At 55.3% G+C, this 69,377-nt stretch overlaps 1 protein-coding gene across 1 annotated transcript; it reads left to right on the top strand.

Moving 5' to 3' along the window:
* Positions 1-25,674: 25,674 nt before the first annotated feature.
* MGAT3 (beta-1,4-mannosyl-glycoprotein 4-beta-N-acetylglucosaminyltransferase) lies at positions 25,675-62,533 on the top strand. Its single transcript, XM_007975836.3, has 2 exons — positions 25,675-26,537; positions 57,716-62,533. The coding sequence occupies exon 2, from the start codon at positions 57,717-57,719 to the stop codon at positions 59,316-59,318; it is 1,602 nt and encodes a 533-aa protein (XP_007974027.1). The 5' UTR covers positions 25,675-26,537; position 57,716; the 3' UTR covers positions 59,319-62,533.
* Positions 62,534-69,377: the final 6,844 nt, after the last annotated feature.

Below are 69,377 nucleotides of genomic sequence, written 5' to 3'. Positions count from 1 at the left end.
TCAGCCCCGAGCAGAGACAGGCACTTGGCATTCCACGAGCCTGGGCGGCCGCGTCAGGGACAGACACAGTGTCTGACAGCCGGCTTTGAGAAATATTGACACCCGTTCACAGACTCCATTCCTGCCTTCAGAGACCCCCAGAAAGGTGAAAGGACCCCAGGCTGTATGACCAGTCACCTGATCCAGCCCCTTCTTGTCCTGGTTCTCCCATCACAGAGGGGCCAGGGCAGGGCAGGAGTGGGCCTGAGAGCCCATGGCTGGTTTCCACATGCGCCTCAATTAAGCTCCTGCACTCGGCATTTCAGCAAAGCCATCTTGTGCTGACACCAGAACCTTCTGTGAGTCCAGCCTCCTACCTCTGGGCACCTGCTGTGTGGGAGTCACTCCCTTCCCCCAGACCTGGATGCGCCTCCAGTCATCCCAGTAGCTCAGGGCCGGCCCCTGGGATGTGTCTAAGAACATGAGTGGACAAATAGACGGACCGCCCAGAGCAGGGCTTCTGGGATTTCATTGCAGGATATGTCGTCACCCTACAGAAAACTACCCCCGCCCTAGGACGCCGCGAGTTTTGAGGTTTGTAAGAAATTACCTGTCTCATTTATTTTGAACAGGTGAATTTTGCAGTCAAATTCTTGTGTTCCATTTGAGTACAAAAATAGCATTATCTTTTCAAAAGTAACATTTTGAAATTATTCATTAAGTAAATTGATGCTTCAGGAAGAGCCGTGTCAATCCTGTAGATTTATAGACCCGTGCTTCACAGGAAGCCCCAGCAGGTCCCCGGCTGCGGGACCCAGGTGATCCTAATGAAACTCTCCACTGCTCAGGGCCAGGTGCCCTGCTGGGAGCTTGCAAAGCCTTCACTCCCGCAGCCCTCACCCAGCCGCTGAAGGGCAGGTATTTGTGTCTGAAGGTTCGCTGGGTCCTACTGCTGGCACCCATTTTACAGATGTGGAAAAACAAGCACAGACCGGTTAAGGAGCTTGGGCAGAGTGACTGGGAGACAGTTTAGCTCCGTATCAGAAAGGCCTTTCTAAGCGCCCGTGCTGTCACATGTGAGCGGCTCCCTGTGGGTGTTGAGGGCACATCACAGGTATGAGTAGCCACCGCACACACTGGGCATCACATGGGCTGGGGAGCCTGGCTCTACAGCCAGTCCTTTGGCCATGAAGAGGGGGTGGCAGAGAAGATACAGAGTCCTTGGCTTCACTGTAGAGTCACCGATTTGGGCTTCCGGAGGGAGGCCAGCCACTCTGGAACCTAAGGAAACCGACATGCTGCCGCAGGGGCTTCATGGTAGGTAGGGCTGACAGCCTCCTGGCCTGCCCCCAAGACCACGTGACCGTCCCCGACCTGGTGCTTCTGTAAGTCCCACCTCCCGGGTGCCCCTGGGCGACCTTGGCCCATAAATCTCCCTGATCCTCATCTCATCTTCAAATGAAGGTTTACAGCTCAGCTTTGAAAAAAAAAAAAAAAACTGTGGGTTCTGGCTGGGCACAGTGGCTCACACCTGTAATCCCAGCACTTTGGGAGGCCAAGGCAAGTGGACCACATGAGGTCAGGAGTTCGAGACCCGCCTGGCCAACATGGTAAAATCCCATCTCTACTAAAAATACAAAAAAGTATCCAGGCGTGGTGGTGCATGCCTGTAGTCCCAGCTACTCAGGAGGCTGAGGCAGGAGAATCACTTGCACCCTAGAGGCGGAGTTTGCAGTGAGTGGAGATTGTGCCACTGTACTCCAGCCTGGGCAACAGAGCGAGACTACGTATCAAAAAAAAAAAAGAGAGTTCTGACTATGTTCCAGGCATGTAGCTGACATGTAATCTCATTTAACCTGGCAAAGAGTTGGTATCTGTGACCCTATTATAGAGATGAGAAAACGAGGCCTCAGAGAGGTTTAACAAGTTGCCCAAGATCACACAAGAGCAAAGATTTAAACTCTGGACTTTTCTCTTTGTGCCAGGAAGTTTCCTGCTGATTTTCAGAGACCCAGGCCTGAAAACAGATTTGACAGCCATCCCTCTGTGCCAATTAAACCTTCTGGGCAGCCTGACCCCAGGGTAGGAAGGAAACGCCCACACCACAGGACCCTCTGGAAGCTGAGATCATCTTGGGGTTTTGTCACCTGATCTGACTTGTGCACTGGGATCTGCTCATACCAGGCCAGGCCCCACTGCCCCCTGGGACTGGGCAGACCCCCTCCCTCATGCCTCTGTGTCCACCGAGGCTTCCCTCACCTAGAATGGCCCGTCCTTCCGGACCCAGCTCACTCGCATCTCCTCTCCAGGAACTCGCCCCACAAGGCTGTCCTCTGCTCTGGTCAGTTCAGGGCTCCTGGAACCTGGTCTGCAGTGACCCTGGGGTTCCTGGTTAGGACCCGTGTTCTCTAGGTGCTAGCACCCTGCATGGGGCAGTGTTTGTGACATTGGGCCCAGCTATTCTGAGGGAAGGACTCCAACCTTCACCAGGCGTGGCCTGAGATGTGGGTGGCCCTGGGCATGAGGCATGGATGCATTGCGACTTTGGTGGGCCCCTTCTGCAAAAAAATTTAAAATTATACTTTATGACTGTTAATAGATACATATATTAAAATTTCTCTTTGAGTGAAAGTACATTTTCGCCGGGCGCGGTGGCTCACGCCTGTAATCCCAGCACTTTGGGAGGCCGAGGCGGGCGGATCACAAGGTCAGGAGATCGAGACCATGGTGAAACCCCGTCTCTACTAAAAATAGAAAAAATTAGCCGGGCGCAGTGGCGGGCGCCTGTAGTCCCAGCTACTCGGGAGGCTGAGGCAGGAGAATGGCGTGAACCCGGGAGGCGGAGCTTGCAGTGAGCAGAGATTGCGCCACAGCACTCCAGACTGGGCGACAGAGCGAGACTCCGTCTCAAAAAAAAAAAAAAAAAAAAGGCAAGCCTGTAATCCCAGCACTTAGGGAGGCCGAGACGGGCGGATCACGAGGTCAGGAGATCGAGACCATCCTGGCTAACACGGTGAAACCCCGTCTCTACTAAAAATACAAAAAACTAGCCGGGCGAGGTGGCGGGCGCCTGTAGTCCCAGCTACTCGGGAGGCTGAGGCAGGAGAATGGCGTGAACCCGGGAGGCGGAGCTTGCAGTGAGCTGAGAACCAGCCACTGCACTCCGGCCCGGGCTACAGAGCAAGACTCCGTCTCAAAAAAAAAAAAAAAAAAAAAAAAGAAAGTACATGTTCTTCTGTTTTAAAGGTAAAATATTGCTGAGTGCGGTGGCTCATGCCTGTAATCCCAGCACTTTGGGAGGCCAAGGCGGGCGGATCACGAGGTCAGGAGATTGAGACCATCCTGGCTAACATGGTGAAACCCCGTCTCTACTAAACAAAATACAAAAAATTAGCCTGGCATGGTGGTGGGCGCCTGTATTCCCAGCTACTCGGGAGGCTGAGGCGGGAGAATGGCGTGAAGCCAGGAGGCGGAGCTTGCAGTGAGCTGAGATCGCGCCACTGCACTCCAACCTGGGCAACAGAAGGAGACTCCGTCTCAAAAAAAAAAAAAAAAAAAAAAATTTCCACAGCCCCCTGAAAGGATGGTGGGCCCAAGGGTTCATGCCTGCTGCACCTCATCAGGAGGCTGGCCGTGCCTCGGGGGGACCAGTGGGGCCTAAACCAGCCTCTTCAGTGCAGTGACCTGCAGCTAACATCCCCATTCCAGCCTTCCTGAACTTTCAGCCACCCTGGGGCCTCAGACCCAGGAAGAAGATGGGCGAACCGGTGGGGGGAGGGCTGAGGTGGGAGAATCGCTTGAGCCTGGGAGGCAGAGCTGCAGTGAGCCGAGGTCATGCCACTGCACTCCAGCCTGGGTGACAGAGTGAGACCCTGTCTCCAAAAATCCAAGAAGCTTTCAGTAACAGGTGGAAAGAAATCCGGAGATGACAGAGAGGGATGTCCCCTCGTACTCTGCTCCTTTCCTCCAAGCCTTTGCTATGGCTGCATCGGCTTCCCAGTGCGCCCTCCTTTTACCCCAGCCAGCAACAAAGCCTGCCGGGCACTAGACATCGTGTGTGCAGCCAAGTAGGGGCTGAGGCTGGCAGGGTGGAGAGAGGGGAGGCAGTCAGAAAGTCTCGGTTAAGACTTTGGCCCTGCAGTGGCTGACTTTGGGGAAGATAAAACTACACCTGGAAGTCTGGCCAAAACAGCCAGAATGGGCCCTGAGACCCAGGCCAAGGGGAGACCCCTTCTGTCTGATGAGTTCCGGAACCTTCCCAGAGCAGGTGGGCTCTGCACCGGTCCCTGGAATGCTCGTGAGAGGTCTGGGCTTCCTGGGACTGACTGTCAGGCTCCTCCTGTGCTGGTGGCTGTGCTAAAGATGATGGACTAAACACATTCATCCACTTTCCACCCCTCCTGAAATCCCCTTAAAACAACAGAGAGGGATTTCTCCCTCCCTCTGCTCCCCCCGTCCATCCCTCCCTCCCTTCCTCCTTCCTTCCCTCCCTTCCTCCTTCCTTCCCTCCCTTCCTCCTTCCTTCCCTCCCTCCCTCCTTCCTTCCCTCCCTCCCTCCTTCCTTCCCTTCCTCCTCCCTCCTTCCTCCCTTCCCCCTTCCCTCCCTCCCTTCCCTCTTCCCTCCCTCCCTTCCTTCTTCTCTCCCTCCCTTCCTCCCTTCCCCCTTCCCTACCTCCCCCCCACCCATTCCCTCCTTCCCTCCCTTCTTCCTCCCTGTCTTCTTTCCTCCTTTCCCTCCCTCCTTCCCTTCCTCTCCCCTCCTCCCTCCCTCCCTTCCTTCCTTCCAGGTATAAACCCACAAGGTTGTAGCAATCAGGATAGAGACAACATCCACACAGGTTTTGAAGCTGAAAAATCCATGTAGAGTGGCAACTGGCTTAAGAGACACAGAAGTTACATCCCAGGTGTGTGATGGCAGCTGAGCACCAGTGTGGTTTACCCTGAAGAACCACCGAAAACTCAGCCTGAGCCAGCAGTCCCAGGTGGGGGCAAAATGAGATGCAGTCAGGTCCCCAGACTCCCACCCAGAATGGGCAGGCAGTCCCCTCCTCCACTCACCAGAGTCCACCCAGGTAGTGGCGCTGCCATGGCACTGGAAGCAGAGCTGCAGGGTGCTTCTGGGCACTGGGCCCCCATGTCCCCTGCCCGGCTCCCAGCACACAGCCCGGTCTTCACCCTCCAGGCAGGACACTGAGGCTTCTCGCTGCAGAATCTGACCCCACAGCAAAGTCCTGAAAATACTGACATGGGGGGTCCCTAACAAGTACCCCCACCTCCCTTCAGTGAAATCAAGAGTCTGTGTATCTGGAACTTTCTTTTTCTTTTTCTTTTTTTTTGAGATGGGATCTCCCTCTGTCACCCAGGCTGGAGTGTAGTGATTCAATCTCGGCTCACTGCAACCTCCGCCTCCCAGGTTCAAGCGATTCTCCTGCCTCAGCCTCCGGAGTAGCTGCGATTACAGCCACCAGCACGCCAAGCTCATTTTTGTATTTTTACTAGAGACGGGGTTTCACTGTGTTGGCCAGACTGGTCTTGAACTCCTGACCTCAATTGATCCACCTGCCTTGGCCTCCCAACCCACCTCAGCCTCCCAAAGTGCTGGGATTACAGGCATGAGCCACCGTGCCCAGCCGTATCTAGAACTTTTGATAAGCAAAGCGAATGTTAAAAGAAGGAACCAGCCATTACCATATGAGCCAGCAATTCCACTCCCAGCAAACAAAAACATACAGAAACAGTATGGAAGTGTTTACGGCAGCGTTACTCATCATAGCCGAACATCACAAGCCACCTAGATACCCATCCGAAGATGAGAAGCAGACTGCTGCCTCCACACCACGGAATAGTATTCAGCCATGAAAAGGAATGACACTGACAGGCCACCACGTGGAAGAGCCTCAAAATCACTGTGCTAATGAGAGAAGCTGGTCATAACAGGTCACATGTATGATTCCTCCTGGAGATGCCGGTGACAGGCAAATCCATAGAGACAGAAAGCAGGGCTTGGGGAAAGGGGGAAACTGTAGAGACTGATAACAGAGCCAGCGTGTTTTTCTGGGGTGAGGTGATGGTCAAGGCATTGAGTGCCACTGACCTGCACGTTTTCAAATGGTTAATTGTATGCTCTGTGAATTTCACCCCAGTGAAATTGAGGAACCAGCCCAAGGCTTCCTCCGCTTGGAAGGAAGAACTCTAGGTGACTCCTCAGGACTCAGAAAGCACTTGAATTGGTCCTCTAGGATGAAGAGTCCAGAGAGAGAGTGTGAGCCTCACGTGCCATTGTATTATTTCATTTCATTCCACCTTATGTTATTTTTAAGACTGGGTCTCACTCTGTCACCCAGGCTGGAGTGCAGTGGCGTGATCACGACTCACTGCAGCCTCCACCTCCTGGACTAAAACAATCCTCCCACCACAGCCTCCCAAATAGCTGGGACCACAGGCATACACCACCACACCCAGCTAAGTTTTTGTATTTTTTAGTACAGTCGGGGTTTTGCCATGTTCCACCTCAGCCTCCCAAAGTGCTGGGATTACAGGCATGAGCCACTGTTCCTGGCCCATATGCCATTTTAGATGTTCTAATAATCACATTTGAAAAAGTAAAAAGAGGGGCAGGTGGATCGCTTCAGTCCAGGAGTTTGAGAACAGCCTGAGCAACATGGTGAAACCTCGTCTCTACTGAAAAATACAAAAAATTAGCCAGAGGTGGTGGCATGCACCTGTGGTCCCAGCTACTGAGGGGGCTGAGGTGGGAGGATCATCTGAGCCTGGGAAGTCGAGCCTGCAGTGGGCCATGATCATGCCGCTGCTCTCCAGCCTGAGTGACGGGGGTAAAACCTTGTTCGAAATCCAGGTGTATTTTACCTGTACAGAATAATTCTGTGCAGGCCAGCACGATCGGGCTTCATGGCCACGGCTCGAGGTCACCCCAATGGATGGTCCAGTTCTAGCTTGTTTCAGACTGGAGGCTCTGTATAGTCTGAAGAGGATGAGAATTTTAAATTATAGTGCATTTTGAGTCTATGAATTAAAAACAAATAGGCAGCCGGGCGTGGTGACTGATGACTGATGGGGTGAAACCCCATCTCTACTTAAAATACAAAAAATTAGCTGGGTGTGGTGGTGGGTGCCTGTAATCCCAGCTACCTGGGAGGCTGAGGCAGGAGAATTTGCTTGAACCCGGGAGGCGGAGGTTGCAGTGAGCCGAGGTCATGTCATTGCACTCCAGCCTGAGCAACAAGAGCAAGACTCCATCTCAAAAAAACAAACCCAAATAGGCTATAATCATACTCTTTAGGATCATCTGAATAACCATCTTAAAAATTAGTCTTGAGCAGCAGGGCGCAGTGGCTCACGCCTGTAATCTCAGCACTTTGGGAGGCCGAGATGGGCGGATCACAAGGTCAGGAGATCGAGACCATCCTGGCTAACACGGTGAAACCCTGCCTCTACTAAAAATACAAAAAAAAAAGGCTGGACACGGTGGCTCAAGCCTGTAATCCTAGCACTTTGGGAGGCCGAGACGGGCGGATCACGAGGTCAGGAGATCGAGACCATCCTGGCTAACACGGTGAAACCCCCTCTCTACTAAAAAATACAAAAAACTAGCCGGGCGAGGTGGTGGGCGCCTGTAGTCCCAGCTACTCGGGAGGCCGAGGCAGGAGAATGGTGTGAACCTGGGAGGCGGACCTTGCAGTGAGGTCAGATCCAGCCACTGCACTCCAACCTGGGCGACAGAGCGAGACTCCGTCTCAAAAAAAAAAAAAAAAAAAATAGCCAGGCGTGGTGGCAGGCGCCTGTAGTCCCAGCTTCTCGAGAGGTTGAGGCAGGAGAATGGTATGAACCCGGAAGGCGGAGCTTGCAGTGAGCCGAGATTGCGCCACTGCACTCCAGCCTGGGCAACATTGCGAGACTCCATCTCAAAAAAAAAAAACAAATTAATCTTGAGCAACTATAAAAAAGAATGAGATCTCGTCATTTGCAGGGACATGGATGGAACTGGAGGCCGTTCTCCTTAGCAAACTAACACAGGAACAGAAAACCAAATACCGCATGTTTTCACTTTTAAGTGGGAGCTAAATGATGAGGACACATGAACACATAGAGGGGAACAACACACACCGGGACCTTTCAGAGGGTGGAGGGTGGGAGGAAGGAGAGGATCAGGAAAAATAACTAATGGGTACTAGGCTTAATACCTGAGTGATGAACTAATATGCACAGTAAACCTCCATGACCCACATTGACCTATGTAACAAACCTGCATATGTACCCATGAACTTAAAAGTTTAAGTTGGGCTCAGTGGCTCACAACTATAATCCCAGCACTTTGGGAGGCTGAGGCGGTTAGATTGCTTGAATCCAGGAGTTTGAGACCAGCTTAGCCCAGATGGCAAAACCCCACCTCAGGCCGGGTGCGTGGCTCACGCCTGTAATCCCAGCACTTTGGGAGGCTGAAGTGGGCACATCACAAGGTCAGGAGTTCAAGACCAGCCTAGCCAACATAGTGAAACCCCGTCTCTATTAAAAATACAAAAATTGGCCGGGCACGGTGGCTCAAGCCTGTAATCCCAGCACTTTGGGAGGCTGAGACGGGCGGATCACGAGGTCAGGAGATCGAGACCATCCTGGCTAACATGGTGAAACCCCGTCTCTACTAAAAAATACAAAAAACTAGCCGGGCGAGGTGGCGGGCGCCTGTAGTCCCAGCTACTCGGGAGGCTGAGGCAGGAGAATGATGTGAACGCGGGAGGTGGAGCTTGCAGTGAGCCGAGATCCGGCCACTGCACTCCAGCCTGGGAGACAGAGCCAGACTCCGTCTCAAAAAAAAAAAAAACAAAAAAAAAACATAAATTCGTCGGGCATGGTGGTGGGTGCCTGTAGACCCAGCTCCTGAGACAGGAGACTCGCTTAAACCTGGGAAGTGGAGGTTGCAGTGAGCACTGCACTCCAGCCTGGGCAACAGAGGGAGACTCCACCTCAAAAGAAAGAAAGGTTGGGTGTGGTGGCTCATGCCTGTAATCCCAGCACTTTGGGAGGCCGAGGCGGGCAGATCACCTGAGGTCAGGAGTTCGAAACCAGCCTGGTCAACATGGTGAAACACCATCTCTACTAAAGAAAAAAAAAAAATTAGCCGGGCGTAGGCGTGCGCCTGTAATCCTGGCTACTAGGGAGGCTGAGGCGGAAGAATCGCTTGAATCCGGCAGGCGGAGGTTTCAGTGAGCTGAGATCGCGCCACTGCACTCTGGCCTGGGCAACAGAGAGAGATTGTCTAAAAAAAAACCTCAAAAAACCGTCTCTACCAAAAATACAAAAAAATTAGCCGTGTGTGGTGGCACATGCCTGTGGTCCTAGCTACTCTGGAGGCTGAGGTGGGAGGATCACTTGAGCCCAGGAGGTGGAGATTTTGGTGAGCCAAGATCATGTCACTGCACTCCAGCCTGCGGGACAGAGCAAGCCCCTGTCTCAAAAAAAAAAAAAAGAAAAGGAACATTAGTTCTGAATTAAACATAGAATTACCATACGACCCAGTAGTTCCACTTCTGGGTGTACACCTAAAAGAACTGAAAGCAGGCCGGGCGCGGTGGCTCAAGCCTGTAATCCCAGCACTTTGGGAGGCCGAGACGGGCGGATCACGAGGTCAGGAGATCGAGACCATCCTGGCTAACACAGTGAAACCCCGTCTCTACTAAAAAATACAAAAAACTAGCCGGGCGAGGTGGCGGCGCCTGTAGCCCCAGCTACTTGGGAGGCTGAGGCAGGAGAATGGCGGGAACCTGGGAGGCGGAGCTTGCAGTGAGCTGAGATCCGGCCACTGCACTCCAGCCTGGGTGACAGAGTGAGACTCCGTCTCAAAAAAAAAAATAAAAAATAAAAAAAAAAAAAAGAACTGAAAGCAATGTCTCAGATGCTTGTGTGGCAATGTTCATAGCAACATTATAAAAATCAGCCAAGGCCACCGTGGCTCACGCCTGTAATCCCAGCACACTGGGAGGCTGAAGCCGGCAGATCGCGAGGTCAGGAGTTCAAGACCAGCCTGACCAACACGGTGAAACCCCGTCTTTCCTAAAAATACAAAAATTAGCCGGGCGTGGTGGCGGGCGCCTGTAATCCCAGCTACTCAGGAGGCTGAGGCAGGAGAATCGCGTGAACCCGGGAGGCAGAGGTTGCAGTGAGCCAAGATGGCGCCACTGTGCTCCAGCCTGGGCGACAGAGCAAGACTCCGTCTCAAAATAAAATAAAATAAAATAAAATAAACAAAAATAAAAATCAGTCCAAAGGTGGAGGCAACTCATCAATGGCTGAGATGTCTATGGATAAACAAAATGCATTCTATCCATACAATGAAATATTATTCAGCCTTAAAAAAAAAAAAAAAAAGGAAACTCTGACACATGCTACAATGTGGCTGAATCTTAAGCGCATTATGCGAAGTGAAACGAGGCGGTCACAAAAGGGCAAATACTATATGGTTTCACTCAGATGAGGCACTTAGGGTAGTCAAATTCAGAGACAGAAAGTAGAATGGGATTGCCAGGGGCCAGGGGGCAGGGGAATGGGGAGTTAATATTTTTTTTTTTTTTTTTTTTTTTTTTTTTGAGACGGAGTCTGGCTCAGTCGCCCAGGCTGGAGTGCAGTGGCGCGATCTCGGCTCACTGCAAGCTCCGCCTCCCGGGTTCACGCCATTCTCCTGCCTCAGCCTCCCGGGTAGCCGGGACTACAGGCGCCCACCACTGCGCCCGGCTAATTTTTTGCATTTTTAGTAGAGACGGGGTTTCACCGTGTGAGCCAGGATGGTCTCGATCTCCTGACCTCGTGATCCGCCCGCCTCGGCCTCCCAAAGTGCTGGGAGGGAGTTAATATTTAATGGGTGCAGAGTTTCAGTTTTGCAAGATGAAAATTGTGCTGGGCCGGGCTTGATGGCTCACACCTGTAATCCCAGTGCTTTGGGAGGCTAAGGTGAGTGGATCACCTGAGGTCAGGAGTTCCAGACCAGTCTGGCCAAGATGGCAAAACCGTGCCTCTACTAAAAATACAAAAATTAGCCAGGGCCGGGTGCAGTGGCTCACACCTGTTATCCCAGCACTTTGAGAGGCTGAGGTGGGCGGATCACGAGGTCAGGAGATCGAGACCATCCTGGCTAACACAGTGAAACCCTGTCTCTACTAAAAATACAAAAAATTAGCCGGGCATGGTGGCGGGTGCCTGTAGTCCCAGCTACTGGGGAGGCTGGGGCAGGAGAATGGCGTGAACCCAGGAGGTGGAGCTTGCAGTGAGCTCAGATCATGCCCCTGAACTCCAGCCTGGGCGACAGAGCGAGACTCCCTCTCAAAAAAAAAAAGCCGGGCTCGGTGGCTCAAGCCTGTAATCCCAGCACTTTGGGAGGCTGAGGCAGGCAGATCACGAGATCAGGAGATCGAGACCATCCTGGCTAACACGGTGAAACCCCATCTCTACTAAAAATACAAAAAAATAGTCGGGCATGGTGGTGGGCGCTTGTAGTCCCAGCTACTCGGGAGGCTGAGGCAGGAGAATGGCGTGAACCCAGGAGGTGGAGCCGGGCAGGTGTGAACAGAGGAGTGTGCAGAGAGGAACAAGGCCATGCTTGGCCTCCACACTGGTCAAAGCTACCCGGTCCCAGAAAATCAGCCCCTCATTGGGCACCTCGACTGCTGACTGCCCTGTCTGTGGTGAGAGCCAGCAAGGTTTCGTCCTGTTGTTAATTTGATTTTTTATTGGCTCTATGTTTTTTATATTCATTTTGCAAATTTGCTTTGCTTGTGTTTTGTTTTTTGAAACAGAGTCTCACTCTGTTGCCGTGGAAGGAGTGCAGTGGCACGATTAAGGCTTACCACAACCTCCGTCTCCTAGGTTCAAGCAATTCTCAGGCCCCAGCCTCCTGAGTACCTGGGATGACAGGCGCCCACCACCAAGCCAGGCTAATTTTTGTACTTTTTAGTAGAGATAAGATTTCACCGTGTCAGCCAGGCTGGTCTGGAACTCCTGGCCTCAAGTGATCCTCCTGCCTTGGCCTCCCAAAGTGCTGGGATCACAGGCATGAGCCACCGTTCCCGGCATTGCTTTCTTTTTAATGTTGGAGGCAAACATAAGCACAAGTGCTTTACACCTAGCTCAGTGTCTGCGCATACTTAAGAAACACTATAATAAAAATGACTGGCGACAACCCCAGAATCCATGAGAATCTTTTTCTTTCAAAGAGCGTTGGGATTTGAGCCATGCTATGGTTTGGCTTCTGAATCTGTCTCCCTTGAAGCAGGGTCATCTCTGTGTCCCCATGGGGACACAGGGCCAGGCTCAAAATTGTTTCGTGAGCGAGTCATGAGGTGAGTGAATGAATGAATGAAGAGCTAGCAGAAGGAGAAATCACTGGGGGGCAGGGTGCAGAAGGAGCAGGAAAATCAGGGAAGTCTTCCAGGAAGAGGCCCATGCATCCTGGGCCCAGAAGTGGGAGCAAGAGTTTGAGGAATAGGGGATGGGGTGGGAATAAACGTATCCCAGGGTGAGGCACCAGTCCCGGCCTGAAGGGTGTTGAAGGCCTCTGTCCAGTGATGTCATGCCTGGAACCCAGCCTCTGAGCCCAGCTGTCAGGGTTGGGCAGTCTAGGGGCAGCCTTCCCCATCAGACCTCTGGGAGTCAGCCCCACAACTCCCTCCCCACACCACATCCCAGACAACACCTGGTCCTGTAGGTCTCATCTCCTCTTTCCAGCCTCCCGTCTCCACCCCAGCCACCGTCACCTCGCCTGTTTCCCAGTGCCTCTGCCAGCTCTCCCCACTGCCAGTCTGGCCCCATCTGATCCATCTCAGACCAGCGACATCCACTCTTTACTCCAGAGAATATGCATCGAGCACTTAGTGTGTGCTCAGCTCTGATTGGGAACCAAAGAAAGGCCCTGCCCGGTGGAGAGACAGACAATAAACAAGGAAACCTAAGTGCGTCCTCTGACAGCCAGTAGCAATGCGCGCTAGGGGGAAGGCAGGAGGACTCTGGGAAGGGATCCATGGGGCGTCTTCTCTGTGCCTTCAGGGCCACAGCTGCAGCCCCTCTAGCCTTGTCATGCCTGCTGTGAGTTGAGTCTGGTCCTAGCCTGGCCAGCCCGGACCAGGCCGCCAGCTCCACATGGCCATCACATTGCATGGTACCACAGTGTGATCTTGGGTGAGTCACTTTCCAGTTCTGAGCCTCAGCCTGTCCACCTGTAGGATGGGCTTGGTGGCAAGAACACTGCAGGAATCAGCAGGGCCCTGAGCCCTGCTAGGAGCTGGAGGGCTGGCCCAGTGACGAAGGAGTGACTGTCATCCCCACCTGATTTAGAAATGGTCCCTCTCCTGCCCACTGCAGTCAGTGGGGGCTACGTCTGCCCCTCATGAGATGGTGGAAGGCTCAAAAGTGATGTGGTTCATGGTCAGACGTGGCCACGGTAAGTGTCCCCACAGCAGCAGCCCTTGTTAGAATCCCGCTGCCCCGTTCCCTGTCCAGCCGGGGAGGGTCTGCCTGGATTCAGCCGCGTCTCCAAGCCTCTAATGGTGGTGAAAACGGCTCGTCTTTCTCTGACACAGCCCCTGGGCCAGCCCGAGCGCCACTCACAAGGCTCGCTCACCCTGCACCGTCACTCCAGACCATGCTGGTGCTTTTACTGTCCCTCTTTGGGGGGAACCAAATCCAGGAGAGGCAATGTAACTCACCCCGACCTCCAGTGGGAGCAGGCCTGGTACCTGGTCCACCTGCCATGTCACTGTCTCTGCAGTATTGGCTGGGCGTCCCCCCTGGCCTCCCTCCCAGGTCCGGTGCCTGGCAGGGGTGGCTGGAACAGCCGGGGCAGGCGGCCCCTCTCCTCCCTGTGTGGTCCAGGGCCACTCTCCCCTCGGATTTCCCTCCATAGCCACTGACCTCCAAGCTGGAGGAAAAGGACGTTGCAAGGCCACTTGAAGCCTAGCCTGGACGTTTCCTGGTCCCTTCCACCTCATCCTAGTGGCCAAAGCAAGTCACAGGCCCGCCCAGATTGCAGGGAGGGGAAAATGGTGGACATGCTGCCAGGGCCAGGGAGGGAGGGGACCCTGCAGTCCTCTTGGCAGACACCTCCCACCGAAGGACCCCGAGCCTCAGAGCCGCCCTTATCTGCTGGCAGCCTCTGGTGGGGCAGGGCAGCGAGTGTATGGTGATCCCCATGCATGCGGAAGAGGCCCAGGAGGCTTGAGGCCCAGCTGGGGGCGACTAGAGAAGGATAAGCTGGCTCTGGACAGGCCCCAGGGGAACCAAACGCCTTTTCCTCCAGAGGCCCCGGCTCCGTCCCCGCCCCTGAGGGTGTTTTCCCGGGAATGAGCCGGGCCTGCTCCTCCTGCAGGTGATAACACTTGGCCCTGCCTGGGGTTTCCGGAAGGCGGAGGGTGCCACACAGCAGCTGCTCCCTGGCCCCTCCTGGGCCTCACAGATTCTCAGCAAATATCCCCAGACAAGGATGTTCACAGCGGGTAGCAGGGAGGGGGCGGGGTGGAAACCAGGGTGGATCCTTCCCCTCCTCCAACCCCTAGAGGCCTCTCCAACCTTTCAGTGGTCTCCCAGCACAGGTGCTGCCACTCATTAGCTGCCTGATCTCGGGAAAGTTAACTTCACTGCTTCGTGCCTCCGTTTCCTTATCTGAAAAATGGGGAGAAAAGAAGGGCAGACATGATTGCTCTGTGCCAGGCCCCGTTCTAAGCACTTTGCATCTAGCAACTCATCCAAGCCTCCCAACGGCCCCGGGAGTCGGGGTCTGTTATTACACTCCTCACTTGACACATGAGGAAATGAAGGCACAGAGAGGGCAAACAACTTGCCTGAGGTCACACAGTGAGTCAGCGAATCTTGGAGTTGGGTCCAGGTAGCCCAAGTCTGTCTTGTTAGCTGCTGGGCCCAACATCACTGGCTGGCGTGACAACACAGGGTGCTTCCAGCCCGTGGTTAGTGACGTGGGTTTGCCTCTGTGGTTATCATCCCCGTCCTGTTTCCGGAGCCCGAACTGCACCTGCTCCCCCAGTGCCTGTGCTCCGCCTCCTATTCCTTCCCTTTTCTATACCACAGTGTGACCGAGGTTGTTTTAAACCTGAATTTGTTTGAGCCCCTGAGCTTTCTAGGTGCAGTTCATTGCACTTCGCAAAGCAGCTGGCAGGAAGTGTGTGTGGTGGCCGGAGCTCTCGTCGATATGCAGGCCGTGTTAACAGAGTGCAGGGCGGCCAAGGCAGGTGAGAGGCCCTCTGTGTGCGTCTATGCAAGTCAGGGCATGTCGGGCGAGGGCAAATGGAGAGTAATATGGATGGAAAGGTCTGGAAACCATGTCATAGGAGGAGGCGCTAAAGAACCTGGGAGGAGGCCAGGCGCGGTGGCTCACACCTGTAATCCCAGCACTTTGGGAGGCCGAGGCTGGCAGATCACGAGGTCAGGAGTTCAAGACCAGCCTGACCAATATGGTGAAACCCCATCTCTACTAAAAATACAAAAAAAAAATTTAGCCGAGCGTGGAGGCACATGCCTGTAGTCCCAGCTACGTGGGAGGCTGAGGCAGGAGAATTGCTTGAACCCAGGAGGTGGAGATTGCAGTGAGCCGAGATCGAGCCACTGCACTCCAGCCTGGGTGAGAGTGAGACTCCGTCTCAAAAAAAAAAAAAAAAAAAAACACCTGGGAGAAGGGGTGGAGGGACCCTTGCCAAATGCCTGGAAGACCGCCGTGCCAATGAAGAAGCTGGCTTGCCCTGCCCAGTTCCAGGCAGTGGGTTCTAGGGTATCTAACAGCCCAAGCGGTCACACAGTAGAGTGAGTGAGAGAGTGAATGCCATGTCACAGGACGTGTGTAAGCAATGGCATGGGACTGGGGCCACAGGAGATGACCTTGAAGCCCCTCTCCCCACCCAGGTCACAGGTGTGAGACCCAGTGGAACCACATTTGGCCAGTTCCCCAGCCTCAGAGCATGCTTAAGCTAAAGGTCAGTGGCTAAGCCTCCTGCCGCCAGCTCAGGCCCCCAGGTGGAGACCCTGTGGCCGATCCCAGATTTCCTGAGTGAATTTCTCTCTTCTTCCAGTTCTACCCCCTGGCCCAGGTCCAGCTGGACAGCCTGGACCTCTAAACAGGGCTTCCAGCAGCACCCTGGTTTATTTAAGTTTCAGGCCATCAAAAGGACCAGAGGAACTGTTGGCCTCTAGCCGGCCACCTGGGGCCTGTGGTTTTCGGGTTCCGACAATCAAAAATAGACTGGGTGTTCCCAAGGTCGCCTCCCAGGCCCAGCCCCTGCCCACCTTCCTGTGGCTGTGTGGCTGCTGAGTGATAACTCAGCCCAGTGGCCATAAGGACAGAGGTTGAAACTCCCTGACAGGCCTGGGGACCTGAAGTTGCTGTAGGATGGACAGGCCAAGAGTCAGTGTGGCAGGCCGGGCACGGTGGCTCAAGCCTGTAATCCCAGCACTTTGGGAGGCCGAGACGGGCGAATCACGAGGTCAGGAGATCAAGACTATCCTGGCTAATACGGTGAAACCCCGTCTCTACTAAAAAATACAAAAAAACTAGCCGGGTGAGGTGGCGGGCGCCTGTCGTCCCAGCTACTCAGGAGGCTGAGGCAGGAGAATGGCGTAAACCCGGGAGGTGGAGCTTGCAGTGAGCTGAGATCCGGCCACTGCACTCCAGCCTGGGCGACAGAGCGAGACTCCGTCTCAAAAAAAAAAAAAAAAAAAAAAAAGAGTCAGTGTGGCTGGGCCCACACCTCCTCCAAGTTTCAAGGCCTCTTCACCAAGGTCAGTGCTGGGTGTGGATGGGAGGAGGAGGGTGTGCTGGAGTCAGGAGAGGGGCTCTGGGTGGCCCGAAACCACCCCTTTCTGGGCCTCGTGGTTCCCAGCCCTGCCCTCCCTTCGGTGACCCTGTGGAATGTTGTCCTGTGAGTTTGTGGGGAGTGCCTGGCAGGGCTTGTGGGTTCAGGGATGCACCCTGTGTATGCATGTGGGGCGTGTCTGTGTGAGAGTGTATGCATGTATGTCACACTAGGGTGGGGAGCCTTCCAGTGGGTACACACTCAGGCAGATGGGGACTTGCTCTGTGTGCATGGAGGGCCTGGGTCTCCATGTGCCAGGCCTGTGCACACAGGTGTGGACATGTCTGCTTCCCTCAAGGGCCCCGAGCAAGGAGAAGCCAGCTGGTGACACTGGTGTGGCTCAGTGTGTTCCCCTGAGGTCTCCAGCCTCCAAACCTCACTCTGCCAGGCCACCCTCCTGGGCCGGTCACAGGGTACAGTGGGTTCACCTGCTCAGCTTCACCAGGTTACTCACTCTGACTCTCAGCATCTGTGGCATTCATGCAGCTTAGAGGCGTCCTTGGCTTGAACCCCCTTCTTCACAGTCAACCCCAACACTTTCTGGCTATGCCTAGCCCCTCCCTCAGGTGCACCAGGCACTCCCTTCTGCACCCTCCCTGCCGCCCTCGTGTTCCCCCACCTCAGTCTGGATGCCATTCCATCTTTTTTGTTTTTTTTGAGATGAAGTCTCACTCTCTTGAGCAGACTGAAGTGTAATGATGCGATCTGGGCTCACTGCTACCTCCACCTCCCGGGTTCAAGCGATTCGCCTGCCTCAGCCTCCCAAGTAGCTGGGACTACAGGCGCCCACCACCATGCCCACCCAATTTTTGTATTTTTAGTGGAGATGGGGTTCCTCTTTCTCTGTGGGGTTAGCCACTGTGGGAGACAGGACCCACTGGGCTGGGAGTGGGGAGGGGCCTGGCCCCTCGTGGCTGGAGCACTAGCTCTGGAGTCCCAGACCTGGATCTGAGTCCTGGCTCTGGCACTCAGCTTTTGAGTGTGATTCACTTCTTCTTGCTGTGCCTCAGTTTCCTCACCTGGGGGCTGCCTGGGGAAGGCAGAGGGGCCTGCCGTCCCAGTGGAGGCTAGAGGTAGAGCAGCTTCCCGAGTTTTCTTGGACCCCTTGACTCCCTCATGTAATGGATCCCTGTCTAATCCATTGCTCCTACTTGGCAAGTGTAGAAAGTAAGGCTTGTAGAGAGGAAGGGACTCGTTCAAGGCCACGCAGGCCTAGAGAGCTAAGCGTGACGTTTATGGTACGAAAAGTGGTGCACACCCTGGGCCACACCCATCCACATCCCGAGGCAGCCCTGGCCCTCACGGGACACTTCAGTGCTAATGTTCCCTCGCCTGGAAGGCTGTCACTTCTCTTCCTGGGCGCTCACCAGCCCTCATGCCCCCCCGCCAGTGGTAGACACAGATGGGGCAACCCCCAAAATGCACACACAGAGGCCAGGGAGGGGTTGTCTGCAGTTTCTGTCCCTGCAACAGTACCGACTGGGCACCTACCATGTGCCAGGCTGGGCCCGATGCTGGGGAGACAGCAGCAGGAGACAGTGAGGAGACAGGCAAAATACACAAGAAATTTAATCAATGGGTCAATTACCTAGTATGCTGGAAAGGGAAACGTGCTATGGAAGAAAGAAGGGCAAGCAAAGGGACGGGGGGCTGCCCTGAGTTGTGGTGGTCCCAAAGGCCCAGATCAGAGCGCAATCTGGAAGGAGGAGGAGCTGTGGGTACCTGAGGCTGGAGCGTTCAGGCAGAGGGCACCGCAAGCACCAACGCAGCCAGTGTGCCAGCGGACGAGAGTAGAGGGGAGGAGGCCAGGGAGGTACCTGACCGACAGGTCTCTGGCCTCCCTCTGAGTGGAGACAGCAGCCACCACAGAATCTGCACAGAGCAAGGAGGTGAGCTGACTTTGCCCACCGGTGGGGAGGCGGCTGCAAGAATGCAGGTCACGCAAGGGCAGTGGAAGGGGGAGGTGGAAGAGGTGCTCCTGGTGCCCACAGCCCTCTCTCCTGCGAGGCAGGCCAGGTTTCCCACCTGGGGCCCGCTCCCTTTGAGAATCTGATAATAGCCATGGACGCTCCCCTGAAAACACGAATGTGCACGTGCACTCATACACACACACAGATGGGCAGGGGCACACACCCATGTACACATTGCATGCACACTCTTCTGCACTTGTATACACGCACCTGTGTTCACACACATGCACACACACTTCCACACGTGTACATGCACCTGTATTCACATGCATGTATGCACTTCCACATGTGTACATGCACGCGTGTTCACACGCATGCACACACTTCCACAGGTGTACACGCACCCGTGTTCACATGCATGCACACACTCACACATGCTCACAGTCACACACACTATGCTACTGGGAATTTTAGGAGATTACTGGATCCCTCGACTCCCCCAGGTAATGGATCCCTATCTAATCCATTACCCCTACTTGGCAAGTGTAGAAAGTAAGGCTTGTAGAGAGGAAGAGACTTGTTCAAGGCCACACAAGCCTAGAGGGCTTGACCAGCAAGACTTGGCCCCGACACCCTACCTGGACCAGCAGGGGCCCCTGCCTTAGGGCCTTCTGTTCTCAGCACCAGCCAGGGGCCAGGGGAAACTTCTCTCATTCTAGTTGCCCAAGAGCTCACAGCAAGGCCAGGTGAGGAGCCCAGGACAGCAGACAAGAAGTGCTTAGGTCCCAAGAAGGGAAGTGAGAGGAGACTCTGGAGACGTGGCATTTGAGCTGAGCTCTTTGGGCTGGGCTGGGAAGGGCACTCCAGGCAGAGCCCAGTAGCAGCAAAGGCCTTGAGGTGAGAATTCTTCAAATGGAGGCAAGCAGGGCTCCTGGTTCCCAGGAGCCCTTCAGGGGCCTTCAAGGGGAGGAGACACTTGGGCTGGGTCTTTAAGGATGAGTAGGAGTTTTTCCAGAAAGGCTTTTTGGGCAGAACACAGATATGCCAGGTACAGAGACTTTAAAAAGCCAGAGAACTGGCGGGGAAAATTGGCTCACACCTGTAATCCCAGCACTTTGCGAACCGAGGCTGGCAGATCATGAGGTCAAGAGATCAAGACCATCCTAGCCAAGTTGGTGAAACTCTGTCTCTACTAAAAATACAACAAATGGCTGGGCGCGGTGGCTCAAGCCTGTAATCCCAGCACTTTGGGAGGCCAAGACGGGTGGATCACGAGGTCAGGAGATCGAGACCATCCTGGCTAAACGGTGAAACCCCGTCTCTACTAAAAAATACAAAAAATTAGGCGGGCGAGGTGGCGAGCGCCTGTAGTCCCAGCTACTCGGGAGGCTGAGGCAGGAGAATGGCGTGAACCCAGGAGGCGGAGCTTGCAGTGAGCCGAGATCCGGCCACTGCACTCCAGCCTGGGCGACAGAGCGAGACTCCGCCTCAAAAAAACAAAAAAACAAAAAAACAAAAAAATTAGCTGGGCGTTGTGGTGCACACCTGTCGTCCCACCTACTTGGGAGGCTGAGTCAGGAGAATCGCTTGAACCTGGGAGGCGGAGGTTGCAGTAAGCCAAGATCGCGACATTGTACCCCAGCCTGGTGACAGAGTAAGACTCTGTCTCAAAAAAAAAAAAAAAAAAAAAAAAAAAGGCAGAGAAATTGCAAGCATTTCAGAGGACTGACTGTGGATGGGACAAGCTCAGTAATGAATGAATGAAAGAATGAATGGAGTGCATGTGGGGGAGGGTAGAAAGGGGACAGGTCTGACTTCACCTGGCAAGTGATGGGGAAGGAAGTCATTAACACAAGAACAATGAGGTTCACACATTGGGAAAGGATAGCTTTATTTCTATGAAAGGTTGCAGGCTGCAGGGCAGCCACTCTGACAGGCTGGGAAGCATAGCTTCCAGCCAGAAGCCAGGAACACACGCCTCAGGGGAGGTGCAAAGGGAACAGGAATTTATACTGATCAGGGCGGCCGAATACACATATTTAATAAGCTATAGGAGGAGTCATGAATATTCATGAAAGGAGAAACAGGGACCTGTGCAATTGAGCTTCATGCCCCTTCATGAGTCACATGTGCAAAAAAATGGTGGTGTTAGTGTGATGGCAGGGTGTGTTTTAGCCCTCTGATGTCAAAAGGTGAAGCGGAGGACCCTACTGTGTGCCAGGCCTCTGTGAATGCAGGAGGGGAAAAGAGTGCGAGGGGCTATGTGGGAGGAAGGAATTGGGGGCCGTGTCCCCTTCTGGCCAGCTCTCTCGGAGGGAGGTTCCTGGTGCCACAGGGCCTGAGCTGGGAGGGTAGAGGGTGGAAGGTGGGGCCTGGTGTGCCTGGCTGTGCCCAGGGCTGGCTGTGTGTGACTGAGCAAGTCATTTATGTCTGACGAACAACTTCACTGGGCATCCACTGTAGACTCTGTGGACCGTCTCCATGGTCGATGGTTTCTTATCAGGAAGGGATGATGGTCGGTTATTGTGTCAAAACTGCAAAAGCGAGATAGCATCGGACAGCCGGTTGGTATCAGCGGCGAAGTCTTTCAAAAGGACTGGTCTCTGGCTAGCCCTAACCATCAGCAGGCTTTCTTCTCTAAGGAAGGGGTTCACGGCGGGGGGCTGTATCGAGGAGTGTCTGACCTCCCATTATGTTGTAGCGAAGAACTCAGCTTTCAAGGTTTCTCTGGGGTCCCTTTGGCCAAGTGGGGGGGCCGTTGGGGGGCTTGGGATTTCATTTTAATTTCTCTTTTTTTCTTTTTTATTTTAAGACAGAGTCTCGCTCTGTTGCACAGGCTGGAGTGCAGTGGTGCGATCTCAGCTCACTGCAACCTCCGCCTTCCAGGTTCAAGCGATTTTCCTGCCTCAGCCTCCCGAGCAGCTGGGACTACAGGCGGTTGCCACCACACCCGGCTAATTTTTTGTGTTTTTTGTGTTTAGACACGGGGTTTCACCGTGTTAGCCAGGACGGTCTCAATCTCCTGGCCTCGTGATCCACCTGTTTCGGCCTCCCAAAGTGCTGGGATTACAGGTGTGAGCCACCACGCCTGGCCTCATTTTAATTTCTCAAAAGACCATTTATCAAATACCTTCAGTGCTGCCCAGCGCCACCTTGTCACACATCCCACCTTCCTCACCCTCCCCACATGCTGTCAGGTGGCCGCCTTTATGCCTACTCTGCAGACCAATGGGCCTTGGCTTTGAGTGTGGAGCCCCGGCGCAGCTCGGAGGGCCCAGACCAGAGCCAGCTCACTCTGCCAACTGCACTGCCGTGCTCCCTGACCACCTGGAGCCTTGACAGGCGCTTGACGGCTTGGTTCTCTCTTTTTTTCTTTCTTTTCTTTCTTTTTCTTTTTTGGTAAAATCTCACTGTGTTGCTCAGACTGGAGTGCAGTGGTGCGATCCCAGCTCACTGCAACCTCCACCTCCCGAGTTCAAGGGATTCTTGTGCCTCAGCCTTCCCAGTAGCTGGAACTACATGCATGCGCCACCACACCCAGCTAATTTTTGTATTTTTAGTAGAGATGAGGTTTCACCATGTTGGTCAGGTTGGTCTCAAACTCCTGGCCTCAAGTGATCCACCTACCTTGGCCTCTGAAAGTGCTGGGATTACAGGCGTGAGCCACTGCGCCTGGCCTAGGGCTTGGTTTTCATGGCGTGGGTGAGGAGCCGCCTCACCTGGAGACCCAGGGCCAGGAGTGAGATGTCCCAGTGAGGGTGGAATGCGGCTCCCACAGGCCAGGCAGCAGTTGCTGAAAGGGTAACAGAACTAGCAATTGTTCCCAGAGCCAAATAGGCTTGGGTGAAAGGGGACAGCAGGGCTGTAAGGAGACACCGCCTGAGATTGGCTAATCTTGTATCTGGGCTTTTCCCACCTCCAGCTCCCACAGCCTCCTTGTCAGGCAGCTCAGCCCCCAGAGGAGTGGTGGGGCAGGAGGGTCACCGACCACCCTCCCCCATATCACCATGGAGCTTGGAGCCCCAGCCTCCCCCACATCGATGTGGGGCTTGTTGCGGCTGGGAGAGGATGGAGAGACCCAGATTCCACTCATGTCAATGCGATGTCAGGGCAGTGATTCGTCCCATTCTGCAGATGAAGAAATTGAGGCTTAGGGATTGAAATGACTGGAACACTTGGCGAGCTGGCATAGAACCCAGGTCTTAAGCACCCTGGGATTCAGCTTCTCCATCTGCTGAGCACCTCCGTGCCTACTGTGTGCCAGGCCTCTGTGAATGTGGAAGGGGAAAAGAGTGACAGGGGCCATGTGGGAGGAAGGAATTGGGGGATGTTTCCCCTTCTGGCCTGCTCTCTCAGAGGGAGGCTTCTGGTGCCACAGGGCCTGAGCTGGGAGGGTGGAGGGTGGGGCCTGGTGTACCCAGCTGTGGCTGTGCGTGTGACCGAGCAAGTCACTTATCTCTGACGGGCTGGGTGTGGGGAGGACGTACTTGCCACACAGTGCCCAACATACTGAGAGCCGCATTGAGGACATGGAGGTGGACTTTGGTATGAACCCAACAAGGCTGACTCCACTTAGGCCTCCCAAGAAGCTTGGGAATCTGAAAAGGTCAGGAGAACAAAGACCCAAGTTGGGGGAAGATGGAGAGCGAGCGAGTCCCCTAACCCTGGCCAGCTCTGGGCAGGGTAGCTTCCCTGGGGAGCGGGGCATGTCCTTACTTCTCACTCGACCTCAAGGGCAGGGCCTGGGGCTTGGGCAGGTCCTCCTCCCCTTTGCCAGGAGCAATGGAAATGGAGGAATGTGGTATTTTGTCCCTGTGTTGGTGCTTGGGGGCCAGTGTCAACAGAACAAGTCCAATAGAGAATCCAGACTTGAAACAGCACTTCTTTCATGGGCTGAGGGATGCCCAGGGTTGCTGCCGAAGGCTAAGGGAGGGAGAGAAAGTTCTGGGGAAGGATAGTGTCTATGAGGTGGTCCCTTCCAGAGGGGCACGAGTCCCAGGCAGGGAGAGCTGTGGCATGGGGAACTGGGAGAGGGGGACACATTTGAGCAGAAATCGAGGGTTCTTTGGGAACTGGAGAAGAAAGGGCAGAGAGGGTTGAACAGCCAGGCTGGGGAGAAGAGGAGATTTTTGCAGGGCAGAATAGACTGGATTTTGGGGGAGTAACAACTACATTACGCAGATGTCATGGAGATGATTTTTTTTTTTTTTTTTTTTTTTGAGACAGAGTCTCGCTCTGTTGGCCAGGCTGGAGTGCAGTGGCATGATCTCGGCTAACTGCAACCTCCACCTCCTGGGTTCAAGTGATCCTCCTGCCTCAGCCTCCTGAGTAGGTGGGATTATAGGCATGCACCACCACACCCGGCTAATTTTTGTATTTTTTTTTTTTTTTTTTTGAGACGGAGTCTCGCTCTGTTGCCCAGGCTGGAGTGCAGTGGCCGGATCTCAGCTCACTGCAAGCTCCGCCTACCGGGTTCACGCCATTCTCCTGCCTCAGCCTCCGGAGTAGCTGGGACTACAGGCGCCTGCCACCTCACCCCGCTAGTTTTTTGTATTTTTTAGTAGGGACGGGGTTTCACCGTGTTAGCCAGGATGGTCTTGATCTCCTGACCTCGTGATCCGCCAGTCTCGGCCTCCCAAAGTGCTGGGATTACAGGCTTGAGCCACCGCGCCCGGCCATTTTTGTATTTTTAGTAGAGATGGAGTTTCATCATGTTGTCAGGCTGGTCTTGAACTCTTGACCTCGTGATCTGCCAGCCTCAGCCGCCCAAAGTGCTGGGATTACAGGCATGAGCCACCGTGCCCAGCCCATGGAGATGTTATAATGGAATGTGCTTAGAGTGATGGGAACTAGGAATGGATCTTACACTTTCAAATGGTTGGGAAAACATCAAAAAATGTTTCTGGACACGTGAAAATGATATGAAATTCAAATTTTTGTGTCCATAAATAAAGTTTTATTGGAACACAGCCATGCTCATTCTTTTACATATTGTCTATGGTTGATTTTATGCTACTATGGCAGAGTTGAGTAGTTGGGACAGAGACCGTATGGCTGGCAAAGCCTAAAATATTTACAATCAGGCTCTTACAGCAAATGGTTTGCCCACCTTTGGTTAGAGCCAGCCTCCAGGAAGAAGAGAGCAGTGAGGGTGATGTTGAAGAGTGGGGCCAGACTAGGTCACCAGGGGCTCCTTGTGCCCCGCCCAGGCACTGAACTTAAGCTGAAGGCAAGTGGGAGCCATTGAGGGTGCAGGCAGGAGAATGACTTGCTCAGATGAATGTTGGAGTAGGATCACTCTGCTTCCTCAGCAAGGATGGATGAAGCCGTACACGGAGGCACCTGGAGCAGGAAGACCAGCCCTAGGCGGCCCGGATGGCTTAGCAAAGGCCTCTGGGACCACTCTGGAGCACATTCACTGGGATCTAGCATAGGTGGCGCCTCCCTGCACCTTCGACCATGGCGGCGCAGAGATGTCTGCTGTGTACCCACAATGCCTCGGGCCTCGCACCGCGGGCGGAAGTGGCTGTTCTGCTGGCCCCAGAGCGGAACCACTTCAAAGGCGGGAAACACGTGGGGGACGCCTCCGAGCCCTGTGAGGGATGACCCAAGCAAGGCCACGAGGAACCAGGGCACGACACGGTGGGCCGTCGGAGAACCGCTGGTGGGCAAGTGGCAGGAGAGTAGGCTCAAGAGGGTGGGCAGGGCCGGCCAGGCCTGGGCTGGCCGGGTGAGGGGGGCGGGGGAGCGGAGGCCCTCCCCAGTTATCCCGCCAGTGCTCGGGCGGCTTCGGGCATGTGAGGGATTGAGAGGGTCGGAAGGACACAGGCCGCTGTACAGCGGCCACCCACACCCCAAGCAGACACACAGGCTGTGTAGACACCGTAACAGGCCCAGCACCGTGCACACATCACAAGCCCAGGCCTCTGCACACGGCCACAGATGCCTGCCCGAAATCCCGGCCCAGGTTCACACTGGCACAGCCGAACCCACGCACACACCGCAACACGGGTCTGCACGTCCATGCACACAGGCACAAACCCGGGCACACGGAGTCACACCGACCCGGGCACGCTGCGGAACGCACCCGTCCACGCATACACAGAACGGGACTCGTTGCCCCGCACGCACACCAGGCCCGCACCCCGAACTACCCGCGTGCCCCGCACACGCCTCTGCGCAGGCCGCCCCGGGCCGTGGGCCGGCGCACGCACGGTCACAGGAGGGGCGCGCGCACACTCGCACTCACACACACTCGCTCGCACACGCACACACTCGATCCAGCACGCGCGGGCGGCGCGGGGCGGCGGCGGCCGGAGCCTGTGGTGCGAGGCGCCCCCGGCCCGGCGCGGCGGCGGAGCCCGGCTGGCGGGGGAGGGGAGGGGGTTGCGGTGGGGGCGGGGTGGGGGCCGGAGCCGCTTGAGCCGGCGGGAGCGGGCACCCCTGCGCGCCGCGCTCGGCCTCGCCTCCGCGCCCCCCGCGCGCCCGCCGCGGTCCCTCCCCCGCGCCCGTCGGCTCGCCGGGCCCCCGCCGCCGCCCCGGGGTGCAGCCGAGCGGCCGCGCCGGGCCCGCGGGACGGGGTGGAAGTGGGGGTGGGGGGCGGGGATCGGGGCCGGGCCGGGGCCGCGCCGCCCGCGATGCCGGGCGCCCGCCGCAGCCGCCGCCGCCGGAGCCCGGGATGGGGCGAGAGGCTGCGGCGGACGCCAGCATCTCCCCGCCGGGGACCCCGGGGGCCGCGGAGCCGCCGCCGCCGCTGCTGCCGCCGCTGCTGAGACCCAGCGGGCGATGGGTGAGTTGACCCCGGCGTCCTGGGGGGCGCCGCGGCCCCTCTATCCCCGCGCTGCCCGCCCTCCCGCGCCGCGCTTAGCGCCCCCCGCCCGGCTCCGCGGCCCCGTCCCCGAGCGTGACCTTAGGGGGCGGGCGCGGGCGCGGGCGCGCTGGGGCTGGGGGCTCGGGGGCCGCGGTGGGGGCGGGATGCCGGGGAAGCCGCTCGGCGCGGGCCCCCTCCCCCCACCCGCCGCTCCTCAGAGCTCGCTCTTCCCCGGAGGGTAGAGCCTCGGCGCCCGACCCCCTCCCACGGCCGGGCGGGGGACGTCCCCGAGGCGCGGGGCTCGAGCCCTGCTTTGTGCGCGGCGTCCCCCAGCCTCCGGCGCGGCGCCCCCCAACCTCCGGCGCGGCGCGGGGCTGGGGTGGGAGGCCTCCGCGCCCGCCTTCCCCACCCCCGACCCGGGACTGCGGCGGCGGCGGCCGAGGCCCAGGCGCAGTCGGGGTGCTGGGCGGGTGCGGGGGCTGCGGCCGTAGCTACCCCTGGGGACCAGGCAGAGGCAAGTGTGGAGAGGGCCCCCGGCCTTTTACCGGGGTGGGGGCCCCCGGCTACCTTGCACTGCTCTGCCCAGGGCGGGGGAGGGAACCTGGCTGAGGGAGGGCGCTATAAATATCTGCAAATAGTGAGTTCTGGAACCGGGGGTGGGGAGGGGAGTGCGCCTGGGTGTGTGTATGGGGGGGTGCCCGAGCTGGGGTGCAGCAGGAAGGGATGCCGCACAGCCAGACCTAGTGATCTGAGGTCGGATGAACCCCAGCCCCGGAAGACGCCCCTGAAGGCTCCTGATGGGGTGTGGACAGACACACTACCCCGGTGGGATTCCTCCCTGGTCCCCCACTTCGTTCCTGGGACACACCAGTCCAGATTCGCCTTGATGGGGGAGTTGTGAGCACTGGCATGTCACTTGGGAAGCGTGTCACTGGGATCCAGACATGGAGCCCAGCAGAAGGATGGAGGGGAGAGTCCCCACCCCTAGGAGCTGCAGCTCGGAGGGGATTTTCAGTCTAAGGAGTGCTAAGAGGAGCCGCTCTGGGTCCTAGGAAAGTTTGAAAGAGGGGTGCCAGCCCAAGAGGAAGAGAGAGCTTACTGGAAGAGAAGATGACAGGAAGCTGCCAGAGTTCTCTGGGTAGAGAAAGGTGGGAAGGGCGTTGTGGGCCGAGGGAATGGCATGAGCAAAGGCTCAGAAGTATGAGTGCCTGGCGTGTGTTGAGAGGTGGCAGTGGGGACAGTCAGGCACTGTGGGTGCCCCCTGGAAGAAGTGAGGTGAAGACGGGGGAGAGGCTGGGCAGAGCAGCCAGGTGGAAGTGAGGTGGGAGGGCACAGCAGGGAGCTGGTACTTGGTCCTGAGTACAGCAGGGGGGATGCCGCTACTCGGACCCCTTCTAAGGGTCTGCCTGGTGCCCTTGGTGTGGTCACGGCTGCTTGAGGCGCACTGGTGATTCTTTTTTCTTTTCTTTTCTTTTTTTTTTTAGGTGGAGTCTCACTCTGTTGCCCAGGCTGGGGTGCAGTGGTGCCATCTCGGCTCACTGCAGCCTCTACCTCCTGGGTTCAAGCGATTCTCCTACCTCAGCCTCCTGAGTAGCTGGGACTACAAGTGCCTGACATCACACCCAGCTAATTTTTGTATTTTTAGTAGAGATGGGTTTCACCAGGTTGGCCAGGCTGATCTCGAACTCCTGACCTCAGGTGATCCACCCATCTCGGCCTCCTAAAGTGCTGGGATTACAGGCGTGAGCCACCTCACCCAACCCTGATGATTTCTTTTTCTGTAGTAACTGGACCACCTCAGGAAGTCAACTTTCTGAGCCTTGGTTTCCACATCTGTGAAATGGGGAAGTTTTGTTTTTGTTTTTGTTTTGAGACAGGATCTCACTCTGTCATCCAAGCTGGGGTGCAGTGGTGTGATCATAGCCCACAGCACCCTCGACTTCCTGGGCTCAAGGGATCCTTCTGCCTCAGTCTCCTGGGTAGCTAGAACTACAAGCGTGAGCCAACACACCCAGCTAATTTTTTAAAAATTTCTTAATAGAGATGAGGTCTTGCTATGTTGGCCAGGCTAGTCTTGAGCTCCTGGGCTCAAGTGATCCTCCTGTCTCTGTCTCCCAAAGTGCTCAGATTCCAGGTGTGATCAAATGGGGGAGAATTTGATTGTGGAATGAGTTGCAGAGAGGATTCAATGAGAGGATGCACACAGGGTGCCTGGCACTTGAGCAGCACTCAAGAGATCACTGGCTGCGCTATTATTACCTGGAAAACGAGGCTGCCAATGCCAGCTGGCGGGCCACGCCAGCTTCACTGGGCAGTGGCCATGAGAATCACGAGAGGGCTGGGCTGGACGTGAACAGCAGAGAGCTGAGGGTGGGGGAACTGTGTGGTCCTCATACAATTCTGGGAAGAGACTAGATAAGCGGTGAGGAGTGGCCAGAGGCAGGGTGGTCTGCAAAGACAGGCCCTCTTTGCCTCGTGGGCACCCACCCACCCAGCCAAGGCATTCGGGATATCCTGCTGTGCTCCCCAAGAGCCAGAGCCTCTTTGCTCCCCAGAGTGTAGTGATGCAGCCCCTCATCTCAGCCACCCCCAAGCCCTTCATGTCAGGGGGACCAGGTCTTGGAACACGATGTCCTCAGGTAGGGGTAATAATTTACTGTGCTGGACAGAGAGGACATAGGCCTTGCCCTGAGGAAATTAGAATCCATGGGGGAGCAGATACCCCTGGGCAAGATGCTCCGCCTAGCCCTGTGCTGGCTGCTTGAGGGCAAGGAAAGAGTCACTAAAATTAGGGATTCCAGATCTAGTGGCCCGGTTCAAATCCCGGCCCTCCCTATCTCACTGTGTGACTGTGGGCTGGTGACTCTGCATCTCCGTGCCTCAGTTTTCTTGTGTCTGAAAATGGTGGTGAGGCCAGGTGGGGTGGCTCATGCCTGTAATCCCAACACTTTGAGAGGCTAAGGTGGATGGATCACCTGAGGTCAAGAGTTCAAGACCAGCCTCGCCAACATGGTGAAACCCCGTCTCTACTAAAAATACAAAAATTAACTGGGCGTGGTGGCAGGCACCTGTAATCCCAGCTACTTGGGAGGCTGAGGCAAGATAATCGCTTGAACCTGGAGGCAGAGGCTGCAGTGAGTTGAGATTGTGCCACTACACTTCAGCTTAGGCGACAGAGTGAGACTCCATCTCAATAAAATAAAATAAAATAAAATAAAATGGGGGTGAGATGCACTGTTACTATTTGAACAGCTTGGCATAGTTTCCAGTGGCCATTTACCGCTCCCTTCAAGAATGAGTCTCCCGATTCACCCCTGCCTCCTCGGAGACTAAATTGCCTGCCCTCCAAGATGTGTTGTTTATGTCCCTGATGTCTTCTTTTTCTCACTGAGTCCCCCTGCCCAGGGGCCTGCCTTTCCAGATCCATTGCTCCAACTGGGGGCAATAGCAGGCTGGCAACTGGCTCTCTGGGAAACAAACCCCTGATGAGTTGGCCGATCGCCATGGTGTAAATCCTCCCCATCTGGCTGACTTTAAGCCACCCATGGCCTAACAGGAGTGTCATAATGGAAGCTGGTACATGCTAACTGTGGTCCCCAGGCTTTCAGTGGGTGCTTAATAAATGATGGTTGAATGAGGAGGAAAGGATGCAGAGAGTGTTGGTCAGCTAGATTTGGGAGCTGCGGGTGATACTGTAGGTGAGAAGGACTTGGCAGGGGGAGGCATGGGAGGCCTGGAGGCTGGAGGTGAGGGGCCAGCCTGCATCAGCCCTGGGGTGAGACCTGAGGGAACACAGAGCTCCTGGTGTCCTCCCCATCCTGAGACCCTCTGCACCCCTGACCCTGATGCACACTTGCTTTAGCCCCTCCTTCCAGGGGCTCCTCTCCACCTTGGCCTGGCCTTGGGGTTCTGCACAGAATAGGCCCCGAGCTTAAGCCAATGAGAGCTCCAAGATGTGGCCCAAGCAGGTCCTAAACCTCATATTCCATTCCCTTGCTGTGCTGTTCCCTCGACTTGAATTCCTGTTCCATTCACTGTCCCCTGTAACTCTGTTGTCCATCAAAAGCTTCCTCATGACCCCCTTCCTCTGTGACACCAGCCCCACAACCCAAGTCAGACAGACCCTTCTCCCCTTCCGCTCTTCCCCCTGATGCTACAGCCCCTCCCTTGCACACGTTCCTGCCTATAAAAATATCAATAGCCAGCACATATTGTGTTCCTGTGGCAGCCAGTGACAGAGGTTCCGGGATAATCCCCTCTACAGATGGGGAAATCGGGGTGCAGTCTCTTGTTCGCAGTGACCCACTCTTTTTTTTTTTTTTTTTTTGAGCAGAGTCTTGCTCTGTCACTAGGCTGGAGTGCAGTGGCGTGATCTCGGCTCACTGCAACCTCCGACTCCCTGATTCAAGCGATTCTCCTCTCTCAGCCTTCCGAGTAGCTGGGATTACAGGCACGCGCCACCATGCCCAGCTAATTTTTGTATTTTTAGTAGAGATGGGGTTTCACCATGTGGGCCAGGATGATCTCGATCTCCTGACCTTGTGATCCGCCTGCCTCGGCCTCCCAAACTGCTGGGATTACAAGCCTGAGCCACCACGCCCGGCCTACACTGACCCACTCTTTACATCTTAGCTGCAGCGTCTCTGGCTCAGGGAAGTCCACACGCTTCCTGGTGTTCTTGCTGTCAGCTCCCGGAGCACCATGCCCATGTCCTTGGTGTGTTTGTTATGTGTTCCTGATAGACTTTCAGCGACACAGATACTGAGGAGGCCCTCAGTTAAATGTGCAGATGGATGGATGAATGAATGAATGAATGATTCTCAGCCCAGGTGAGCAGCCTTGCTGTCCTGCTTACTACTCCTTCTGCATCCCTGATGGAAGGGACTGACCCTCCAGAGAGCAGCCTCACACTACAGAGGGAGGGTACAGGGACCTGCTTGGGAGGCGCTATTGTCCCCACCGCCAGGAAGGGGACACTGAGGCTTTGGGAAGGGGCGGAGCTGCCCACGGGCTGGAAGCAGGCCGGGAACCCCCTCTCACAGCATGAAGCTGACAAGGGGACCCATGGCCTTGCCCATAAGTCAGGAAGTTAACCGAGTCTTCACGTATTTCTCCTTGGGCTGCCTGAAGTGGAATTCCCCCTTTTGGCTCACTTATTTTCATCTTTTCTGTAAAAGTAAAATTGAAACAATGGAAATCATTCACATTCGCTAATTACCCTATTGTTTTATGAAGCTTATTTGGCTCGAAACTTTGGTTCTTACCGAAGTGGGAATCCCTTGGGAGGGGTGGGTAAGGGCCAGGCCGGGGAGACAGACCTGTGCACGCACCAGGATCTCTTCAGAGCCTGCCCTCCGGCTGCCCTCTCTGGGCAGGCCAGGAACTTCCCAGAAGGAACAGCCCAGAGACAGGGTTCTAAGTGAGGGAGGCCGGCCCGAGTGGATTCTGGGACTCTGGCTGGCAGGCCTGGTGGTGGATGTCTCCCACGGTTGTCCTCCCCACCTTGGCCTCCGGGTTATCACAATTTGCTGCCCTTTATCAAGCACTTACTATGTGCTGGGCACAGGGCCAACCAACCACTTTCTATGCATTCTCCCAGAGATGTTTCATACCTTGCTGAGAGGCAAGCACTGTTATCATCCCTGTTTGGCACTTTGAGGGTACCCAGAGTCGGGCCCACAGCCGGGAAGTGGCAGGGCTGGAATTGTTTCTAGCCTATAGGACCCTCAGAGAGAAGGCTCTCTGGGTCACCCAGACCTGCTCCTTCTCTCTCGTGGGCTCCCAGCAGGGCCTGCTCCCTGAGGCTTGGAGCCCTGAGACAGCCATCGCTTAGTCTCTTGGCCTCCAGGCTTCCCCTTCAAGGCCCTCCTGCCACCGTCCTGAGCCCTGTCTCTGGAAGGCCCGCTCAATGTCACCTGGGCTGCCTGCATAAAGTACCTGTATGCCAGACCCTAGCCAGCCGTGCTGAGTCAGCATCTCACAATGGGAAGGCTGGAAACCCACAGTTTAAAAAATGCTAACTTGGACTCCCAAAGTAATCCCAGTACTTTGGGAGGCCGAGGCAGGAGGATTAATTGAGTCCAGGAGTTCGAGACCAGCCTGGGCAACATAGTGGTACCCTGTCTCTACAAAATAATTTTTAAAAATTTAAAAAAATTAGCCAGGTGTGGTGGCACACGCCTATAGCCTAGCTACCTGGAAGGTTGAGGGGGAAGATCACTTGAACCCAGGAGGTCAAGGCTGCAGTTAGCTGAGATCGCACCACTGCACTCCAGCCTAAGCAACAGAGCAAGACCCTATCTCAAAAAAAAGAAAAAAAGTAAAAAAGAAAAATTAAAAAATGCTGCCCTGAGGATACAGAGGCCTGTGCACTCCAAAAGCCAGTTCCCAGCTCCCTGGCATCTGTAGTGGCTGCTAGATTTCCCAATACCCAACCCTTGTAACTCAGATCCTGTGACCCAGGCCCTGCCTGTGTTTGTAGCCTCTGCCCCACCAGCTCTTCATATAATACCACGCTCGCCCCTGCCCCACTGCCCCCACCGTGCTTGCATCCTAGGACTTGCTGCCTCTGCCTCTTCCTGGAAGCAAGTCCCAGGCAGGCATGATGCCCAGAGCTTGCCTAATGCACTGGGCAAATCTCTCTTGGTGCGTCCTCCGCTTGCTACCTGGGGCCTGGCACGTGGTTGTGGCAAATTGTGGTGGGTGAGTGATGGTAGCTGCCACAGGAGAGGGGCACAGGGAGAGCTGGTGGTGACTGGGGATGGGTTGGGCCCCTGGGCTGGCACCAGGCATGCACTAGGGCCTGGCTCTGTGCCTGGCACGTAGAAGGCATTTGATACATATTTTTTCTTTTTTTTTTTTTGAGACAGAGTCCCGCTATGTCGCCCAGGCTGGAGTGGAATGGCGCGATCTCAGCTCAGTGCAACCTCTGCCTCCTGGGTTCAAGCAATTCTCCTGCTTCAGCCTCCCAAGTAGCTGGGATTACAGGTGCCCACCACCACGCCCAGCTAATTTTCGTATTTTTAGTAGAGACGGGGTTTCATCATGTTGGCCAGGCTGGTCTCAAACTCCTGACCTCAAGTGATCTGCCTGCCTCGGCCTCCCAAAGTGCTGATATTACAGGTGTGAGCCTGTGAGCCTGGCCGGATGGCCTGATACATATTTCTTTTTTTTTTTTTTTTTTTTTTGAGACAGAGTCTTGCTCTGTTGACCAGGCTGGAGTGCAGTGGCAGGATCTCGGCTCACTGTAAGCTCTGCCTCCCAGTTCACACCATTCTCCTGCCTCAGCCTCCCAAGTAGCTGCGACTACAGGCACCCGCCACCACACTCAGCTAATTTTTTTCTTTTTCGTATTTTTAGTAGAGACGGGGTTTCACCATGTTAGCCAGGATGGTCTTGATCTCCTGACCTCATGATCCATGCACCTTGGCCTCCCAAAGTGCTGGGATTATAGGCATGAGCCACTGCACCCAGCCTCTATCAGGCTTTATCTTTCTCCACTCCAGGACCGGAGCTCAGCCCTGAGCCCAGAGCACTTTGCTCTCCCCAGCTCCTGCTCATCTATGCCTGCATCTGACCTGGTTCCTGCTGAGAAATGCTCCCTACTGGGGACAGGGGAAGAGGGTGGCGTGCAGTCCCACGCAGGTCTGTTGTCTCCTCCTTCACACCACACAGGGGACCCTCAGCTCTCAGAGGCACTCTGGGCAAGTTTCCCAGGGCCCCAGACCTTAAGGTTCCCTCTGCAAAAATGGGTGGGTTCAGCTGGCCACGTGGCCTCTCTGGGCTGATCCCTTAGGCTCAGCTGCACCCCTCGGAAGGTTTTCCCTTGGGATATGGGCATAAGTGAAAAGTAGAGCCATACCCTCCAACCCACTGTGGGCATTCAGTGAAACCACGTGTGTAAGATGCTTTGTTAATTGTAGAACGCTGCACAAACTCATCAGGTCCCTCACCCGTCGGGCAGGCTCTGTACTGCAGACACTTAGACACAAACAAACCACTTCCCCTGCTTAGCACTCAATTTCCATATAGTGAAATGAGGATTATTTTGGCACTGTGGCCCTTGGTTCCTGAGATATGAAAATGAAATCATGCAAAAAACTCCAGCACTTTGGGACGCCAAGGTGGGTGGATCACCTGAGGTCAGGAGTTCAAGACCAGCCTGGTCAACATGGTGAAGCCCCGTCTCTACTAAAAATACAAAAATTAGCCGGGCGTGGTGGCAGGCGCCTGTAATCCCAGCTACTTGGCACGCCGAGGCAGAAGAATCGCTTGAACCCGGGTGGCAGAAGTTGCAGTGAGCCGAGATTATGCCACTGCACTCCAACCTGGGCGACAGAGCGAGACTCTGTCTTAAAAGAAAAAAAAAGAAAGCAAGCCTGATAGAGCAAAATGCACACTGCCCGAAGGTGACAGGAAACCCATGTTGATGTTGGTTCCAGCAAAAGGTGCATGGGGAAGAGAAAGGCCTGCGAGGAAGGCCCGGCCAGAAGCCAGCCAGGCCCAGGGGTGGCAGGATGGTGGGAACATTGTCCTGCTTCTTCCTCTGTGCTTTCCTGATGTTCTAGAACGGATGAGAAACCTTTAAACCAGAAAAATGCGGTTATATTCTAACAGTAAGTGGGAAGAAAAGGAGCCCTGGAGACAGCCGGCTCTTGCTTTGTCTGATTCTGAGGCCACCCCTTGCAGGCAGTGACTGGCTGTGGGGTCTCACCGTGGGGTTTGCCTAGCACCAGGCACATCCCCCAGAGCAAGTGAACCTGCGGCAGGAGGCCTGTGTTGTTCTTATTCCTGGAAATTGGGTCATGGGAGCCCAGGCCTGGAGCTCCTGGAATGTAGTGCTCTGAGAATTTTGTCCAAACACCTCTGACCTCCTTCCTCCGGAGCTGGTCCAGCCTCTTTCTTCCCCTGCGTCCCCCAGTCTCTTGGGCAGTTGTCGTGCTCCATATGTGAGCCTCACCTTCCTACTTCCCGGCCTTTGCTGATACTGGTCCCCTGCCCTCCTGAAGAGCCTGTCCCCTCCAGCCCAGCTGCTGCCAGAGCCCCTACTCCTTAGGAAGCCCCTCCTGCCCCTTCTAGACAGAGGTGCCCCCAGGGCAGGAGCCAGGGCTGCTTGTTTCACCTCCATGCTGAAGCCCAGTGGGCGTGGTCATCCCTGTTGGCTGATGTCGTTACAGTCCCAGGCCTCAAAGTGCCTTTCCCACTATCCTCCTACACACAGGTCAAGTTCTGCCTTGCAGTAGCGTTATTTGTCATCACGTCTGAACCTTGATCCTGGGTGGGGTCAGTTTCTGTTTCTGTCCTGGCTTCTGACTCTGTACACAGTATGCTTTGTACCCAGTACAGAGCACTCATCCGTCCATCCGTTCTTTCAGCAATTACTCCTTAAGTGCCTATTGTGCGCCGGTGACTGAGCTAGGTGGCAGGGGCACAGCTCTGCTGACATCAGGGTGTGACAGCTTGCAGTTTGCATGCATGTGTTTTGTGCATGCGGCATGTGTTTTGTGCACGCCACATGTATATGCACACAGTATGAACATCTGCATCACATATAAACTAGCATCTCTTAGGCTGTGCAGTCCTATAGGTACCTTGGGCATTCCTGATTAATTCATTCAGCGAGCATTGACAGAGTGCCCACCAAGCAGGTGCCAGGCCCTGACCTGAAGTCTTTGTCCTTGGGAAGCACCTGTCTTGTGGAACCATTGCAGTGAGAGCTGGTGCAGAGGGTGAAAGGCAGGGGGTTGGGGCAGCATCCTGGAGAGATGGGAAAGGGGGGGGGGGAAGGGCATTTCTGCCTGGCTGGGGTGTGCTCTGGGATCCCCTCTGCGACCCTGGGGGCATCCTAAGCCTAGGAAAGCTGGGCCGGACCTTCTCACTTTGGGAGTGCAGGCAGCCCCATCTCTTTGGTTCCACTGCTCTCAAGAGCCCCAAAGGGTGATGAAGTTAAGAAGGTAGGAGTGGGCAGGAGCCCTGATGCTGGACACCTCGAAGAGAATATGAAGTACAGTGTCCCAGTGTCCCAAAGAGGAGACTCATGGACACGGGACCTGTGATGGAGATCCTTCTTTCCTTCCTTCCTTCCTTCCTTCCTTCCTTCCTTCCTTCCTTCCTTCCTTCCTTCCTTCCTTCCTCCCTCCCTCCCTCCCTCCCTCCCTCCCTCCCTCCCTCCCTCCCTCCCTTTTTTTTTTTTTTGACGGAGTCTGGATCTGTTGCCCAGGCTAGAGTGCAGTGGCAATCTCAGCTCAGTCTCAAAAAGCAAAAAAAAGAAGTAGAACCTCCAGATGCAGACAGAGAGCCTGGAATCTGGAACTTAGAGGAAGAAACCTGGAGCAGCAAACCTAGAATGTGGGTCTTCCAGAACATGGAGCTCGGAGGCCACCACCTTCAGTGGTCAGTGGGGAAACTGAGGTCCAGGGCATGGGAGATCGTGAGCCTTGATGAGCAGCAGTGGGCACACCGGCGGCTCTGCTGAGTTGGACTGGGATGAGGACCCCCGCTACAGCCTGCTGGGTTCCTGACCTTGGGCACATCCCCTCTCCAAGCAGAGGTGGAGGGAGAGTAATTGGGAGAGGAAGAGAGACAGGGTGCCTTGTTCCAGCTGAGGGGTGGCTCCTTGGGTGCCCAGAGCCCCAGCCAGCTGTGCGCTTGCTCTGTCAGGACCACCCCCAGCAGGAAGCTAACTGTGACGCTCAGGTTCCCAGATCCCAGGGCAACGCTGCCACCCTCCCGCCCAGGAGCTGCAGGCTGCGGGCAGGTGTGGCCTTGTCAGCTCACCGGGTCCCCACGGTGGCAGAGCCACGTTCAAGCCCATTTGCTTGCTCAGCAGCGCACCTGCAGCACCAGGCATGAGGCAGTGAACACATAGCCGTGAGCTGCGGTTCAGACGCTAACCGGGAGGATCCTAACTGCTGAGCCACTCTTCCTTTCCCACCTTCTTCCCATAACTCCTCCTGGCCCTGAAGGCTCTGGTCATTTCCTGTATCTCCCCTCCGCCACCACTACCCCATTGGAAGGGGCCCTCAGGATTCACGTAGCTAAGCTGCCTCATTGAGGTGTGACAAGCCTAAGTTGGCAAAACAGGCAGGACTAGGATCATTGGCCACTTGTGTGAGCCCCAGACAGGCCTGAGAGCCCTGCAGCATTGACTGGAAAGTGTGGGTATGTGAATTTGGGGTGGTCATTTATTCATTCAACAAACTGAGGGTGAACACCTTTTTTGTGTGGGGCTCAGTGCTTGAGGCTGGGGACCCAGGGGTGTCAGACAACACTGCCCTTGTGTGGGGCAAGGGGTTCTGGGGAGTAGGCCGGGGTCAGGGAGGCCTGGAGAAGTGCAGCTCAGCCGAACCCTCCAGGAACAGGCACGGAGATTGAAGGGTGAGATTACATAGAAACTTCTGTGCCTCCTTGAGGGACTTGGACTTTCTCCTGAGGGCAGACTCCTGCCCACTCCAAGCTGGGGAGGGCAGCGTCACATGTGGCTTTCGCTTGGCTCATCAGGGCCGGGTCGGGGGGCCCGTTGAGGAAGCTGCTGCCATTCCTGTGAGTGGTGGGCTTGGGAATGGGAGATTTGGGAAGTGCAGGCAGTGGGACGGACAAGCCTTGGTGGTGGGTGGGGAGGGACCCAGAAGGGGGAGCATTGAGAACGCCGAAGTTGTCACAGTGTCAGTCCCTTGGTGCCAGGCTTGAGTCACAGGTTACCAGCTCAGGTTGTTGGGACAGCTGTTTGATTTTTACCTCGTTTGCCACAGAGGGTCTCAGGCCAGAAAACCAGGCCTGGTGTGGCCCAAAGCCCATGCCCACTGCCCTCCTTGCTGCCCAGCCCAGATCGTTCCCACCAGGTCTGCACCTCTCTGTCCCTCACTCCAGCTGGCATCGGGCCACCTGAGCATGCAAGCGTGCCCGCCACCTGCTGCCCTGTAAACATGGATGGGTACCGGGGGAGCAGCTTCCACTCCTGCTGCCTAGTTCACCTGCCACCTGGTGCGTGAGGGCCTCTGCCAGCCAACAACGCCTCCACTGGCACCCAGGGTACAACGCCTGGGACAGAGTCCCCAATGCTAGAGAAGGACCCAGAGAATGTGCAAGGGTGGGGCACGCCCTTCCCTCCATTTCCCCCCATCCCCCCTTCGCTCAGCCCGCCAGCCTGGAGATGGAGCTGAGGCTCTGCACTGAAGTGGCCCTTTGTACGTTGTCCCCAGAGGATGATGAGCCTGGGCGGGAGGGGCTGGCACTGCCGGGGCTGCAGGGCAGGGCAGCGCTGATCTCAGCAGGGCAGGGGCTTTCTCTGGGGCCACTGGGCAGGGGAGGAGCGCCTGTCAGGCGTGGGAACTCGCAGGCTGGGCCTGCACCCCCAAACCAGAGAATACTTGTCCCTCCCAGTCTGTTGCTGCTTCTCATCCGGGCTCCTGTGTCTTTGGACTGTTCCATCATCATCCAGCGTCTGTGCAGTGCCTGCTCCTGGGCAGGCTCTGTCCTGCGGGGTGGGGAACAGTGGTGGCTGAGGCCTGTGGTGACCCTGCTCTCCTGTGGCTGCGCCAGCAGGATGAGGGTGGGGGAGACATAAACAACAAAGCGGGATCACCTCCACAGCGATGAGTGCTGGGGGGCGGTCTGGAGAGAGGGCTTACGGGCAGGGGCAGCACTTCAGCCGGCTGCTCGGGGCGCCTGTCTGACGCATGGCATCAGAGCATGCAGGGACCTGAGGAAGGGAGTTCCAGGTGGAGGGATCAGCCTGTGCGAGGGCCCTGGAATGGGGCCACACCTGAAGAGTGTAGGAGACAGGAAGGTGGGGAGCGTGGCTGGGGCCTGGGGACAAGGGAGGCAAGGTCAGCAGAGACGCAGGCATCAGATGGCCAGGGTCCATGGAGCACAGAGGAGTTGGGGTTTTAATTCTGAGCGTGACGGGGCCACGGGAGGGCTTGAGCAGGGAGATGTGGCCTGATGGAGAATTTGCGGTGAGGGGCTGCTGCAGAGGCAGGAGGGAAGCTAGTGGGAACCTCGGGGCGGCAGGGAGGCAGAGAGAGGTCCATCCTGGGAGCATTTAGGGGAACAGGGCCTGCAGGCCTTGATGCATCTCTGCCAGGTAAGGCCGCACCCAGCTCAGAGGACTGGCCTGTGTCAAGACTGTTCGGATGTTATCCGTTCTGATCTCCTCGGGGTTGGGATGGCCTCACATTGCTGATAGGGGCACCGAGGCCCAGGGTATTCAGTGACCTGCCCAAGATCACGGAGGAGGGTTTGGAAGGGGCAGGATTTGAATCCAGCCCCTTTTGAGGCTAGACTCCAGAGAGCTATGGCCCTAAAGCAGCCCCCGCCCCACGCTGACTCCTGAGAGATTGCCGCAGAGGGGACTAGCTCAGGGTCCAGGAGAGCCCTCTCACAGAGGCAGAAACACTCAGCCCGGCCCCTCCTGCCCGGCTTTTCCTGGGCCTCCTTTGTTATCTGGCCATGGCCACCCCCGCTCAGACCAAAGGCTCTGGCTGCCCCTCTGCCTGGGAGGCACCACATCTCTGGGAGTCCTGGGGTGGGAGTGGGGGCATTCTGACCTTGGAAGCCAGGGCAGGGCAGAGCTGGCCTCTCTCTCTTCTCTTGTCCAGATGGACTGGGGCAGTTTATTGGGGCCTGTAAGGAAGGCTGAGTGGGCTGGGAGGTGGGTAGGGAGCTGAAAGCCCGAAGTACGGGGATCTTGAGGATTTATCCTACGGGCCTCAGTGGGTCCTGTAAGCATGGGAACTTTAAGCCTTTGTGGAGGGGCTGGCAATACGGGCCTGTTGATGAACTAGAAGAAGCTGTGTTCCTTCCTTCCTCTAACCTGAAGCCTTGTTAATAATTAATCATCTGCCCAATTAATAATTACAGGCTTGAGCAGCCCCTTCCTATGCCCTCGCTCCACTCCATCCTCGTCTCTGTTCTTCCTTCCTTTGCCTACCCAGCCCCCACTCCTACCCCCGCCCTTCCGGCCATCAGTCCCTGCCGGCCTTCCTCTGCAGAGATGGCAAGGCCCCTGTGCCCTTCAGAGTCCCCCTGTCCCCGACACTACGCAGGGCATCGGTTCTGTTCTTCCCATGAGGGCTTTTCGGCAGCCCTCCAGGGCAGGTGCCACACAATCTGACAAACGAGGCACAGGGGCAGAGGGGCAGCGGGGCGAGGGGCAGAGTCACACGGTACTCATTCACTCATTCTTTCACTGGATGCTATTGCGCTGTTCTCTGCGCGTCAGCCACCACTGTGAGCAAGACAAGCAAACAGGAAATTCCTCTCCAGGCTTAGGGGACAGCATGGGGGAACTCCTGAGCAGGCTGGGCCGAGGGCAGCCCCCCAGGGAAGACAAAGGCTAGGAAGAGGGAGAAGTCCCCGGAGGGCAAGGTATTGGAGGGTGGGGCTTTGTGTGCAAAGCTCCCCAGCAGCAGGAATGCTCAAAGCTCTGGGCTCAGCCTCCTTCCAGGGTAGGGTGTGATTTCTGTCTTCACCCTCAAGAGGGGTGTTCTCCACACTGGGGAATGAATGCCTTGCTAAGGGCGGACCCTTGGGCTTGGAGCCAGCAGTACAATAGCTGGCCGTCTCCTCTGGGCAGAATCGAGCCTCTGCCCCCACTCCCAGAGAGACCCAACTCCCTCCAAAAGGCTGTGGACTCCTGGGCCCCCTTGCAGGGGAGGCAGCATGGGTTCAGGCTCCCTGGCCCCTGCCCTGTCTCTGCCCGGTACTTTGTCAGAGACTTGGGGTCCTACATGCCAAGAGTTTATTTCTGAGCTCTTCCAGGCATAGGGTGTTCCTTGGTTCCCTATCCTTGTCCCACTGAGAATATCCAGCAGCCCCTCTGGGAGTCGGGGCGCAGTTCTCGGGGACCCTCCCACCCAGAGAGGGAGCAAGGCGAGGCTCACAAGAGATGGACCTACATTTTACTGAACACTTGGTCCTAACAGGCTCTACACCTGTAAAACCACAATGCCCCTACCTCCTCGAGCACCTGGCACCTAGGAGTGGCTCTGGGAGGGTGGGGCTGCCTCTCACCGCTGCCTGGTTACCTATTTTACAAAGGAGGAGACTGAGGCTGGAGAGGTGAGGTGACCTAGCTGGAAAGAGGTGGAGCCACAAAACCAGCCCAGATGGAGGGCGGGGCAGGCATCTGGCGGGACAAGGTCAGTTCCTCCTGCAGTCATCTAACTGACACCTGGGCTCAGCTTCTAGGGAGGAAACTGCTGCCACAGAGCTCAGGGTGAGTTGGGAGGCAGGCAGAGTTGGGGGCAGGTGGCCGCAGAGGGGACTAGACACTGTGCCTCAAGGCAGGTACCGGCAGGTAAGGGGAAGGAGGTGGCAGTGCCTGGGAGGGCCCCAGGCAGGGGTCAGGCAGCTGCGATGCGGGCTGGAGTCTTGGGGAGTGTGGGCCACAAGGGAAGGTCTGATGCATGTCACTCATAGGGAGTGCCAGGGCCTGTCACTTTGACTCACTGAACTTCGGTTTTCTCCTCTGTGAAATAGCAGTGGGAGGCAGATGTCCACGTGAGGTTAGAGAACAGCTAAGGTACTCAGCACAGCCTGGTGAGAGGGTGGCTCTGGGGAAGGCCTCAGATGTGCTGTCCTCTCATTCCCCCTCTTAGTCCTGTGTGTGCTGCTATCACAGAATACTTGAGACTGGGTAGTTTGTAAACAGCAGAACTTTCTTTTTTTTTTTTTTTTTTTTTTTTTGAGAGGGAGTCTCGCGCTGTCGTCCAGACTGGAGTGCAGTGGCCGGATCTCAGCTCACTGCAAGCTCCGCCTTCCGGGTTTGCGCCATTCTCCCGCCTCAGCCTCCCGAGTAGCTGGGACTACAGGCGCCGCCACCTCGCCCGGCTAGTTTTTTGTATTTTTTTTTTTTAGTAGAGACGGGGTTTCACTGTGTCAGCCAGGATGGTCTCGATCTCCTGACCTCGTGATCCACCCGTCTCGGCCTCCCAAAGTGCTGGGATTACAGGCTTGAGCCACCACGCCCGGCCTTACGAATCTGGAGGCTGGGAAGTCCAGGGTCGAGGAGCTGCCATATGGCGAGGGCCTTCATGCTGCGTCATCCCATGGCAGAAGGGCAGAAGTATCCACACATGGAGAGGGGCAGGGCTGACCCCATGCAGTTGTCAGGAAAATGATAACTAACCCACTTCGAGCCCATGCTGTTATCAGGAATAACTAACCCGCTCCTACAATAACAGCACAAGTCCCTCCATGAGGGTGGAGCCCTCATGGCCTAATCACCTCTTAAAGTCCACACCTGTCAACACCGCTGCACTGGGGATTAGATTTCGTACACGTGAACGTTGGGGGACACATTTTTCAGACCATAGCACCCCCTACATGATTACAGGCTGGCAAGGGGAAGCTGTGGACACAGGGGCTTGGGGATCCCTGGGTCTGTGGTCAGTCCAGGCTAGCTGGAAGTCAGAATCAGGCAGACAGCAGCAAACAAACTCCCCAAGGAGGTGGTGCAGGTGGCATGGGACCCCTCCCTTGCTTGTCTCCAAGTTCTGGGTGATCGGGGAAAATAATGGGGATAGGGGAATGGAAGTTAAGGGGAGGAGGGTGGATGGACGAGGAGGGTGGCCTGGATGGAGATGGGCCGGCATGGTGTGGGCAGGGGGCAGACGGATGCGGAGTGCCAGCTCCAGGGTAGATCGGGGCAGGGGTCTGCAGTGTGGGTCAGGAGCCAGGGCCTCTGGAGCCTCCTGGAGTCTGGGCCTTACCTTGGAGGTTTCCTGACTTTTTGGACCTTAAGCCTCCTTTAAGCTGCAGGAGACCCCGACATGGCGCACTGTCCAGGGTGACCCGTTCGTGTTGGAGTTGGGTAGTGGTGGGAAGGGCTGCCCTGGGTCCCCTTGGCCTTTCAAGGAACTCTGGGCTCTGGGAAACGTAATTCCAGCCTGGCCTTGCAGTGTGCCACCGGGGTGCTCACATGGTTTTAGGCTGGTGAGAGGGGCTCAGGAGGTTGGCAGGATGGGCAGATGCAGCTTTCCTGGGCAGCAGATCGGATCGCCTGCCAGAGCTGGAGAGCCCTGTGACCTGAAAACAGCAGGCCCATGGGGTCCTGCTGGCGGCTGGGATGAGAGGGGCCCTTGCCTGGGGCAAGGCTGAAGGCAGCAGCCTGGACTTTGCCCCTGAAACTCTGAGAAGCCCTGAGGCCTCAGATGGGTGTGGACCTTGCTGCTGTCACTTGCCAGCTGTGAGTTTGAGGCCCTGTGTGCCTGTGGAGGTGGAATGAAGCGAGGCCAGTAGCGCTACAGTCTTCACATCGCCCCTAACCCTCAGCACCGAGCACCTTCCCTGCACACTGACCCAGCCCCCATGGGCTCCCACTGCCTCCTGGCTCTGCACACAGCAGGTCCGTGGTCATGTGTGGCCCTGCAGAGGGGGCTCTCCTCATGAGGGTGGTCCTCTCCCTGAGAGATAAAGTGCCCTATGCCCGAAATGCTGCCAGCAGTAGTCATTCCTTTGGCTAATCCCAAACATTCACTGAATGTTTGCTCTGGGCTCTTTGGGCAGGATCCACTGCCCACTTCTGGCCTGGCCTGTTCCCCCAGGCCAAGTTTACGCCTCTCCATTCCAGGCTCTGTGTGTAAGAGGTAGTTGGAGCCCTCGGGCCCTCTGAAATGTGCACATGCACCACTAGCCCTGGGTGGGACATCCGCCCTCTGCTCCCTGATGTCCACAAGGTCCCTCTCTGCCTGGACTGGGGGCTGAAGATCCAAAACGGAAAAGCCCCAGCCCAGCACCCCTGCCTCTCTGGAGTCAGAGAGACCTGGGTTCTACTTGTGGTGCAGCCCCCACCAATCACCCTCTCCTCAGGGCCTCCATCTCCTTGCGGGTGGAGTGAGGGGTGAATTCACAGCAGGGGTTGCCAAGCTTCTTTTTTTTTTTAAACTATAGAAGTTTTCCTTCAAACAAAATCTTGCAAGGAACTCAGTGTCTAAAATTGAAAAGCTGGGCCGGGCGCGGTGGCTCAAGCCTGTAATCCCAGCACTTTGGGAGGCCGAGATGGGTGGATCACGAGGTCAGGAGATCGAGACCATCCTGGCTAACACGGTGAAACCCCATCTCTACTAAAAATACAAAAAAATTAGCCGGGCATGGTGGCAGGCGCCTGTAGTCCCAGCTACTCGGGAGGCTGAGGCAGGAGAATGGCGTGAACCCAGGAGGCGGAGCTTGCAGTGAGCCGAGATAGTGCCACTGCACTCCAGCCTGGGTGACAGAGCAAGACTCCGCTTCAAAAAAAAAAAAAAAAAGAAAAAAAAAAAGAAAAGCTGGGAACATCTTCTTGATTGTGTTTTTTGGGGCGGGTCCCTGGGCTTTGTTTTTTCTCCCCCTTCACTCCACCTCTCTCTCAGGTCCCAGGGAACCTGGAGGGGAGTTCCAGGGACCCCCAGAGCTGCATCCCTCCCTCCTGTAGTTACCCAATGCTCTATGAGCCCCTCTCAGCCGGGACCTCAGCATCGGCTCACCACTGCCCTGCCCCCAGCCCTCCCCTTCATCACAGGCCGTCTCAGGTTGGGCGCCCTGGGATGCTCCTTTGCTGCAGCTCCGTGGCTGTCCCCGTGAGGGTCCTCCCTCAGTGCAGCCCCATCGCTCCAGTGGTGCTGGCGCGGTGAACCTGGTTGGCTCCCTGCCTCCCGGTTCAGTCTAAACGGCACAGTCTAGTGTAGGAGCCACTAGAGCATGCAGCTATTCAAATTCAAATTAAATTAAATTAAGCCGGGTATGGTGGTAAGAGACTAGTCCCAACTACTCGAGAGGCTGAGATGGGAGGATTGCTTGAGTCCAGGAGTTCACATCCAGCCTGAGTAACATACGTCTCGTCTCTAAAAAACAAAAACATTATGGAAGGAGCCTCTGGGGACGAGGAGCTCTTGTCCTGAGTGGACCAGTGACCAGTGCAGGAGGGGTGGAGTCCTAGCAGGGGTAGAGCCCAGCTTTGGGAACCAGCTTTCCCAGGCACTTGCCGGCTACTCCGTGGGAAAGTCCTCAGGCAGCCTGTAGGGAGCTGGGATCAGCTGATGGGGATGGGTTTGGAGGGGAGAGAGTAGTGCACAGGGACTGGAGGTGGGGGAGGGGTGGGGTTGCCATGGAAAGGGCTCCTGGGATGGGTCTTGGGCTGAGCCTTTGGCAAGGCCTCCACCCTGGGGCTGAGCCAGCAGAGAGTGGGGCTGACTCCGTGAGGCCCAGACTTTTGTGGGTATTCTGGTGGCCTGGGCACCCTGTCCTCCCTGAACCCTGCCTGCCTAATCTAAGAACTGCTCCCTTTGTAGCTCTGTCTCTCCTCTCTTGGCCTAGTTTCTTCATCCATGAGTGGGCATAGCAGAAGCTGTCTGACCTGCCCCGTGGTAAACGGGATTTGCAAGGATTTGACTCTGGCCATCCAGGGAAGATGGAGTTTTTGACCAGGCCTGGCCCCTGAAGCAGACTTCTTCCCTCTGAGCCTGCTAGGGAAGCAGAATTCCCCGGGGCTAGGTGTCATGGTCCACTAGGCCCTCCCTCGTCCAGGCCACTTGTGTTGAGCCTGGAGCAGAACCCCCACATCTGTAGTCCTCCTGTCAGCTTGGGGAGTCTCAGTTTCCATCTGTTTCATTTCCATCAGCTGTGTGTGGCTGAGCAAGTCACCTAACCTCGAGGCCTCCATGTCCTTATCTGCAAAATGGAGACACACGTAGCTGCATCCCCCGTGTCCAGCGGTAGCTGGACTGATATGTCGACTACAGAGTGACCACTTTGTGTAGGCTTCCCTGTGGGTGGGTGTCAGTCAAAGGAGTGAGTCAGATGATGAGAGGGGAGGACAGCAGAGCAGCAGTTGTCTCTCCAGTCTTGCCAGGACTCCAGGATTGGCCATGTTCTGCAGCCACCGCCTCTACCTGTCTCCCCATGTGGGATCCTGAAACCTCAAGCTGCATTTAGTCTCAAAGTCCAGGGGAGGTGCTCACTGTCTTCTGACCCCTGAGATGCCGACTCCCTCTGCCTTACCCTGGAGAAGGAACCAGTAGCAGAAGCTCCAGGGAAACTGATGAAGGTCAACAGAAGGAGGAATTTCTAGCAGCCCAAAGGGATTGGAATGGGTGGCCCGTGGGAGTGGACATGCAGAGGCACTGGCCTGGGGTGAAGGCTTGGACCAAATTCTTACTCACAAGCCCTCTGGAGCCAGGAGAGGAGTCTGCAGGCCCCAGCTGGGCCACATTCCCCAGATTCTGGCCTTAGGTCCTGAATGCCTGGAGAGTTACTGAGAAAGGCCCCCCAGGCTGAGGGTGCCAGTCAGGATTAAGCAGCCCCCCAACTGGCCCACCTCCCTTTGTACCTTAACAAAGGTGTCTTTGTTACCTTTCTTAAAGGTAATAAAGCCGGTCAGGAGCAAAGCCTGGCATGTTCAGGGGGTCATCTGCATTTGGTCATCCAGCAGGAAACCCAAATGGAAGGAAAGAGAAAAGAAATGCATTTATAGAACCTCTGCCAATGGCCAGGTTCCATGCAGAATGCTTTGACACCATGGCTCAGCCAGGTCTCCCACAGGACTGCAAAACAGAGGGTGACATCTTCCTTTTACATTGGAGAAGACTGAGGACCAGAGAGGCTAAATAACTTGCCAAAGGGCACACAGCAAGTAAGTCATGGCACTGGGATTCAAACCAAATCCTCCAGACTTACAGTAACAGAGGAGCCGGCGTGTCCTGAGCATCTGTTGTGTGCTTAGGTGTGGTCCCTAGGTTTTTGTGGGGACTAACTCACTCAACTCTCACAACAACCCTGTGAGATAGAAATGGTTATACCTGCATATCATGGAGGGGGAAACTGAGGCAAGGGGCGGCAGAGTGACTTGCCAAGGTCACAAGCAGTGTTCGGATCTGGCCACTGTGGTCACTGGCCTAACCTGTGCCCCAGGAGCTGCTGTATATGGCAGGGATTGCCGCAAAGATGTGCCTCCTACCTTCCTTTTGGAGGTGGCAGAGCCCTCAGGTCGCATGGGGCAGGACCAGGCCAAGTGGAAGCTGGGCACAGGGAGGCGGGCTTCTGCGCAAAGCCCTTTCATGCAGATGAACTAAATCCTGGAGAGGTAGTGTGGGTCCACCCTGAGGTGTACCAGGGCTGGGGGTCATGGATGGGCCACTTCCTGCCCAGAATTGGAGACTGGAGGTTGTGCCTGGCAGCCTCCAAAATGCCCCTCATGGACATTCCAGGGATGCCCTGAGTGCCCACTGGGTGTTGGGCCTGCCCACTGCTGGACACGTGACAGCTGGCCCCTTCTCCCAGTTGGAGGAGTTGAGTGCCCAGTGACTGTCCCCCAGCTGAAGACACGAGAGATCAGGTGTTGAGGGGAAGGCAGAGAAGGGGCCAGAGGGTGGTGGACAGGGGAAGTGGCTGTTAAGACATAAGCCGTCTGAACCACGGAGGAGGGTGGCAGGGGCAGGGTGAGGCCAGCCAAGGGCACCCTGGGGGCTGAGCTAGGACCCTGGCCAGCGCAGGCAAGCTCAGGACCACGGAGAGCTCCACAGGAGCTGCCCATCACCAAGTGACAGCTGTCAGTGTGAGTCTGTGCCTGGAAGGCTGCTACCTGCCTGACCAGCTCCCACCGTCACAGCCAGGGGCCTCTGGGGAGCACCTCCCTTCTCCCTGGCCAGAAGCCCCTGGCTGGGCTCCACCTGAGTCCTATGAAGTCATGGCTGGGTCATGGAGTTTGGGCTCATCAGCTTCCCTCCCTCACAGCCCGTCAGGCTTCCAAGCAGAGCCAGAGAAAAATGGCACAAGAAGTGGGAAGAGGGAGGGAAGGAAGGAAATCTGTCCAGCTCAGACCCTCTGGGCTATGGCCACTGCCTGAGGCGTTCCTGCTGCCATCGTGGGTCAGCCTCAGCCTCCCTCTTCCAGGATCACCTGGCTGCCAGGAAGCACCTGGCCCATGCTCTACCACCTATCCCAACAGACCCAGGCCTGGCCAGAGGCGGTGGCCCACAGCTGCAGTCCCAACACTGGGGGACCGAGGTAGGAGCATCACTTGAGCCCATGAGGTCAAGACCAGCCTGGTAATGTAGGGAGACCTCATCTCTACAAAAAAATGTTTAAAAAATCAGCCGAGTGGTGGCGCACACCTGTGGTCCCAGCTACTTAGGAGGCTGAGGTGGGAGGATCACTTGAACCCAGGAGTTTGAGGTGCAGTGAGCCTTGACCATGCCACTGTACTCCAGCCTGCCTGGGTGACAGAATGAGACAAGACCCTGTCTTAAAAAAAAAGTTAAAAGGCACAGGTCCCTGGAGCTGGGTGCAACTCACAGGGTGTCTGGCAGTGGGATGGGGGTGGAGCCTCAAGCCCCCCTTTTCTTGGAGTCTCAGGAGGCGTGGCTTCCCAGCCCGTGGCCCCTCCTCACAGCAGGTTTAGGTTTTGCTCCCTGGTGCCCTGAGATAGGACACCACCAGCTGAGGCTGAGGCCCTGCCAGGGACTCACCTCCAAGCCTCTACTTCTGGTGTGCCCCCACCCAAAGGCTCACTCTTTCTCTTCTCTGCCAGGCTGGGGAATAATAATAGGGAGAAGAGTTACCACTTACCACTGAGTGCTTACTATGTGCTAAGCATCTCATCGATGAGAAAACAGAGGTACAGAAAAGTGGTTAACCTGCACAAGGACACACAGATAGGAGTGGCAGAGCTGGGATTTGAACTGGGGAGTCCAAGCACATAGAAGTGACAGTGAGGGCATTGTGGAGGCCCAGGGCAGTGTGGGGTGGTCTCATTGAGCACCTGCTGTGTACATTCCCTGCTGCAGGGAGCTTGTGTGCCAGCTGGGAAGACAGACATAGGGGGAAATGAGCCTCGTGTTGACGGGCTGGGGCTGTGGACAGGTGTCTCTGATGCTCACTTGAAATAAGCAGGGCAGAGATAATGATACCCATTTTATAGATGGAGGAGTTGAGGCTGAGAGAGGTCAGGTGATCTGCTCTGTTCATAGTGACTATAGGAACGTCGACGATGCTGAGGAGCAGTGGGGAGGCTGGGAGAGTTCGAGATGGGCTCTGGCTTGGGCAGAGGCAGGTGCTTTGGTTCCAGGGAGGCTGATCTTGGCACAGAGCAGGCATCTAAGAAATACTAGGTGAATTTTAACGAACTGAGTAAGGGCCAGAGTATGGCATCTGCGCTATCAGAGATTAGCCTTGGCAATGAGAAGGAGCTGGAGAGGGGTTTTGTCCTCAGAGAGCTGCCTGCCTGGGTCACAGAGGGCAATGACCCGGCCCAGGGGAGGTCCCAAGCCATCACTCGGCTGATCTTATTCTCCAGGCAGGTCCTGACCACGGTGAGCCTCCTGGCTTCCTGAGCTGCTGGAGGACCTCAAGCCAGGTACATCCAGGGAAGTGAGCAGGAGTGGAACAGTGGGCTGGACGATGTCCCCTCACTGCTTTGAGGCCACAGGGGGACCACAGACATAAAGCGTCTCCCACCCCGCCCATCTCTCAGGTGAAGCTTCTAGACAGCATGCTGCAGAAAGGACCTGAGGTTTAGATCTAGAGATGAAGGTTAGCCCAGGACCTGCTGCTAGCCACTGTTTGACCTTGGCCATGTCCTTCACGCCCAACCTCACTGTTGGTGTCTGCAGGAGAAGTAGTGGTTAGGGCAAGGCCCTGCAGAGACAGATGCTGGCTGCAAGCCCCAGGTCTGCCGGATAGGGCCGGCCGCCTTCACCCCAGTCAAGGGCTGGTCTGTTCTTCCAGTGCCTGGGGCCACCCAGTATGCTGCCTTGCTCACATCTAGCTCTTCAGCAGATCCAGCAGCCTCTGAGCACACTCTACACCCTCCACCCTGGTGGAAGCCACCCTGACTCGCCTGGGCAGTTCCCTGTGGCCTCCTGACTTCCCCTGCCCTGCCCTTGAAGTGCCCATCCATTCTCAGCAGAGCAGCCAAAGTGAGCCATTCACACCAAGGTCAGGCCATGGCCTCCCTTCTCTGAATCCTCCAGTGAAAGCCACATTTCTAACCGTGGCTCCAGGCCCTGTGTGATCTGGGTTCGCTCCCTTCCCCCCGTGTCCCCTTGCTTGCTCCGTCCCACCCGCCTTGCCGTTCTTCACTCTTGCACACATACTCCTGCCAGGGCACCGGTTGTGTCTTCCGCCTGGAACATTCTTCCTTGGCACCCTCTCCCGCATGGAGTCTCTGCTCACGTCACCTCCTCGGTGACCCTGCCCTGCCCGCCCCATTCATTGCTGGACATATGACGCACTCGCTCCTGCCGGTTATGCGCTTTGTCTTTCTCCAGAGCACAGCCTCTTTGGGCACGCAGTTTTCTGACCTGACTCGTGTGTTTGCAGTTTACGCAGCCTCCCTACCCTGCTGGGTGCTGAGCAGGCTCCCTGAGGGCAGGGATTTTGGTCCGTCCTGTCTCCCCATGTTCCCAGTGCTCACTGAGGTGCCTGGCACACGGGGCTCTGGCAAAATTGTTGCTGAGTGAATGAGTGACATGGGTTGGGTGAGCACCCTGTGGCATGTTGTATGGATCAGATGCCACAGGGGCTGCACCATCCACTGGGTTGTCTTCACTGGTCATAGGTGGACTCCTCAGGGGCCCTGTCACTCTACTTGGATCGAACTTGGCAGCTGGAAGGGGCTCAGGACAGCTTTAGCCCTGGACACAACCCCGTGATTGACCCTACAGGGTCCAGTATGATCCTTCTATTGTGCAATGCTGTGCAAGCGACATCATCTCCACGGCCTCGGTTTCCTTATAGAAGGGGACCTGTTTCATGTTGGGAGGATTCAGTGCAGTCACGCGTAACCTGCTTAGGACAGTGTCTGGCATGTCAGCCTCAGTGATAGTTTTATTGTTACACCTGAGGGTGTGTCAATGCTTTGTTGTTTTTGCTTTTGACATAAGAGTCTCACTACCCTGCCCAGGCTGGAGTACAGTATTGCGATCTCAGCTCACTGCAGCCTTGACCTGCAGGGCTCAAGCAGTCTTCCCACCTCAGCTTCCCAAGTAGCTAGAACTACAGGCACGTGCCACCACGCCCTGCTAATTTTTGTTTTGTTTTGTTTTGTACAGACAGGGTTTAGCCATGTTGCCCATGCTGGTCTTAAACTCCTGGACTCAAGCAATCTGCCCACCTCGGCCTCCCAAAGTGCAGGGATTACAGGGGCATGAGCCACTGTGCCCAGCCTTGATGAAGCTTTGTAATGGAAGCTGAGATGCCACCAACTGGGGCCCAGTTTGGTTCCATGGCTTTAGCGCACAGCTGGGCCACCTGCACTACAGAGGGATCTGGTGGTCTCAGCTGTCATGAGGGAGAGAAGCGCTGGCTTGAGAACCAGAACTTATGTTCAAGTCCTGACTCAGCCACCTCCTTAATTGTCCTTTTGGGAAAGTCTTGCCATCTTTCTGAGTCTCGTTTTCTCCATCTGTTAAAACAGGGCAGTTTAAATGAAGTACCAGAGTGGTTGAGAGATTTAAATGAGACCCTGAGTGCCAGTGCTTATTTGTTGCATTTTATTTATATGCTGTCTCAATAAAAAAACGAAAAGACAAAAAGGAATTGAGCTGAAAAGGACTGAAACTGTGCGGGCAGCTGCAAGTGAAGGAGTCCAAGAAAATGCTGTCTGTGAGGCACTGTTTACATGCTCGGGGTAACCACTGTGTGCTTCTGAGGCTGTGTGCTTCTGAGCCTCCTAGCAGCCTGAGTGATGAGGGAAACATGCTCAGATCCTTGATTCTCAGCAGCAAGCCAGACTAAGGCCTTATTAAGGGGCCCTGCCCTGAAGGCTCCAGTGACTCAGAGGGGAGCTCCTAGGCACTGGTGAGTCCGTGCTCAGAAGGGCACAGCTGGCTGCGAGTAACTAGATCCTGAAAGCCAGCCAGGGGGCAGCTGGGTCAATCCGACCTTAGCAGGTCGACGGAAGCCCTTTACGCCAAGCAAGCTGTTTCCTTGCCTTTCTGAGTTCCTCTTACCTTGCTTTGCTAAAGCCTTTGTTCGTGCTGCCAGGGGATTTAAAGTCTTAATGGCAGCCCCAGGCCGTGCCCCCCACATAGCTTACACCAGTTGTGTAACTTGGAGTATCCCCCACAGAGGCAGGTCCCAAGTAGAGAAAAATGGCCCACTAAGGCCAGGCACAGTGGCTCACACCTGTAATCCCAGCAGGCAGATCACCTGAGGTCAGGAGTTCGAAACCAGCCTGACCAACATGGTGAAACCCCACCTCTACTAAAAATACAAAATTAGCCAGTGTGGTGGCGTGTGTCTGTAATCCCAGCTACTCAGGAGGCTGAGGCAGGAGAATTGCTTGAGGCAGAGGTTGCGGTGAGCCGAGATTGCACCATTGCGCTCCAGCCTGGGCAACAAGAGCAAAACTCCGTCTCAAAAAAAAAAAAGAAAAAGAAAAATAGCCCACCAGAAGGATCCAGGCTGCCTTTCCAAGTCCTGAAACCCCATGAGTAGTTTGCTCTGGAAGTTTCCGCCATGCTAAGCCTGGCTGCAGTATTGCCTTGTGCCTGGTCCTGGCTGCAGCAGGAACTCCTAGCCCCTTTTGCTCACCCTGCTGGTCCAGCCCAACTGGTCTCACTTTGCCAGACAAGGGCTGGAATCCAAAATGGAGAATGAAGTGCAGAAGACCCACTTCAAAATGTTGTCAAGGGGCAGCCCCTCCTTCCAAACGCCAGTGGAGAACAGCCCTAGGTCCGCCCTGGGACATCTACCATTTACCAGAGGTCAGGCCCCTATCCCAGATTGTTCTACTTGCCTGCAGTCAGCTGTGCCCACTCCGTGTAGGCAGCTCCAGGGGGCAGGTGTTTACTAGAGGAGGGATATCTGAGCTCGAATGGGGCAAGCACTGCCCTGTCAGGATCAACAGCTTGACTGCTTCTTACCAGCCTTCTCAGGACTTCTCGCCAAGCTGAGGCCATGAGGGGCACCTGGTGCAGAGCCCAGCTGCCTGGTTCACACTCCAGCTCTGTTGTGACTTTGGGCAGGTCCCTGAAGGCCCCTAAGTCCTGGTTTCCTCCTCTATAAAATAAAAGAGTTGGAGGAGATGGTCCTTAAAATTTCCAGATCAATCGTGTTATGATTCTGTGCCTTATGACCATGTGGCTTAGAGAAAATTACATTGGGGGCATCCAGCCTTGAGCATTGAAAGGAACAAGAGCTCATGGAGCACATGCTGCATGCCAGGAACTCTGTGCCCATTTCACAGATGGAGAAACTAAGGTTCAGAATGATGAGGAGCCTTGATTTTTTTTTTTTTTTTTTTTTTTTTTTTTTTGAGACAGAGTCTCACTCTCTCGCTCTGTCGCCCAGGCTGGAGTGCAGTGGTGCGATCTCGGTTCACTGCAACCTCCACCTCCTGGGTTCAAGCGATTCTCCTGCCTCAGCCTCCCGAGTGGCTGGGATTACAGGTGCCCACCACCATGCCCGGCTAATTTTTGTATTTTTAGTAGTGACGGTTGGCCTCACCATATTGGCCAGGCTGGTCTCCAACTCTTGACCTCAGGTGATCCACCTGCCTTGGCTTCCCAAAGTGCTGGGATTACAAGTGTGAGCCACTGTGCCTAACCCAAGTGCCTATCTTTCCACCCTACCTTACTGTCCTCAGAGTTAAAAAGTAGGGAGGCTGGCCACGGTAGTTCATGCCTGTAATCCCAGCACTTTCAAAAGCTGAGGCGGGCAGATCACTTGAGGTCAGGAGTTCAAGACCAGCCTGGCCAATGTGGTGAAACCACATCTCTACTAAAAATATAAAAATTAGCGGGGCATGATGGTGCCTGCCTGTGATTCCAGCTACTTGGGAGGCTGAGGCAAGAGAACTGCTTGAACCTGAGAGGTGGAAGTTGCAGTGAGCCGGGATCTCACCACTGCACTCCAGCCTGGGTGACAGAACGAGACACCATCTCAAAAAAAAAGTGAGGGGGAGAGCATGACCCAGAGAAAGAATCAAAAATAAAGAGAAGCCACAGATGGGAACATTTTAAGAATATCTAGGTAGGACAGTGCCAGATGCCAAAGGCAAAGTTTCTGTCTCAGCCTTTTCTGTGACTCACTGGGTCCCCCCGGACGGGTCACTGGTCCCACTTGGCCCCACCCAGCATTTTCATTGGTCAAATGAATGTAAACTCCTGGCCTGCCTGCCCACCTGCCTAGACTCAAGGGTGAAATGAGCTGGATGGCTGCAGTCGGAGGTGCTCTGTGGCTGCACGGCTCATTCATAAAACAAGGCATCCAAATCCAGTGTGGGGTTTGGCTAATGGTGACATTCCAATGTCCGTTTCCTAGTTGTGACAAATGTCCCATGGTGGGGTCAGCTGGGAGCAATAGGGTAAAGTGTGTGAGGAAGCCTCTGTGCTGTCATCTTTGCACCTTTTCTGATAATCTACAAATATTCTAAAATTAAAAGTCTATTTAGGCCAGGCACAGTGGCTCACACCTGTAATCTCAGCACTTTAGGAGGCCGAGATGGGCAGATCACCTGAGGTCAGGAGTTCGAGACCTGCCTAGCCAACATGGCGAGACCCCGTCTCTACTAAAAATATAAAAATTAACTCGGTGTGTTGGCGTGTGCCTGTAATCCCAGCTACTTGGGAGGCTGAGGCGGGAGAATTCCTTGAACCTGTGAGGCAGAGGCTGCAGTGAGCAGAGATCGCACCACTGCATTTCAGCCTGGGTGACAGAGCAAGACTCTGTCTTTAAAAAAAAAAAAAAAAAAAAAAAAAAAGGCCGGGTGCGGTGGCTCACGCCTGTAATCCCAGCACTTTGGGAGGCCGAGGCGGGTGGATCACGAGGTCAGGAGATCGAGACCACCCTGGCTAACACAGTGAAACCCCATCTCTACTAAAAATACAAAAAATTAGCCAGGCGTAGTGGCAGGCGCCTGTAGTCCCAGCTACTCGGGAGGCTGAGGCAGGAGAATGGCATGAACCCAGGAGGTGGAGCTTGCAGTGAGCCGAGATCACGCCATTGCACTCCAGCCTGGGTGACAGTGAGACTCTGTCTCAAAAAAAAAAAAAAAAAAAAAAAAACTTATTTAAGTTGGAGAATAAGAATATATAAGCATCTCCATCCCACAACCATAAACGAATTGATAAATCAAACTGTATAAATGTATAGCAAATGATTATATCATGAGTCATGATACAGAGTGATTTATTCACAATAGCCATGTAATATGTGGGATTTAAAAGGAACTGGAGGCCGGGCGCGGTGGCTCAAGCCTGTAATCCCAGCACTTTGGGAGGCCGAGACGGGCGGATCACAAGGTCAGGAGATTGAGACCATCCTGGCTAACACGGTGAAACCCCGTCTCTACTAAAAAATACAAAAAAAAAAACTAGCCGGGCGAGGTGGCGGCGCCTGTAGTCCCAGCTACTCAGGAGGCTGAGGCAGGAGAATGGCGTAAACCTGGGAGGCGGAGCTTGCAGTGAGCGGAGATCTGGCCACTGCACTCCAGCCTGGGTGACAAAGTGAGACTCCGTCTCAACAAAAAAATAAATAAATAAATAAATAAAGGAACTGGTACATTTATTTCTACTGATACCAAAATCTTTTAAATCTATCATTGATTGAGGAAAACAACTTCGTTAGACTTAGTGTCCTGTATGGTAATATTTATGAATAAGATTAAACCCAGAATATAAAAATTGCATATAAAGCCAGAGATAGACCTCAAAATTTTTTTATTTTTTAAATTATTTTATTTTATTTTATTTTGAGACGGAGTCTGGCTCTGTCGCCCAGGCTGGAGTGCAGTGGCCGGATCTCGGCTCACTGCAAGCTCCGCCTCCTGGGTTTACGCCATTCTCCTGCCTCAGCCTCCCGAGTAGCGGGGACTACAGACGCTCGCCACCTCGCCCGGCTATATTTTTGTATTTTTTACTAGAGACGGGGTTTCACCGGGTTAGCCAGGATGGTCTTGATCTCCTGACCTCGTGATCCGCCCGTCTCGGCCTCCCAAAGTGCTGGGATTACAGGCTTGAGCCATCGCCCCCGGCCTATTTTTTAAATTTTTTTAGGTGGAGTCTTGCTCTCGTTGCCCAGGCTGGAGTGCAATGGTGCAATCTTGGCTCACTGCAACTTCCACCTCCTGGGTTCATGTAATTCTCCTGCCTCAGCCTACCGAGTAGCTGGGATTACAGACATGCACCACTACAGCCAACTAATTTTTGTATTTTTAGTAGAGACGGGGTTTCACCATGTTGGCCAGGCTGGTCTCAAACTCCTGACCTTGTGATCCACCGACCTCGGCCTCCCAAAGTGCTGGGATTATAGGCATTAACTACTGCACCGGCCGACCTCAAATTTTTATGCCTGGAGATTAGTAAAGGGCATGGGATAATGAAGGGGAACTTTTATTTTATTTTATTTTATTTTTGAGACGGTGGCTCAGTCTGTTGTCCAGGCTGGGGTGCAGTGGTGCAATCATGGCTCACTGCAGCCTCAACCTCGAAGTCTTAAGTGATCTTCCCACCTCAGCCTCCTGAGTAGCTAGAACCACAGGCACATGGCACCACACCTGGCTAATTTTTAAATTTTCTGTAGAGATGGGGTCTCACTATGTTGTCCAAGCTGGTCTCAAACTCCTGGGCTCAAGCGATCCTCCTGCCTCAGCCTCGGAAGGTGTTAGGATTACAGGCGTGAGCCACCATGCCTGGCCTAATTTTATTCCTTAAATATGTTAGAATAAGTGTTTTCCCTTGAGAGCTGTGAGTTTTTTCAGTGAAAAAGTGTTCAAAAGGTTTGTCAGTATGTCCATAAAAACGAAGATCGGAGAGGAGGGACAGGACCCGGGAGGGCAACCTGCAGCCTGCTCTCGCTGTCCTTTCCTCTGGCCGTGTCTGCACTGCAGGTTGAGCTTTTCCCAGGGCGCATTTTGCTCCTGGAGCCAAGTCTAGCAGAGCAGCCATACAGTCAGGGTGGGGTGGGCCAGGCGGAGGAGCAGGCTGCAAAGGGGGCACGGTGGTGGCCTGGGGGTCTCAGGGAAGGGCTGTGGGAGCACAGGGATGTCCTCAGTGCTAGAGCTTTCATGGGCCTTGGTACCGCGAGCTGTCTCTTGGGGGCAGGAGGTCACTCCATGCAGGGGCAGCAGGTGCTGGCCACCACATTCTCCAGCAAGGTGACAGCAGAGGCCGCCTAGGGTCCCCTTCCTAGGAAAGGAGCCTGGGCTGCCCTGATGGGTCTGCTGTGTCTCTCTCCCACAGGATGAAAATGAGACGCTACAAGCTCTTTCTCATGTTCTGTATGGCCGGCCTGTGCCTCATCTCCTTCCTGCACTTCTTCAAGACCCTGTCCTATGTCACCTTCCCCCGAGAACTGGCCTCCCTCAGCCCTAACCTGGTGTCCAGCTTCTTCTGGAACAATGCGCCGGTCACACCCCAGGCCAGCCCCGAGCCAGGAGACCCCGACCTGCTGCGCACCCCGCTCTACTCGCACTCGCCCCTGCTGCAGCCGCTACCGCCCAGCAAGGCGGCGGAGGAGCTCCACCGGGTGGACTTCGTGCTGCCCGAGGACACCACCGAGTATTTCGTGCGCACCAAGGCTGGCGGCGTCTGCTTCAAACCCGGCACCAAGATGCTGGAGAGGCCGCCCCCAGGACGCCCGGAGGAGAAGCCCGAGGGGGCCAACGGCTCCTCGGCCCGGCGCCCACCCCGGTACCTGCTGAGCGCCCGGGAGCGCACGGGCGGCCGGGGCGCGCGGCGCAAGTGGGTGGAGTGCGTGTGCCTGCCCGGCTGGCATGGACCCAGCTGTGGTGTGCCCACCGTGGTGCAGTACTCCAACCTGCCCACCAAGGAGCGGCTGGTGCCCAGGGAGGTGCCGCGCCGCGTCATCAATGCCATCAACGTCAACCACGAGTTCGACCTGCTAGACGTGCGCTTCCACGAGCTGGGCGACGTGGTGGACGCCTTCGTGGTGTGTGAGTCCAACTTCACAGCTTACGGGGAGCCGCGGCCACTCAAGTTCCGGGAAATGCTGACCAACGGCACCTTCGAGTACATCCGCCACAAGGTGCTCTATGTCTTCCTGGACCACTTCCCGCCCGGCGGCCGGCAGGACGGCTGGATCGCCGACGACTACCTGCGCACCTTCCTCACCCAGGACGGCGTCTCGCGGCTGCGCAACCTGCGGCCCGACGACGTCTTCATCATTGACGACGCGGACGAGATCCCGGCCCGGGACGGCGTCCTCTTCCTCAAGCTCTACGACGGCTGGACCGAGCCCTTCGCCTTCCACATGCGCAAGTCACTCTACGGCTTTTTCTGGAAGCAGCCGGGCACCCTGGAGGTGGTGTCGGGCTGCACGGTGGACATGCTGCAGGCAGTGTACGGGCTGGACGGCATCCGCCTGCGCCGCCGCCAGTACTACACCATGCCCAACTTCAGGCAGTACGAGAACCGCACCGGCCACATCCTGGTGCAGTGGTCGCTGGGCAGCCCCCTGCACTTCGCCGGCTGGCACTGCTCCTGGTGCTTCACGCCCGAGGGCATCTACTTCAAGCTCGTGTCCGCCCAGAATGGTGACTTCCCGCGCTGGGGTGACTACGAGGACAAGCGGGACCTGAACTACATCCGCGGCCTGATCCGCACCGGGGGCTGGTTCGACGGCACGCAGCAGGAGTACCCGCCCGCGGACCCCAGCGAGCACATGTATGCTCCCAAGTACCTGCTGAAGAACTACGACCAGTTCCGCTACCTGCTGGACAACCCCTACCAGGAGCCCAGGAGCACGGCGGCAGGAGGGCGGCGCCACAGGGGTCCCGAGGGAAGGCTGCCCGCCCGGGGCAAACTGGATGAGGCCGAAGGCTAGGGCTGCATGATCTGATAGGGATCGTGGCAGGGCGGGGGGTGGCGACGGCCCCTAGCGCTATCTCCCTGCCTCCTGCCAGCTCCGTGGTTCTTGAGAGGACCAGGAGTGGGTGGGGAGTGGGAGTGGGGGTAGGGTTTCCCTACTTCACCCTTGTGAATCAAGGGTCAGGTCTTTGAGCTCAGAAAACATCCCTCCTGTTGGGAGAGGGCGCAGGCCGTGATGGCTGGGTGGCCCTTCTGACTGCCAAGACTGCTGTGGCTGTGGCCAGGAGGTGCCACTGGAGTGTGTGTGGTGATCCCTGGGTAGCGGGGGACGGCAGGCAGGGCTGGGGAAGACAGCCTGCAGGGTCCCACCAGGCAGCCTCTGGGGCGTGGCCAGACCAGGAAAAAAGCCCACCATTTGGCATCCCTGGGTCTTGGGCTAGGTGTGGGAGACCAGCCTGCCAGGAGGACCCAGGGCTCTGTAAGTAGATGCATTTGGGTCCAGGGGGAAGCATGGACGCCTGGGAGGGAAGAGATGAAAAACCACATCCTACCAAGAGGAGGTGCTGAGGGATGCTTTGCAGTGTTGTCAGAAGTGCTGGGCCAGAGGGAGACAGAACTCCACCGCCTGCCATAAAGGACAGGACCTGGCTGCCCTGAGTCTGTCTCTCTGCTCCCCTCAGGTTGTCGTAAGCCAACACAGGGGCCTGGAGAATCCTGAGGAGCTTTCCTTTGGGTTCCAAACCGGGCCTTGACGTTCCTTCTCCTGTTTTTACATTGCTGTCTTGTGGACTGTGCACTTAGTCTTTGCAAGGCCAGGATTCCAGTTGTAAGTGAGGCCTTGAGGAGGAATTGGGGAGGAGAAGACTGACATGAGGCCTCTGCACGGATCCGTCTCTCCCTCCCCATCACCCCTTCCTTCTGACACCCAGTCCCAGCTGCAGTCACTGTTGTGCCCCTCCTTGGGGCAGGCTGGCTGGGGGCCAGGAAGGGGCCATGAGGCTGCCTTGGGCCCAAGAAGGGACAATAAGGCCAGTTGTATGCTTCCTATTTCTCATAGCTTGCCTTGGTCGGGATGTCTTTGTTGGAATTGAGTCTAAGCTGCTGTGATTAAGAGACCCTGAAATACAGTGGTTTAAGCAAGACAGAAACTTGTTTCTAATTAGTCTAGATTGAGATGGCCCAGAGCTGGTAGGGCAGCTCTGTGTTTCTTCATACGCACCTTCCAATTCTGGGTACACAGTGGCTGCTCCAGCGCCAACCCTCCTGTGAGCATCCAAGCCTGAGGGAAGCAGAAATAGGCAAGAGGGGCACACCCACTTTTTGCTAAGGGCATGAGCCAGAATTGGCAGACTCACCTCTGCTGGCCTCTCATTGGCTGGGACTCAGCCACATGGCCACAAGCAGCTGCAAGGGAACCTGGGAAGTGTAGTCTTCAGTGCGGCCGCCATGTGTCTGGCCTCACCTTGGGAGTTCTCTTATTGATGGAGAAGAAGAGAATGGATATGGGGGACCAGTAGCATCTCTGGGAGAGGGGGAGGGGGCAGCAATAATTCAGTCGTCAGATCCAGCTCTCATTGTCAGAATTTCCGGAATAGCTTGTTCCTGTTCCCCTCACTGTGCAGCCCAGGGCGGGGGGCAGTGAGGAGCCTGCAGCTCTGTGGGAAGGGGAAACGCCCCCTCCCCTCGGCCCCTCAAAGGCTACCCAATGATGCTGGTTTGCAGAGCTGGCCTGTGGAATGGCTCATGTTTGTGCGTGTGTGTGTGTATATTTATGGGCATGGGTGCATGCTTGGTGTGTATTTGTACATGTCTGTATTGCTGTGTCCCTGTAAATACATGCTTGTGTGTGGATGGGGGAGGCCAGGCCCAGGTGTCCTTCGTCAGGCCTGTGGCCACACATCCTGCAGCTCCCCAAAATGACTGAGGCGGAAAGCCCTTGGGGAGCCTAGAAAGCAAAGCTAAAGGGGATGCAGGGTCTGTCCGTCTCTGTCTGTCTTTCAGTCTGAGGAATGAGAATCCTCCTGACCTGAGGGCTGTACAGCTGAGAGCCCACTACCTCCCCAGCCCCTCTCAGCCCCAGCCACATGATCCCACCCGTCCCCTCCCCCACCTCCAGTGGGGCCATCTCCGGTTGTCTTATTGTTGGGGGTTTCCTGATGGGCCAGAAGAGGAGGGCATCTCCTTGCCACAGCTCTGTCTGGGTTAAGTGCCCAGTGAGGGGCATGGTGTGGGGAGCTGGCCTCAGAGCAGCTGAGGGCAAGCGTGAAGTGGGCTGAGGGGCTCTGAGCCACTTCACTCCCATCTAGGGGACTGCCCCCATGGAACTCCTCCTTTGAAGTCACAGCAGCCTTCCTTTCTGTTTCCTCTTGGGGCCGACAGGTGGCTCAAGAAGTCAGGGTCCCTGTGGCTCTGGGTCAATCCAGGCCAGGCTGCATCCCACGGACAGGGAGTCTCACGGCTCCTGATCATGCCCAGGCCCTAGCCTGGGGCCTCCCTCCTTGGCAGCTTCCTCACCCCACGCCCCTGGCACCCTCAGTTGCTGTGGGGATGCCCCTCCAGGGCACCAGCTCAGGGCTAAGGGAAGGAAGACAGGAGCAGCTCAGAGCTGCCAGGCCCTGCCTTCCTCGCAGACCTGGTGGGGCAGGGCCTGTTCACAGCAGCAGGAGTGAAGGCCTGGCCATCGGTGGAGAGGACAGCTGTTAGAGGGGTGGAGGCCAGGGCGTGGGGTTGAAGAGTTTCACATATCATCACAGCATACACTGGGAATCTGGTGGAGGTAGAGGAACCCAGGGCCACTCCCTCAGTACAAAGGGAAACCAAGCTGAATGTGACCACTGCTGCCATGTCCCATGTCCACGCTTCTCCCCAGGAATAACTGGCCCTGAGACCCCTAGACCCAAGGAGGCCTGTCCATGCCGAGCATCCAGGAAGCATGGCCGGCCCTGTCCACCCATGGGTCACGTCGGTTCCCAGGGGCAGCATGGGAGAGCTTTGGGGGCAAGAGGGAGAGTCCGGGTGGGGAGACAGGACTTGCCCAAGCAGAAGGCAGGATCCTGGGAAATGTATAATTTAAGGACATCAATAATAGTATTATTTTTTTTTTGTAAGGGAAAATCAATATGTACATTCTGAAATCATTTTCTATGTAAATGGTTGGATTTCATTTCACCCTTAAAGGGATGCTTAAAGGAGAAGATAATATTAATAATAAAAACAGCTACAAAGTCTGAATTGTGTGCGTATGTGGCTGGTTTGTGGGTGCTCTGGGGCAGGGAGGGGTGGGAGTAGGTGTCTCTGGTCTTGCTAAAGACACCCTTGCTTCTGGATCCACGGCGTGCAAGACCTTCCTGAGGACTGGATGGCCAGTGGGGTGAGGGGGCTGCAGGGAGCACCTTCACTTAGGGACGAAGTGTCCCCCAGCCGCAGGTGGAAGCAGCTGGGAAGTGGAAGATGCTGGGCCGAGGTCTGGCAAAAGGAAGCAGAAGTGAGCCAGGCTCCTAGGACTGGGGGCGCCCACCCTCCTGCAGTGGGCAGGGACCCTTTTGGGGATCTGGATGAAGGCTTTGGTGCCTCTGCAGAGAGGGAGTGGTTCTCCAATTCTGCTCTGGAGCATCAAAATAAGTGCTCCTGCCTCAGCAGTTTTTCCTGTTGAGTTCTAAATGCCTCATCCAAGGTCACAGCCGTGTTGATTCTGGGTCTGGACTCTCAGCACCAGGTCCTCTGGACTCCCAGGAGCAGATATCTCCGTCCCATGGAGTCGACCTTGGACTTGTGCTTGGACAGCGCCTGGAGCCTTGGGATGTGGGCACTTCCAAGGAGCTTCCTCTGGACCGGGTGGACACTGGAGTTGTCCTGGGAGTCCCCTGTGTGTGTCCTAAAGAGAATCTGAGGTGGTGGGAACAGACGCTTTATTTTTATTTTTATTTTTTGAGACAGAGTCTCGCTCTGTTGCCCAGGCTGGAGCTCAGCAGTGTGATCTCCACTCACTGCAAGCTCCGCCTCGCGGGTTCACGCCATTCTCCTGCCTCAGCCTCCTGTGTAGCTGGCACTACAGGCGCCCGCCACCACGCCCGGCTAATTTTTGTATTTTTAGTAGAGACGGGATTTCACCATGTTATCCAGGATGGTCTTGATCTCCTGACCTCGTGATCCGCCCGTCTCGGCCTCCCAAAGTGCTGGGATTACAGGCGTGAGCCACCACGCCCTACAACAGACACTTTTTGAGCTCTGCCATGGTCCCCTGTGGGGTGGCTGTGCAACCTCCATGTTAGAAAGATGGAGGCCCAGAGATGGGAGGAGGCGTGACCGCAGTCCTGGTGGCCAAAACAAGGGCTCATGTTTTCTGAACACTCGCAAAGTGTCACACATGTGTCAGTCTGACACCTGGGGGCTGGGACTGCCTGGGCTTCTGACCACACTCACAAAGCCCATAAAGGTACCTGCTGCAGGTACTTGGAGTGGGGATGGAGTGGGGGTTGAATTCTACAGGCTTGAGGAAGTGGACAAGATGTAGACACCCTACCTATCCAGAAGAGGGCAGTAGTGACCTGCATGCCGTTTGAGATCAAGTTAACAACCCTCAAATCATGTCCTATGGTGAGTCATCATCATCATCATCATCATCATCATCGTCATCAGTATTTAGAGACATTACTGGTTAAGTGCCTATTTTGTGCCAGACTCTGAGCTAAAAGATGTCGCTCCCCATTATACCCATTTTCCACGTCTGTAAAAGGACCCCACAGCACCTGTGAGGTCTGCTGCCAAAAATTAACCACCTGGACCTAATCCCAAGGAAACAGCACACAAACCAGAACGGAGAGACGATCTGCAACAAACTAGCCTCTCATACCCATGCATTTCTTGTAATTCTGTTTCTCTGAGGTGTTTGCAGAAAAGCCCAACCCTGCATCAGTTTCACCAACCACTTTCCAAATTCCTATCCTTGATGGCCAAGAGCTTGTAGAGGCAAAACAGCAACAGTGACTCAAATGTTTGCCATGGTGGCCTCTACCCGTGGCCTGCTTTTCCCACTCATCCCAGCTGACCAGCGTGTGTGAGCCCGGCTGACAGCAGAAAAACTGCCTAGTCAAGTCCAGCCTAAACACTGATCCAGTCTCATGAGCACAATTGCTGCAAAGTCTCTGTGGTTTCTTACAAAGCTTAATTGTGGCCATAGATAACTGGTATAGTTTGCTTTCATTTAACGACAACCTAAACCAGTGAGGCAAACTAGATAAACCAACCCAAACCAGTGAGGCAGGCAAGGAACGTGTTGGTTTACTAATGGTAAAGTTCAGGGGTAATGTCGGCTTCAGGTACAGTCACATTGTCATCCAGCTCTCTTGTGGCTGAACACAGCTGCACTTCCCGACTTGTGCTGTCCCGAGTCTCAGACAGGTTTACCCCTCGTGCCTGCAAGACGGCTGCAGCAGCTCCAGGCTTCACCATCTCAGCTTTAAGCTCAGCACAAAAGAAATAGAGCTCTTCTCTCTCAAAGTCTTGGGCGTGGATCTCACTGACTTGATTTAGGTCACATGAACATCCCTGAATGCATCAGTGAGACTGGTGGGACTTGGGATGGAATCTGCCAATTCATGTAGATCAATCAAAGCCCTGTGTCTATTGACTGAGGAAAAGGGAAGGTGGTTCTCCAATAGAAATCCGGGGCCCAGATGGTACCTTTGGCACAGCCTCAGCTGCCTCCAACAGGCCTTTCACCAGCCACCAGCTGGTGTCCTCATCTGTAACACGGGACCATCATAGGACAGACCTCCAGGGGTGATTGTGAGGACGCTCAGAGCTTAGAGCAGAGCCTGGAGCATGGTGAGAGCTCCACGAGCGTGAGCAGTCAGCATCGTGGCCCCAACCGCACCCTCCATCTCCTTGCATGTGACGCGTGGGTCATGCATCCTTTCCTGGGTCTGCTTCCCTTAGTCTCCATGACTCATCTGTCTCGTGGCTCTCCTCTTCCTCCTCCATGACATTTCTTCCTGGTTGTCTTCCTGGTTCCTTTTTCCCCATGCACCCCTTTAATAAGGGGGATCCCAGGGCTTGGTCCTGGATCCACCCTCTACGTGCAGTTCTCCATGCTTACCAAGGTGGAACTGGCTTCATCTCTCCGGGGAGTCCTCTTTCCTACGGACCCAGCCCATGAAGCCCGCTGCCTGCTGGACAAGGCCCCCAGGTGTCAATGTCACCTCAAATACCATGTGGCCAAAATGGAACATGGCTTCCTATAAAAATGTGAGCCCATAAATTCCTTTGCTTGGTTGTTTGTTTGTTTGAGATGGAGTGTCGCTCTGTCACCCAGGCTGGAGTGCAGTGGCATGATCTTGGCTCACTGCAACCTGCGTCTCCCAGGTTCAAATGATTCTCTTGCCTCAGTCTCCCAAGTAGCTGGGATTACAGGCGCCTGCTACCAAGCCTGGCTAATTTTTGTATTTTTAGTAAAGATGGTGTTTCACCATGCTGGCCAGTCTGGTCTTGAACTCCTGACCTCAGATGATCCACCCATCGTGGCCTCCCAAAGTGCTGGGACTACAGGTGTGGGCTCACCCCGCCCAGCCAAATTCTTTTTTAAAAAAGACACCACCAGAGGGCAGCAGGTATTCTCTGGCCCAAACTTCCTCCTCTGCAAGGCCTTGCCTACAGGGTAGGTTGCCCCCCAGTTATTGGCCCAACCTGGCCCAGACTTGGCACTGCTGTTAACTGTCACACGGGAGCCCCCACAGTGTAATTAGAACCTCCCACTTGTCCTGCCAGGCTGGCTTCTGAAGACCCAGCATGCCTCACAGCAGGCCCCAGTTAGAGCACTGGGCCTTCCAGAAGGCCACACGGGACAAGGCCAGGCCCTCATCCACATGAGTGTCCCCAAAGTATTTAAAGGTAATAACCTAAACCGGGCTCAGTGGATCACGCCTGTAATCCCAGCACTTTGGGAGGTCGAGGTGGGCAGATCACCTAAGGCCAGGAGTTCGAGAATAGCCTGGTCAATGTGGTGAAACCCTGTCTCTACTAAAAATACAAAAATTAGCAGGGTGTGGTGGTGGGTGCCTGTAATCCCAGCTACTCGGGAGGCTGAGGCAGGAGAATTGCTTGAACCTGGGAGGCAGAGGTTGTAGGGAGCCGAGATAGTGCCATTGCACTCCATGTTTTAAAGTAGCTGGGCGTGGTGGCGTGGTGGCTCACAATGTGGTCCCAGCTACTCAGGAGGATGAGGCAAGAGGATTGCTTGAGTCCGGGAAGTCGAGGTTGCAGTGAGCTGTGATCGTGCCACTGCACTCCAGCCTGGGCAACAGAGTAAGATCCTGTCTCAAAACACAAGAACGACAACAACAACAACAAAACGAGACACATTTTTCTGCTTTCTAGGAGCTCAAAAGTGTTTAAGAGTAGGCCGGGGTTTCCCAGGCTGGGCACTGCTGACACTGCAGGCCAGTTCATTCGTTGCTATGAGGCTGTCCTGTACAGTGTAGGGTGCTGAAGCAGTGTCCCTGGCTTCCAGCCGCTAGATGCCAGTGGAACCCACCCCCGCAAGTGTGACAACCAAAAAAGATTTACAGACGTTACTAAATATTGCCTGGAGTGCAAACTCACTGGAGGAAGAAGCTCCCGGAGCCTGTACAAGGCAGCACTTTGCATACATTGCCTCATGGAATCCTGTGGGGGCGCTGCCAGCGCTCACTGGAGTGTCAGCTTTTCTCCCACGGAACTGAGTGATATTCAGAACTGGGCCCTTCCATTTTCCAGCCTGGGAAGATTAAAGGGGGGAATCCCAGGATTTAGGGAGATTAAGGGCATGAATTGGTCAAAGGCATACAGCGCCTAACCAGGATTTAGGACCAGGGACTCCAACACCCTTCTCATTGTGCTGCATTGCCTTCTAGTGGGAGGGCCAGGCATGACTGTGACTGGCATCTCACTTGCTTTTCTTTCTTTCCTTTTTTTTTTTTTTTTTTTTTTTTTTTTTCCATTTTTGAGTCTCACGCTATCACCCAGGCTGGAGTGCAGTGGCACAATCTCGGCTCATTGCAACCTCTGCCTACCAGGTTCAAGCGATTCTCCTGCCTCAGTCTCCTGAGTAGCTGGAATTACAGGCACCCACCACTACGCCTGGCTAATTTTTGTATTTTTAATAGAGATGGGGTTTCACTATGTTGGCCAGACTGGTCTCGACCTCTTGACCTCAAGCGATACGCCCGCTTTGGCCACCCAAAGTGCTGGGATTACAGACGTAAGCCACCGTGCCCTGCCCTCCCTCCCTTCCTTCTTCCCTTCCTTTCTTTCTCCCTTCCTCCCTTCCTTTCTCTCTGCCGTTTTCTGTCTTTTTCTTTCTTCTTAATATTTTGGTCTTCTTGTTTCCATTGGGGTTGGATGGCTTTCTTTCTTTCCTGTCTTTCCTCTTTCTTTCTTCTCACTCCACACCACGCAGGATTTGAGGCATTTTATACAAATACATAGCACAAAATGGAAAAGCAAATGTATAAAAATTAGAATTGGCCGTGCGTGGTGGCTCATGCCTGTAATACCAACACTTTGGGAGGCCCAGACGGGCAGATCATGAGGTCAAGAGATTGAGACTATCCTGGCCAACATAGCGAAACCCTGTCTCTACTAAAAATACAAAAATTAGCCAGGTGTGGTGGTGCGCACCTGTAGTCCCAACTACTCAGGAGGCTGAGGCAGGAGCATCGCTTGAACCCGGGAGGTGGAGGTTGCAGTGAGCTGAGATCATGCCACTGTACTTCAGCCTGGGCGATAGAGCGATACTCCGTCTCAAAAAAAAAAAAAAAAAAAAAAATTCATGGAACATTATAAAGATGAAAGAAAACTAAGCCTAGGAAATAAAATGAAGTGGGCAGTGCTAGGGGAACACTTTAGCAAGTATTCAAGGCACTCAAGGCCAGATATTGCAGGTTTAACCGTAACCCCCCAGATCTCACATCTGGATGATGGCATCGGCCTCTTAATGGTGATCATGGCTGGAGGGAGAGAGGGGAGCACTCATTTACCTAGAACAGTGACTCACATGTAGTAGTGAATGGATTTAATTGTTGAATGAATGAACGTTTTGTAGAAAGACAGGAGAGATGGACCATTTTACCTGGGTCAGGGTGGTCAAGGCTGTCTCATTTGAAAGGGGCCTGTGGGTTGGTGGTGAGTGCAGGGCAAGTGCGTTGAGCTTCGTGAGCCTTGGTCCCTTCACCTGTGTTTTGGAGATGGTGAGGAAAGGACTAGCGCATCAGGCTGTTGAAGATTAATCAGAGAGGGCATGTGAGGCCTGACGCATGAGGTGAGGGGTGGCTAATTATAAAATGTCATTGGAAGCTGGGTGCGGTGGCTCACACCTGTAATCCCAGCACTTTGGGAAGCCAAGGCAGGCAGATCACGAGGTCAAGAGACCGAGACTACCCTGATCAACATGGTGAAACCCCGTCTCTACTAAAAATACAAAAATTAGCCAGGCATGGTGGTGGGCGCCTGTAGTCCCAGCTACTCAGGAGGCTGAGGCAGGAGAATCACTTGAACCCAGGAGGCAGAGGTTGCAGTGAGCCAAGATCGCGCCACCTGTACTCCAACCTGGTGACAGAGCGAAACTCCATCTCAAAACAAACAAACAAACAAGCAAATACTCACACACACACCCAGCAATCTCAATCCAAGAGATCTCGGAATGCCTCTTGCCCTGTGAAACCTGGCAGAGCCCAGAGGTTTGGGTCAGTGCCCCTGCCGTGGGTCCCTGGCCTACAAGGCACCATGGGTACGTACATGTAGGTGCTAGATGCCACCTCACTGCCCATGCTCCATTGCCATGGGAGCACTGGGGGCAGGGAGAGGCCTTGTCAGTCGAAGTAAAGAGAAGACCCTAAAGAGCAAGTGGATCTAGGGGGGCTGATCTGAAGGGGAGACCCCTCCAAACGACCTCCCTCTGTCCTCCCTCCGAAAAATAACATTCCATAGAACGAGAAAGCCAGGAGAGATAGGCATAGGTCACCTGGTATGCCAGGTGGAAATGTCACCAATTTATTTGGGTCACAAAATTCTTTAAAAAGCAAATTAGGGCAGCCTGAAA

Source organism: Chlorocebus sabaeus, chromosome 19 (assembly GCF_047675955.1).
Source record: "Chlorocebus sabaeus isolate Y175 chromosome 19, mChlSab1.0.hap1, whole genome shotgun sequence".
Taxonomy (NCBI): Eukaryota; Metazoa; Chordata; class Mammalia; order Primates; family Cercopithecidae; genus Chlorocebus; species Chlorocebus sabaeus.
The sequence above is the reverse complement of the archived record's forward strand: the minus strand, read 5'-3'. Positions and strand labels throughout refer to the sequence as shown.

What these genes read in the sequence shown, in the direction of transcription:
- MGAT3 (XM_007975836.3), top strand. Translation starts at nt 57,717, where the DNA reads ATGAAAATGAGACGCTACAAGCTCTTTCTCATGTTCTGTATGGCCGGC.